The 72089-nt window shown below is 32.5% G+C and overlaps 2 protein-coding genes and 1 long non-coding RNA gene across 3 annotated transcripts; all 3 read left to right on the top strand.

Annotated features, from left to right (window-relative positions):
* The first annotated feature begins 22242 nt into the window (after positions 1-22242).
* On the top strand, positions 22243-23219 carry LOC133206367 (uncharacterized). Its single transcript, XM_061342318.1, has one exon. The coding sequence runs from the start codon at positions 22266-22268 to the stop codon at positions 23154-23156; it is 891 nt and encodes a 296-aa protein (XP_061198302.1). The 5' UTR covers positions 22243-22265; the 3' UTR covers positions 23157-23219.
* Positions 23220-38107: 14888 nt separating this feature from the next.
* Positions 38108-41800, top strand: LOC133205975 (uncharacterized). Its single transcript, XR_009723685.1, has 3 exons — positions 38108-38376; positions 39032-39128; positions 39232-41800. It is a non-coding gene; the product is annotated as an uncharacterized LOC133205975 (long non-coding RNA).
* Positions 41801-48461: 6661 nt separating this feature from the next.
* On the top strand, positions 48462-59254 carry LOC133171991 (uncharacterized). The gene is made up of 4 exons (XM_061306786.1): positions 48462-48466; positions 50502-50710; positions 57755-58261; positions 58374-59254. The coding sequence occupies exons 1-4, from the start codon at positions 48462-48464 to the stop codon at positions 58838-58840; spliced, it is 1188 nt and encodes a 395-aa protein (XP_061162770.1). The 3' UTR covers positions 58841-59254.
* The last annotated feature ends 12835 nt before the right edge of the window (positions 59255-72089 follow it).

The following is a 72089-nucleotide window of genomic DNA, read 5'->3' as shown; positions in this document are numbered from 1 at the left end:
GAACCAGATTACACTTGCCGGTAGGGGACTAGTATTGCTAATGCAATACTCTCGGAATGCTTGTTTTATTGCACACTTAACTTTGAAACCCGTATTAGTCACTGGTTACGTTCTAATATCTTGTCAGAAACTATATCCACTTTGAAACCCGGCCCGTATTACTATTTATTATTAATCGGTAGTCACTTGTTTAGTTGCACACTAATAATTCTCATCGACAATAATACCCCCCCCCCCCCTTTTGCTCTTTGAATCCGAATAACATTAATATTTATTATGACATCAAACCTGTAAACAAAGTAAATAATACGATATAGATATTCTTGATATAAATTTATTATAATATCTAAAAAGTTATAATATAAATTTGAGCATATTTTGCAGCCGAAAAACCCAATATTTTTTTTCTAATTTCGTTCTTATGTATATAACACTCTTTCTTGCATTGTAATATAATCAAATGTCCTCATCGGTTTGAATATATTCAACTATTTCTTGAAGGTCAAAACTTAGCAAAGGGGAGTAATTGAATCTTAAACCGTCTTTTGATTGGTTATTTTGGATCTTGAATCTCGAAACTCGAATTTCGAATCTCGTATTTCGAAACTCGAATCTCGAATAAGCCCTCTGGGCTTTCGTAACGTACCTAATTAATTTCAATGAAATATGCTATTTACATTCTCAAAAATTTTAATCAATTGTGATATGTAAGTAATTGACCAAACACTTCATTTAGTGTCGCGTCTTTTTATGTTTGAGACATGTTTGGATGTTAGGATGCGTTGTTTTTCAATGCATATATATTTGTATATGTTGCTGAAAATTGGCCACAACATGTCAGAAAAATCAACTGTTGTCTTTCCCACGGTATTAAGGACATCATATCACAAACGGCACAGGACATAATTTCGGATTGGCAGGACGTTTTAGCGGGAAAATGTGGACTTTTTTATAGCGTTATTTTAGTGGAATTCAACATAGGATGCGGACATTTTAGCGGAAAATTTAGTAAAATATATGTACATATATATTTCTCTTCCGTTAGTCAATCTCCTGATCAACAAGAGGCTATGGAGTAGGTTTTGAATGAGAATTGTCTGAGAAGAATTCTAGCTCGAATACGAGCTTTTCAGTTTTTCATGGGGCATCTATAAGAAACGAGATTCGTATGCATAAAAATTCTCAGAATTTTCTTAAGTATATTCTTATATTTCTTAAGCACACTCTTAGCTAAGTACATGTAAGATGCTTAAGTTCCATTGCATAAAACTGTTAAGCAACATGCTTTAGTTAGTAATTTTGAACTAAGCAGATCGCAATCTGCTTAAGTATATCGCTGCGATGTCAATAAAACAAGCATTCCGAGAGTATTGCATTAGCAATACTAGTCCCCTACCGGCAAGTGTAATCTGGTTCCCCTTTAAGAATTGAAAATGCCATAATCTGTCAAAAATCAATGAAGCGGGACGAAATGCAAACTTGATCTATAACTAATCAAGGTAAAGTCATATACCAAAAATCAGATCAATATATGAAAGCGTTTAGAAGAAAATTGCGGAAAACCCTTAAAAATTGAAAAGGCCGTAATTCCGTCAAAAATCAATGAAGTGGAACGAAATGCAAACTTGATTTGTAACTTATCAAGATACACTCACATACCGAAAATCAGCTCAATATCTGCAAGCGTTTAGGAAAAAAATGCGGAAAACCAAGTTGGACAGACTGACAGACAGACAGAGGGACAGATGGACAGACGGACAGACAGACAGACAGACAGACGGACGGACGGACAGACTCAGAGGAAACCTATAGTCCCCTCCGGTTTCACCGGTAGGGGACTAATAACTTCCGCTTTATGTATTACATAATGATAATGTAAAAATATAAGAATTATATATTGGTGATGGTGAAGAAAAAAAAATAATGAAAGTTTCATTCACATAACTTTAGGAATTTACCTTATTTAATATTATGATAACTCCCTACTCCAAAATATTTTTTGAAAGTCCAAAAAAATTTGAGGTGAAAAAAAAAAATAAATCTGCCTAAACGCGAAAACAATCTTAGATTACTATATTAATTTAATATTGATAAAAATCCTAAAGGCAGTTGCCTGCACCTTCCTGACCCTCTCCTAACTGCTGCATCAGTGGGTGACCGTCTAGGATACAATGAACAGCCCATAATTCGTTGGAGTTTAGCGGGAAACACTCACTCAGCAATTTACGTACTTTTTCTTAGCACTAACATTGCTGGGAAACATGGGGGGATAGCCTCCACTTATTTTTGCAAAGATAGACCTAATTTAAGTATTTAAAATTGAGGCTTAGTCCCCAAAAGTTTTAATTTACTTCCAACGACTATTGGAGATATTCCTGAACATAATTTATGATCCTGTTATTAGAAAATAACGTTTAAAAAATTGCCTAGGTACATGCATAAATACTTAAAGTTTTATTTCCTTGCAACTTTAAATAGGAACTCTATAAAAAAAAAGATAAATAGTTTATCTTCAGATTATTTTTCTTTTCAAAGGTTTAGACTATTTCATTTCATGTTTCTTATCCCATTAAAAACAAAAAAAAAATGTCCACATTACATTTTTCATGTTTTCCAAAGAAAAATATTTTTTAAAGGCAACATAATGTACGTGGTCAATCGTTTTCATATAACAACAATACCCTGTTAAAATTTGTTCTATTATTTAAATTTGGTATATTAAGAAAAGTATGTTAATATGGCTATCCTTGACAGTCGTACTCAGTTGAGAAAACATGTGAAATTAAAAATAATTATATGTATATACATACTCATAGAAAAACAAGATGTGTTTGTGAAACACTGATGCCCGTATCTCAACTTATAGCAAAGGTTAAACTTTCTCAAATGCAAATCAAATATGTTGGTACCCAAAGTAAGGTCTAGAGGAATAAACCTGTGAAATATGAAAGCCCTAGCAGCAACCATTGAATAGATATGGTAAAAGTTAACATTTTTTTCAAAAGTATGTCAAACATCAAGGTCAAGGTCAAATGGTCAAAATTAATGGTGCCCAAGGAAAGGCCTTCTCCTAAGAAATACACAGGTGAAATATGAAAGCTGAAGCACCAATCGTTCAAAATGTATGACCAAGGTTAAAGTTTTCCAAAAGTAGGTCAAAATCCAAGGTCAAGGTCAAAGTGTCAAAGCTGTTGGTATCCAAAGGAAGGTCTTTTCACAAGGATTACACATGTGAAATATGAAAGCCCTAGCACTAACCGTTCAAAAGTTATGGTCAAGGTTAATGTTTTCCGAAAGAAGGTCAAACTCCAAGGTCAAGGTCAAAGTTGTTGGTATCCAAAGAAAAGTGTTGTCACAAGGATTACACATGTAAAGTATGAAAGCCCTAGCACCATTTGTTCAAAGGTTATGGCCAAGGTTAAATTTTGGTAAAATTTTGCAAAACTAGGTCACACTCCAAGGTCAAGGTCAAAAGGTCAAATATGATGGTACTTAAAAAGGTCTTGTCACAAGGAATAAACATGTGAAATATGAAAACCATAGCTCCAACCATTCAAAAGTTATGGGCAAGGTTAAAGTTTTTGCGGACAAACATACAAACAGACAGACAGACAGACGGACGGACAAGGCAAAAACTATATACCCCCGAATCTTCGATCGGGGCATAAAAAATAATTCAAGTTAATTAAAAGCAAAAGTTTACAAACTTATTTCAAGACATTTCATGCTGACTTTATGATCCCATGCCGATCATTCCTTTAAAAGGAGTACTTTAATTTTATTATGCCCCCATATCGAAGATTCGGGGGTATATAGTTTTGTTATGCACACATCTTGTTTTTCTACTGTTTTCCTTTTCTAACCAATATACCCGTTTTTTAAAAGCTGTCACTTCTTTTTTGGTCTCTTCTGATTCTTTCAGAATAATGTCTTTCATCGAGGCAATTTCTTCTCGCAAATCATTGATATTACTATATGACCTACATGTAGAAGCTAAAAGTCCAAACACAGAGATCATAAACAATAAAGTAATTTTCATGACGTCTTGCGTTAGAATGAAGAGTTTCTTATCTGCTTGCACGGAACAGACTATATTTCCCTGTCGTTCAAAGAAGAATCAAGGTCAGTCTCGGCGCTTTATCTTTATCTTTATATGTTAATATAGCTTTTGACTGAAAATGAATTTTCAGTTTCCCTGCGTAATTTGACGGTTTATTTGAATTTGGTACCCTACAAATCAGTTTATTTCCAGAGCATATCAAGAGAGATTGATACCGAGATAACAAACAACAAAAAGCACCCAAGAGTGTACACAGAGTGCCCTCATGTTACAAAGCAAAATGTGAAATGTTAATAATACTCTCTATGGATAATAGTTCATGTGATACAATGCACTTCATGAAGTACGCTTTACTATGTAGCTTTCAGTAAACAAAGGGACTATGTACCTGTCATCATGGTCCTGCTGTTGTTCAGAGATTTCTTCCCCTCTTTATTCAGGTCTAGATCACTATTTTCTGAGGAAAGCATGAATTTACATGTTAAACAAGAGCACCGCAAAACGGAGCATCCCCTCGCAAAAGAGCATATTGATCCTGATATTAATTAATATCTGCTTAACCTTTGTAACTTTTGCTACGCACTCACTCACTCCCCCCTCACTATCTCACACACACACACACACACCCTCACACACACACACACACACACACACACACACGAGCATTACTACATCCTCTCCAACTTCGTTGCGAGGTAATTTTTTTTTTATCAAGGGAAAAAAGTTTTACTTTTTATAATTTCCTTGGAGAATACTTTTATAATTCTAAGTAAAATTAAACGTTGACACAAGGTTTTTCATACAGAGCATGTTGAATTTTGTCATTTTTGCCATGTCATGATTTGTGTTTACCGCTGCTACAGTTTGATTTATTAATCATTGTAAAATTTGAGCAGTGATCATAATTATGAATGATTTCTGAACAATAACTGAATGCAAGTGCCTTACTTTGCAGCTGCTATTGTTTAACTACAAATTTTGCCTTGTTGCAGTAAATAAAAACGTTAATGTTGATTTTCAAAAGTTTGTTATATCAGCCTTGCTGCAGTGAACAAAAACGTTGAATGTTGTGTTATGGACTTTCAAAACAGTGTCTTTTAACTTGATACCTTTAATGTTTATTTTGTACTTTAAAGTTTATTTTGTGCTATGATTATCGTTCTTTGTTACAATGCATAGATGTCGCTTTATTTTGATTTTAATCACGTGATTTTATTACATGTATATAAATCATGATTTGTGTTGTATTTGTCAGTCCGTTGGCTCGCTTGGTTCTGAATAAGAACCATAGATCCTTAATAAAGAAAAACAACTAGATGTTGAGAAATTCCTGAATAAGGCCAAACAAAAAAATATGTGTGGTTCCGGTTACACCTCCAAAAAAATTAGGGTAGGTATGTGGGGATTTTTTTTTTTTTTTTTTTTTTTTTTTTTTTTTTTTTTTTTTTTTTTTTTTTACAAAATGATTTTCTTTATTTTTCCAAATAATACCTATCACTGTTTTGCAAGTGGCATTTAGATGTGGCGTTATAATATACTAATCAACATTGGTAGGGGACACCTACATGCTAGTTTGCTTTGGATTTGACACTATTAAAAACTTGCTTGTTGAAATGATGTTTTGCAAGGAGGCCACCATTGCTGAAACTAAAACTAATACCGGAGCTCATGATGGAAATCTGGGAAAATTCTGGAATAAATATGAAAATTGCCGGAAAAAAGTTTAGGGTCGGGGGTATAAAATAGGGACGGTCGGGTAACCGGAACCACACATATTTTTTTATTTGGCCTAAGGCAAATATTCCTGAATAAGGAAGCGAAACAATTCTCAAACTGAATAAGGTTACAAATATATGCAGTGCTGACGCCATATTGTTTGTTGATGATAAACTTCCAATAAATTAGAGAAACATTACATCTTTTATTTCTAAGACTTAAAAGAGAGCAAAACGAATCCAGTAACAAATGTTTTCAAAATTAGGGTCTTCCGTCTGCAACGGAAGACCCCTCTATTATTCTATTGTTTCTTTTTCACTTTTATTAAGGTCTTCCGTCTTCAGCGGAAGACCTTCTTGTTATTCTTAGGTTTCTTTTTCACTTTTATTATTAAGGTCTTTCGTCTTCACGGAAGACCTTATAGTGATTCTACTGTTTCTTATTATTAAGGTCTTCCGTCTTCACGGAAGACCTTATAGTGATTCTACTGTTTCTTATTATTATTATTATTATTTTCCCCAAAATTTTGTGCAGGCGATTTCTCAAAAACTATTCAGTCGTTTTAAATGAAACTTTCAGGAATTATGTGTCGTCAAATGGACTTTGTTCATCAGAAGGAAAATTTGGAAAACTTGCTTCCAGTGCCAAGTTATTGACAGTTTTCTGATTTTAAAATGAAATTTTGTCTCCCCTTTCCTTAAAAAATGGTTTAAGATATGAATTGGAGACTTGTTAGAGATGATAGATTATGTCTTCTAGATGAGGGGAATCACCTTTTTGTGCGTCGTCAGTACTTCCGGTCGTTACCGGATGCGAATTTAAAAAAGTCGAATTTGTAAACTTTTTTGTTTTTCTACATTTTTCTTTTATTTTAATAAGGTTAATAGAGACTCTTCTGAAAATGCTAAATATATAATTTATTTTAGAATTGATCTATCCAAACTCTAGATATTCGCATTTCTAAATTTGAAGCGGGTCCAAAATGGCGGCTGTCTCCGTAAACTCCGATAAGTAGGTCAGAATTTACGGAGTCAGCCGAGCGTTTGTTTGAATGAAACTACCATAAGGATCAAAGAAATGTTAAGGAATTGTTGGATTGTCACATCACAATTACGTTGCAATTCTGTTTCGAACTAGAGTTTTAATCCGGGGTTTCCTCAAACGTCTACTATAATTGTTCTTGTCTGTATCTCAAAGTAGAAAAACGACATGACTACAAGTGGACATACGATAACTACAACCTTTTGTTTTACACCACGAAAAAACTGATCCTAAACCATGGTTATAATAGCTTTTCAAGAAACTTGCCTGACTAAAGCAATCAATATATAGTAATTATTACGTGGCCATTGTTTTTTTTCCCCATGCAGGCTTGTGTCATATTAAATGAACAGAAAAGACAAAAAAAAAAAAAAAAAGAAAACCATTTTTTAAAGATTGTTTAATGAAAATGATTTTAGTATTTTTTTTTCTAAAAGATGTTGTTATTGAACATAAATGGTATCAGATTCCTTGTTTTTGGGCGAAACATTCCAGTCTTTTCATGAATGTGTAACTAATCGGGATAGTCCACTTTGGGGGTAAACAGGAAAATAAAGCTTGTAGAAAATCTTACCTAAATCACTGCTTTAGTGTTACTTATCCATACGATATATAATAAGTACAATATGATAAAAATACTTTCTCAAGCTCGATATTCAGGTTATAAGAACATACATTTTGAAATTTCATTGAATCTATCACCATTTAATAGCAAATACATTCCAAAGGATATGCGCAATTATTTACCTGTGACGTTTCGCGCGAAATAATGTATCGTGATCAACCTTTCGTAGTAGACAAATGGTCTGATGCAGAAGTATATAGAAGTGCAGAAAAGGATCACATGGACATGCCTGTATATGGAATTACATGAAATAAAAAGTTGAACACATAAAGAATAAAAGAAAGTAAACTGTATCATGAGAGAATGGCTAAAGATATGAATATGAAATTTGCTGAGGTGATAGAGCATCAAATGTAGATATATTGATCGACCATTAATTTTCGTCATTCTTACTTCCGGTCGCAAACGGAAGTGAATTCAAAAATGTTAAATTTGCATTTTTTTTTTGTTTTTCAATATTTTTCTCTGGGATTTACAGTGTTAATAGAGAGTCTTCTAGGAGTTTTATGTATGTTTTCATCTTGTTGATTGAAAAAGTTTGCAGAGATTTTTATAAAATTCGCTTCCGGTCGAGTGATTACCTGTTCTCAAAATTAGAATTTGTTCTCACAATATTGCTCGGCAACGGTAAACGACTGAAGTCTAAAACTTTCAGGTCTGATAGTCAGTCATCAGTTTATTTGAATCGTGAGAAAATCTTGTATCGCCGTACTTCCGATCGTGACAGGAAGTGATCCAAAAAAGTGAATGGTTAATCGGAAAGCTTTCTTGGATTTTCACGCTGAATTTCTTTTATCACTTTTTCAGAGTGAATTTTTGTTTTTATTTTCAGAATCGGACGGAAGACCTCTCATTGCTCGCAATGAGTTTCTAGTTATTATTTTTTTTTTTCCCAAAATTTTGTGCAGGCGATTTCTCAAAAAGTATTCAGTGGTTTTAAATGAAACTTTCAAGAATTATGCGTCATCAAATGGACTTTGTTCATCAGAAGGAAAATTTGGAAAACTTGCTTCCAGTGCCAAGTTATTGACAGTTTTCTGATTTTAAAATGAAATTTTGTCCTCCCTTTTTTTCAAAAATGGCTTAAGATATGAACTGGAGACTTGTTAGAGATGATAGGCTATGTCTTCTAGATGAGGGGAATCACCTTTTTGTGCGTCGTCAGTACTTCCGGTCGTTACCGGATGCGAATTTAAAAAAGTCGAATTTGTAAACTTTTTTGTGTTTCTATATTTTTCTTTTATTTTAATAAGGTTAATAGAGGCTCTTCTGAAAATGCTTAATATATAATTTATTTTAGAATTGATCTATCCAAACTCTAGATATTCGCATTTCTAAATTTGAAGCGGGTCCAAAATGGCGGCTGTCTCCGTAAACTCCGATAAGTAGGTCGGAATTTACGGAGTCAGTCGAGCGTTTGTTTGAATGAAACTACCATAAGGATCAAAGAAATGTGAAGGAATTGATGGATTGTCACGTCACAATTATGTTGCAATTCTGTTTCGAACTAGAGTTTTAATCCGAGGTTTCCTCAAACGTCTATTATAACTGTTCCTGTCTGTATCTCAAAGTAGAAAAACGACATGACTACAAGTGGAAATACATACGATAACTACAACCTTTTGTTTTACACCACGGAAAAACTGATCCTAAACCATGGTTATAAGTAATAGCTTTTCAAGAAACTTGCCTGACTAAAGCAATCAATATATAGTAATTATTACGTGGCCATTGTTTTTTTCCCCATGCAGGCTTGTGTCGTATTAAATGAACAGAAAAGACAAAAATAAGAAAACCATTTTTTTTTAAGATTGTTTAATGAAGTTGACATAAATATTTTTTTTTTCTAAATGATGTTGTTATTGAACATAAATGGTATCAGATTCCTTGACCGTCGCAGGACGAGACATGTTTTTGGGCGAAACATTCCAGTCTTTTCATGAATGTGTAACTAATCGGGATAGTCCACTTTGGGGGTAAACAGGAAAATAAAACTTGTAGAAAATCTTACCTAAATCACTGCTTTAGTGTTACTTATCCATACGATATATTATAAGTACTATATGATAAATATACTTTCTAAAGCTCGATATTCAGGTTATAAGAACATGCATTTTGAAATTTCATTGAAGCTATCACCATTTAATAAAAAATACATTCCAAAGGAAATGCGCGAATATTTACCCGTGACGTTTCGCGCGAAATAATGTATCGTGACCATCCTTTCGTAGTAGACAAATGGTCTGATGCAGAAGTATATAGAAGTGCAGAAAAAGATTACATGGACATGCCTGTATATGGAATTACATGAAATAAAAAATGAATACATAAAAAATAAAAGAAAGTAAACAGTATCATGAGAGAATGGCTAAAGATATGAATATGAAACTTGCTGAGGTGATAGAGCATCAAATGTAGATATGGTGATCGACCATTATTTTTCGTCGTTCTTCCGGTCGCAAACGGAAGTGAATTCAAAAATGTTAAATTTGCAACTTTTTTTGTTTTTCAATATTTTTCTCTGGGATTTACAGGGTTAATAGAGAGACTTCTAAGAGTTCTATGTATGTTTTCATCTTTTTGATTGAAAAAGTTTGCAGAGATTTTTATAAAATTCACTTCCAGTCGAGTGTTTACCTGTCCTCAAAATTAGAATTTGTTCTCACAATATTGCCCGGCAACGGTAAACGACTGAAGTCTTAAACTTTCAGGTCTGATAGTCAGTCATCAGTTTATTTGAATCTTGAGAAAATCTTGTATTGCCGTTACTTCCGGTCGTGACAGGAAGTGATCCAAAAAAGTGAATGGTTAATGGTTAGTTTTGTTGGATTTTCATGTTGAATTTCATTTATCACTTTTTCAGAGTGAATTTTTGTTTTTATTTTCAGAATCGGACGGAAGACCTCTCATTGCTAGCAATGAGTTTCTAGTTATTATTGTTTTTTTCTTACCGATTTTGTGCAGGCGATTTCTCGAAAACGGCTCGATGGATTTCCGTGAAACTTTCAGGACTTATGTAACGTCACTTGAACCTTATGCGTTTTTTTCTGTTTTGATGACGTTACTTCCGGTCCGGAGATATTGCCGATTTAATGGTTTTCGAAGGGTCGGGTTGTCCGCAGATTTTCTCATATACGGCTTTAGTCAGAAACATGAAACTTTCAGGTATGGTAGACCTATCTCTGTAGATATGCGGAAGGCGTTTCATTTTCATCGGAAGTGCCCCGCGTCGGCGCTCGCTATGGCCCGAAAAAAGTCCTATCGGGAATTTTAAATTTTCTTACACTTTTTCTATAATATTTTTTTACCTGTAAATATTTTGTTAAAAGATATAGAACAAAAGTTACGATCTTTCAAAGGATACCAACAATAAGGGCCTGGCCCCTAACATGAGGGAGCTAGAGGGTCCAAAATTGTTTTCCTGATATCCCAAAAAGTATTGAGAATTTGTATAGCATCATAGAAGCAAAGTTGTTCAAAATGACAAGTAGCAGCTAAGGAGACCATTAAAAGTCGTCAAAATGACGTCACATCCGGTCACACCGAGAGTAATGGTAAATGGCTCATTTTTGCATGGCCTTAGAAGTCTCTCGATCTCAATCTCATCTCCTTGAAATTTAGACGGAAGACTTCTTTGTTGCTTTGCAACAAGCTCGTCTAGTTATTATTCTTTTTTTCTTTACAATTTCTGTGCAGAAGATTTCTCGGAGATGGCTAGATCGATTTACTTGAAAATTTCAGGGAAGATGTATCTTTACCTGAACCTTATACGTATTTCTCAATTTTTTGAAATTTACTTCCGGTCGGAAGTTATCTCCCTTTTATCAAGATTCAGAGGACCTCCTTGTCTGCGATGGAACTCGAAAACGGCTTAAGCTAGAGCGCTGAAATTTTCAGTGATGATAGAGGATATGTTGCCATTTTGCACCTGGGTTTAGATATTTTCCGGAAGTGCCTAGTATGGAAGCTCGGTAGGGGTCGAAATTTAGGACACGAATCGTGAGTGAATTTTCGAGAGATTTTGCATCATATCTTTTAAGGAGGAGAAGGACACATGGTTACATGATTCTGTTTAACTACGTCATAGTCTCCGTTTATGTAAGTGCAAAATGTGTAAAGCGTCAGTTCTTGTATAAATTTTTGACAATGTTTTAACTTTAATTACCATCTTATTTAAAAAAAAGTAAAAAGTTTCAACATTCTGGTAAACATTAACAAATTATGAAAAAGATTGATCCACTCCTCTGTTTCCAAAACTGCGCGTCCAGCAAGTCGGTGACGTCATACACGATCTGTTAGTACAGCAAGATCATACTCGGTGAACACAGGGGCGGTATTATTATGTAAAAACAGGTCATAATCGGTATATGATGAAATATTTCGAGAAACGAAGAACACAAAAATTATTTTTGCATGGCTGATGACGGAGATCTTATGTAGGTATATCTTATTTTGCTTATTTAGCTTACGTGTGACGTCACAGTTGGTTTTTCCCGTACTCGAGAAATGTAACATGACACGTTTTTTGTCATGCTTAAGTCCTCTTTAACGATGTCCTGTGAAATAATGAGGTCAGCTTCATCATTCGAAATTTTTACAGTTCATCAATAATTTGAAGGGTTTGCATTTCAACGTAAATAAAAAAATATTGAATGATAGAATTTTTTGTAAATTACATTTTTTTATGGTTTAAGTTGTCTTAAAAAGTGCGTAATTTTCCATATCCAGATGCAGTGTGATAGAAGAAACTTGCTTTTTCGAATTTTAAATCTATTTATACTCTGTATTATTTTAAAAGATACATGTCCACTTTGATATTTTTTTTATATATGCTTAAAAAATCCCATTATGGACAGAGTGATGAGTCCGGAAACATGGAAAATTAAAACTCCACTTAGATACTGTAGGGCATAGTATTTGTCAATCAATATCTCCAAAATAAGGTAAGAAACCTAATGATATAACTGCTTTATGATATGTGGGACATACTTAATAAGAAATATACAAAATATGAAAAAAATTGAATGACAAGTATTTTTTCAGCTCAAGGTCCTTCTCCTCCTTAAACTATAATTATTTTGTTAAAACATATTGAACAATATTTGTGCAGAATGACAAAATCTTTAATATGGTATCAAGAAAAAAGTGATGACTCATCATATTAGGGGCTGAGAGGGGCCAAAAGTATTAAATCAATAACTCTTTAACAATCAATATTTTGGTATACATTACTGAAGCAAAAATGTTCATCTTAACAATCTACAGCTATATATTATAATATTAATGTCATATGTTACATAATTAGGGGCCATAAGGGGCCAGAATGCAAAATCTTTGACGCTTTATATCTCAAAAATGGGAATAATTTTGATAAGCAATGCTGAACAAAAGATGTTCAGAATAATGTTTTGAACAATAGCCCCTAAATATTTCTTATGCAAATATCTCGGAAAAAAAAGGAATTTTTGATTAGTTGTTGAACAAAAATTGTTCAAAATCATGTCAGCTTTAAAGTAGTATGAAGAAATAGAGGCTGGCCCCTCAAAATAGGGGCTGAGAGGGGTCGAAATTCTTTAATAAATAACTCTTTAATGATCAATATTTTGTAATGCATTACTGAAGCAAAAATGTTTATCTCAACAATTTACAACTATATATTATGATATTTTTATCATATGTTACATAATTAGGGGCCATAAGGGGCCAGAATGCAAAATCTTTGACTCTTTATAACTCAAAAGTGGGAATTATTTTGATAAGCAATATTGAACAAAAGATGTTCAAAATAATGTTCTAAACAATATGCAATGTTTCATTTTTTGCTAAATTTCCCCATTAAGGAGTTGAAGGGCCGGCCCCTAAATACTTCTTTTGCAAATTTCTGGGAAACAAAAAGGAATTTCTGAATAGTTGTTGAACAAAAAGTATTCAAAATCATAAAAGCTTCAAAAAGGTATGAAGAAAAAGGGGCTGGTCCCTCAAGATAGGGGCCTATAGGGGCCAAAAGTCTTTAATTAATAACTCTTTAACGATCAATATTTTGTAATGCATCACTGAAGCAAAAATGTTTAACTCATCAATTTACAACTATATATTATGATATTTTTTTCACATGTTACATAATTAGGGGCCATAAGGGCCAGAAGACCAAATCTTTTGCACTCTATATCTCGAAAATGGGAATTATTTTGATAAGCAATATTGAATAAAAGATGTTCAAAATAATGTTCTGAACAATATGTAGCCTTCCGATTTTTGCTAAACTTCCCCATTAAGGAGTTGAAGAGCTGGCCCCTAAATATATCTTTTCCATATATCTCGGAAACGAAAATGAATTTCTGAATAGTTGTTGAACAAACTGTGTTCAAAATCATAAGAGCTTTAAAGTGGTATGAAGGAAAAGGGCTCCTCAAAATAGGGGCTGAGAGGGGCCGAAAGTCTTTAATCAATAACTCAATAATGATCAATATTTTGTAATATATTACTGAAGCGAAATAGTTCATCTTCACACTCTTTAACTACATAACATGGTGTTTACATCATATCTTATGCAATAAGGGGTCATTAGGGGTCAGATTGCATAATTTTTGGCGCAATAAATCTTGAAAAGGAAGAATATTTTGATAACCAATATTGAACAAAAGACGTTCAAAATAATATTCTTAATACTATGCAATCTTTCAATTTTTGCTAGACGTCCCCATTTAGGACTTAAAGGGCCTGTCCTTAAAATTTCTTTTGCATATATCTCGGAAACGAAAAAGAATTTCTGAATAGTTGTTGAACAAAACGTGTTCAAAATCATGAGAGCTTTAAGATGATGTCAAGAAAAAGGGGCTGACCACTCATATAAGGAGCCAAGACGGACCGAAAGTTTTTAATCTATAACTTTTTTATGATCAATATTTTGTTACACATTACTGAAGGAAAATTGTTTGTCTTAACAATTTATTTATATCACTATTTTTTAACGAAAATCTCAGTCAAATTCTTATCTCTTCTTATCGAAAATCAGACGGAAGACCCACTCGTTGCTCGCAACGAGATCGCATCTAGTTCTGTTACTGATTACAGACGGAAAACTCAATTCTTGACTAGTGTGTTTATTAAATTTTCTGTTTTTAGTTTAAACAATAGGACGTAAAATAAATTCGAAATAATCGGAACTGAGACAACCCGTAATTGGCGACTGCATTGTACGGCGGTAATTCAAGCTACATGTATGTAGCTAGATAGAGTGATTGGAGAAGTGATGTAAAGAAGTAGATGTTTACATGCTTAAAAAATACCGACAATAATCGTGGATACGTAAATAATTCGCGAGTTCACTGTACGTAGGTAATTCAAGCTACGTAGCTAAATAACAAAAGTTTCGAACCCGACTGCACACAACTCAGTTATAATTTACAATTGAAAAGGCAAATTACTGTATGTTATATTTTCTTATCTCCTCGTTCAATTTTATTGGAATATGTAAAGATCAGACAATAGATAAATAGATAAATATACATATATTTAAATCAAGGCAACATTCGATCCTGGTGCAAATTATGTCACTTCCATTTCGCACATGTGGTAAACTAACTCACCTACATGTACGAACACACACACACACATAGAGCGTTTACTATATCCCCTCCGCAACTCCGTTGCGAGGGGATAATAAGCTGTCTGTTTACTTTAATCTAATTTGGACTAACGGAGTTGACAGCGTTGCAATGCTTTATTGGTCAGCACATGTTTCAGTGCGTACACAGCGTACAAAGCAATTTTTATGCCCTGTTCACACGGAGAGTTTAACTCGCAGTAAATTAATGCGAAGTAAAATGATGCGAATTAAACTAATGCGAATTTTAAAAATTGCGTTCACACGACAGCTAATGCGAAGTAAATAATGCGAATTTTAATTCTATTTCTACAATAAGGCTATTCAGTGAGGCTATTATGACGTCATTTTACAAATCACGTCATATTGTGCAGAGCAGATCCATTTGACATAATGTCATAATATGTCTACACATTTTAGTGATTAACATAATTTTCCTTTGTTTTCCACTCAAAAAATAGCACAAGTACCTATATTTGACCATCGACATGTGGCCTGTGACTTAATTCTGCCCTTACGCATGCGTCAAAATTTAATTCGAATTAGCTTCGCTTAGCGTTCACACGGAGCTAATGCGAAGTAATTTAATGCGCAGTAAACTAATTCGAATTAAACTAATTCGCATTAAATTCTCCGTGTGAACGCGGATCAAATTTAATACGCAGTAACTTACGTTTAATTCGAATTAAACTCTCCGTGTGAACAGGGCATAACTGTCCCTGGGAACTCACTTTCTGTTCTTTTACAATATGATATTAGCATTGAAATATAACATTCCATGTTATGCTAATACATGTGTATTTATAAAATGAAGTTCATAAAGTCTTATTATATTCTCTTATTCAAAACCGAATTGTAATTGTTAAAGAGGGGTTTGTTCTGTTGTAATAAACATCTCTAACAAAAAACAACAACACTATTTTAAGCTATAGTTAACAATAGTAAAACATAGTTAACTAAAGTTAACTATAGAGATAACTTTGATACTATGAAAACTATAAAAGGGCTTTCAGAAATTATTGAGACAGTAACTTTAACTTAGTAAAAGAAAAAGAACAATTCTTGAAGATCCGCCGCCATTTTATCAAGAACAATTAAATAAACAAATGCGCAAAATGCCTCGTCAATATCATTTAATTATTAGATAAGACGCGTATAAGAATAAATTTGCATAATGTCTATTTACATGCCCTAAATATTGCAAAAAATGCATAGGTGAGCATGTGGCAGATAGGCCTTTCGTGTTAGTATTTCAATAATGAATAACATTTCAATAATAAATTCATTACTAGTTGGGAATGTTTTTCTGTTTTAAAAAAAAATCAGTTATGTTTGGAAGTTGATGAATCTGTTCACGTTATTGCAAAACAGCAAATAATACTTTTTAGTGGGTGCAATTTTGATTAAATTGAAAATTTTAGATGACAAAACTACATTTTTCGAGAAAAAAAATCAGAATATATAATTTAGGAGGGGGAGGGGGTCTTAACCCACAATTGACTACAACTGACTTCGCCCAAATACACATCCCAAATTCATTTGTTTTCCTTTCATATTTGCCCCAGCTACACCTCTTTGGAAAATTTCTATATGGCGATTTCTGCCCAAATTACAGCAGTGGTACTTGTTTTACCATGCTATAATTTGATTTGCACATGGTGTGTGTGCTACTTACATAATGAATTATTGACTATTTTGTGGTGTTACGTAGGAACTTGCATCATGTTTTAAATTGATTTAAATGGATTTATGTACCAGTAGAGTAAAGAAAGTTAATCTCTACCATCAGGTAATACATTAATTGGAATGAATGATAACCCAGCATGGAAGACTATATCTAATTACAGGTAAGTATCTAAAATAAAAGCGTTTCCTTAAACCAGATATATATCTTGTGTCATTACACATAAAATGGTCTATAGATCATGGCTCATGACTACCTGGAGGTCATTTCCACCTGCTGAAACTGGAAATTGTCAATTGAAATATCTCAAAAACATTTAAGCTCAATTCTTAACCAAAACTTAACCATATATATAATCTTGTTCTTTATGTCATGACACATGAAAAATAATACTGGTCAGACCCCTGGAGGTCACACACCTCCCAACTTATAATGGCCAAATATCTCAAAAACAATTAAAATTTTAATCCAAAACCAATTACAAAACAATATATACAATCTTGTTTGCACCTCTGTGTCATAATGCATTTGAATATAGGTCATGACCCTAGGAGGTCATCTCTTCCCTTAAACAGAAAATGGTCAAATACATAAAAAAACGATTGAAAGCAATAACTTTGGTACCTATTAAATCAAATCTGTAATGTTTTTTTTTTTGTCAAATTAGTCAAATTATTGACTTATTTAATGACAAATTTCACAGAAACAATTTCCCTGATTAATATAAATAACCTGACAGTGTACTTTTGCTTACTTAAATTCGGAAAATACATTTAAATACATGTAAAGTTTCCAAATGTTTTTAATTTCTATAATACCCTGGTACTTAAAATAATAAAACAAACATATTGTAACACACTTTAGAATTGCAGTTTACACATTAATGGACAGATCACTCTAACTGCAAAAAAGTACCATAGAGTTAGTTTCTAGAGGGATTTTAAAAACACGTATTCTTGTATTTTTGTCATCATTTGAAAACCTTGATTATAAAAATCATTGTCTGGTGTATATTTTTTCTTCCCTTGGCCATACCTGGCCCAAACCTCACCCATGGGTAGAAGGTGTGCAGGGACCTTGAACCAGTTTTACATGCAACGGTCGAGTTAAAATCCTTGTTTGGAGCATATCTCCTCTCCCTTGGCTCAGGTGGGTTCAACGTCATGAATAGGGTGTACTTGGGAAGAGGGTATGCAGTGACCTTGGATCGGTTTTCTACATGAAAGGACAAGGTCAGAAAATCTCTTTGCATAATCAAACCTTGTTCATTGTATGTTTTCTTTCCCCTTGGTCTTACCTGGCACAATCTTTACCCATAAAGTACCCATGGATTGAGGGTATTCAAGTACTTTGATCCAATTTTTTCAAGTAAAGGTGAAGGCGGAAAACCTCCTTGTGTAAAATCTTTGTCCAGAGCATATTTTCTCTCCTCTTGGCTCAATGCGCTCATACTTTATCCATAGAGTGTCCTTTCCTCCTGCAATGAACAAAGGGCTTTGGCTAATATCTTTTAAAGATAAGCTGTTTGTTTATAATATTTTTCGGTTGTATTTATCTTTTCATTTCATTTCCGATTGTTCTTAATTTGGGTAAGGTATTTGAACATCCATAATGATATTTCAGTTCCGTGGATTATGGGTTACTACAAAGATTATTTTCCTTTTATTACAAAAGAACGATAAATCTGTATTGGCCGTGTATTGATTTTGGATTGACCCCGTTTAATGCTACAATCTCCTCACGTGACAGTCGACAACCAATTACAAGCCAGAATTTCATGACAATGTCATCAGAGGTGGGGTAAAAAAAACATAGTGTCAAATCTGTATGTGGACTTCGTACTGATTTTATCTTTTTTTTCGTAGGGCACAGACATTTTGCTCTTCTAAACATTTCTTATCAGACTCAAGGATATGCGTCAATCCATGTGCAGGTTTTAACCTGAAAAGGACAGAGATATCAAATTCAAGTTTTGAATTTAACAGATGTGAAAAATTATGTATTTCCCTAGAAGAGTACGTAACTTCTACTGTTCGTATGATATCACCAATAAATTCCAATGATCGTTTTCTTTTCGGGCTTTTGTAAAAAGACAAAGATACGGATATTACATTTATGATTCGTTTACCTATTCTTCAGCAGAGGGAAAATAACGCAGATAAAAAATGAAGGTAAATCATTGTTCGTTTCCATATATGTCTAATTTCATTTGTATTTAACATTAAGATGTTCATCTATTGCATTCATTTATTCATGTCTTTTTCAGTTAAAATTATGTTGCATCTATTACGTATCAAGTGACCATTTTATTCAGCCATATTTGTAGAAAATAGCATGTTTAGAAATGTCCTTTCTCCGTCTTCGAAATTTCTACTTAAAGAATCCTTTTTAGGGGTTATATGTTAAGCGTACATGTGGGTTGAATACATGTAGGTGCCAGGTTAGGAAAATGTTTTATCTGATGGGCGCCAAATAAATATTTGCGGCCTCCATATATCATTTTCTGGGCAGATAGGTTTCTACCGCCGGTCATTGAAATATCTGGCGGCAGTCAGATAAAACTGGGGTTTATGATCCATATACGTGTGCTTGATTAATTGCTACACAGTTACATGTATGCTCTAGGTGTTATCTGTACCGTAAACAAAATACGTGTAATATAGACCTGAATTTATCATTTCATGTTGATGAAGAAAATGATTTTGAATTCTATGTCCAATATGCATGAAAAATTATTGACGTTTTCCTTTTTTAACTTCACAGAGCGGAATATTATTGTTGGTGGAGAAAATTGTAATGTTTTTGCTTTAGTGTATCCCTTTGTAATTAAATCTCAGAGTTTTGTGTCTTATGAACAAAGATTATATCTACACTTTATACAAAAATTTTCTTTTATAGCGAGCGCAGCGAGCGGCGCGAAGTGCCGCTCCCGAAGCGAGCTCAATACACCAGCGTGTAAGAAGAAAAGAGGAAATTCGGAATAATTACCGTCTTCCATGAAGACGGTATACAGAGTTGAAGTATTTTACAGTCTTCGGACTATGCACTTCCTCTCTTTTGTGATTGGTAGAAATTACATGATGTGAAAATTTCCAATTAATTCATTGGTTATAATGCTATTCAAGGCAAGGGAGATAATTTTCTGGTGATCTGATTTTTGTATGACTTAACAATTTTTCAAGATTTTCAATCTTAAAAAAAGATTGACAAAACGAACAGTTGAAAATGGCAATATTTTTATAGCAATAACTAAAAGGCGTTTCTATATTTTCATTGTAAACAGAAATGTTCTTTATCGCTTGTCAGCTTTTCAGCTTGTATTTTTCTTTTGCTTTGCACTTTTCTTTCTAATCCCTCGGCTTTCTCCGACCAGCAGCAGAGTTGGAGTTTATGGAGAAAGCCGAGCTTATGGTAGGGCTAATGTCAGTAAAACGTTGACGAAGAAATGATCAAGAATAATAAGGCCTGATAGGTGTGTGCCAATTTACTGTTTAAGGTTGTTGCTAAAGACGGCCAAGCTTTTTGAGAAAGCTCTACTTGTATCAGTACATTCGTCAAATTTTCTTGTGTAACATTTCCAGAATTTCTTCGCTACCAGGATTCCATGTGAAATTATTACAAAACATACAAAAGACCAAAGGTAATTTTTCCTTACCAAGAGATACGTTTACTTTTCTTTCTTTGCAGAGAGCTTAAAAGAAACAAAAAATAATTGCATCTACTCTAAAATATTGCACAAGACCTGTAGTCTCGTTCAACCAGACGCTCTAGACTGTGTCTTGTGCAGTGTGATGTTTGATTCATTGTATGTTGTTTTACGTCCCATTCGAGCATTTTACACTCATATAGAAACGTCACCATTTACCGGTGAAGGGCTTCAAATTTTGACCTTTAATCGGCACTCTTGGCCATTGAGCAATGAGGGATCTTTATCGTGCCAACGCCTGCGGTGACACGGAGCCTCAGTGTGATGTTTGAAGAGGCGGGTGAACGTAACAAGTGTAAGCTGTGTATAGGCAACTGCGCTCTCCCCAACGGTCACACCGTAAAGCATATTAATAAGATTATGTTACTCTTTGAAAATTTATGCTTTATCAGATTACCTTTCTCATCGTAAGAATCTTATTTGGCGGTGGCCAATTGTTTATGTGGCTGACGCCAGATATTAATTTGACCGGTGTCAGAAATTTACATGGCGACCGACAGGTAAGTTTCTGGCGGCTTATAAAGTGTTTGGAGATCAATAGCATTCAAAACACCATAACACGGTCAGGGGTCAAAAGGTTAAAGTATGCATTTTTTTGACGTCACAAACTTTAAACGCTGTTCAAGTGCAACGTCATAAGCTAAAATTAAAATTCATGATGGATAATAAAGGGATTTTGAAATATAAGTCAGATTTTCTGACAAGGCAAGTAGTTAAAAAAAATATAAAGATAAGCATTGAATCATTATTTTTTGAAATATATAGTCTCATAACTGCATTGGTGTGTGCAAACAAATTTTCATAGTTAGCGCGTTACTCAATTTGTTTGCACACACCGTTGCAGTTACATTATGAGACTACATGTTCACCTTTCAAAAAATGATGATTAAATGCTTAATTATCTAGCGGCCGCCAGATAAAAATTTTTCCTACCTTGCATCTACCAGTTTTCGTATGAACTAAACGTTTCAGTTGATGCGTTAATGGCACAGGGAGTAATTAAAGATAGGTCAAAGTCTCTTTTTTATGTCCAGTGATACAAATATGGGAAGTTTAATTTCATCCATCTGGGTCTCAAACTTACATGCATATTCCATAAAATTAATGTAAATCTTGTAATATATATATATAGAGAGAGAGAGAGAGAGAGAGATGTGTGTGTGTGTCTGTGTGTGTGTGTGTGTGTAGTGACAATTGAAAGAGGGGAGACAAGAGTTTGTAAGCAAACTAGTTGCAGAGCTGTTGCCCTCTTGTTGAGAAAATTCGAACAGACAAACTAGAGACAGAGTGGACGAAAATAATTAAAAAGTTAATTTTGATATCTTTCATATGATTTAATCATGGTCATGATATCAAAGGTTTCTGCTGTAAAGGAAGTTCTCAGATTGTGACAACATGTGGTTTGAATTGAAATTTTAAAAAATCCCAGTTCAGGCCATCTTTGAAAAATTGTTTGGTTGCCCTCCCCCAACCGAATGGCCAAAACTGGCCCGACTTAGAACTTTTTTAACCTCTAGGAAATGATTTTCTTTATACATTCCAGAAAATAAATTCTGAAAATTCAGCATTGATGTTAATTTTTTTTTTGAAAAACAATATCCCTCCACAACCTACCAAACCATTTTTTTCATCCTGAGTCGGGAGAGTGCAAAAACATTATTTTAAAGTTGGCCTCAAAGATCGATTTTACGTTTATCCATATTTCATGTACATTTATATTAATATTGGTTTTTCACTTATTTTTAGAAAATGAAGTTATCGCCACGAGTTCTCAAACTAACTCTAGCCTTTACTTTAGGCATGGTTACTATTGTCATTATTGGCAATATGTTCCGCTCAAGAAACACTGGAATTTTGTACAGCTCATTAACATACCAACAATCATGTGGCGAAACTGACGATGACTTTCAACTCTCTGGATTAGAGACCGTCAAAACTTTGATAGAAAAGGTGCCAACGAAATTTAGAAGCAAGGAATCGTCATGTTCACAAAAGAATTTTCCAAAACTAAACGATCGTTTGACTGTCGAAGAAATAGGACAAAAAACGGAATGCATAAGAAACTGGATTAAGGACCACAGGAAGGGAAACGATGCATTTTGGGCGGGGAATACTCAATATATTCGTCACTCACATCACACGTACTTAAATAAGGATAGCACAGTTTTTGATATCGGCGGAAATAAAGGCGAAGATGCAGAAGCTGTGATAAAAAGTTTTAATCCTGGAGCTTACATCATACTGGAGCCGATCAAAACTTTGTTCTCCAATCTGGTCACAATGTTTAAAAATAACGATAAAGTGACACTTTACAACTTTGGTCTGGCAAGAAAGAATGAAAAGTTCTACGTGAATGTTCTTGGTCATGGAGGAGATGCTACTTCCATTTTTACCGGAAATGATAATGGCGGAAGTTGTTTGCTACGTGTCGCAAACACAACTCAGTTTTTCGTGCAGGTGGGTATCCCTTGTTATGAAGTGGACTTGATAACCATAAATTGCGAAGGTTGTGAATTTGAGATAATGGAGGAACTTTTATCAAGTGGAATGATCGTTCAATTTAGACATATACAATTTGCTACGCATCCTACATTAAAACATCTAAAAAACCCTGCACAAAGATATTGTGAAATTCAGGAAAAATTAAAAAGGACTCATAAAGTTTCATATCAGTATAAATGGTGCTGGGAAAGTTGGACTCGGAAAGATATTGTTTAGGTGTATTCCATAAGCCAGACTTACAAAATTGGTATCTCGTAAATTTATAAGTGAAAATGACTTGAAAACTACTACATGTATTATATATATATATATATATATATATATATATATATATATATATATATATATATATATATATATATATATATATATATATATATATATATATATAAATTTTGCCAATAAACAATTAAAGCCATGACCAGAGTTACTACTTGCACATTTAATATTGCATCATATATGATGTCCGTAAATTATACATCTTGTAATTGAAATTTACGCGATAAGTAATGATCTTGAATTTGATAAAACATTCGATAAACTGCCCCACAAAAATGAGAGTAAAATGGTTGATACGTTGACGCTATTGGGACAAATAAATAGTTAATGTATTTATCGAAACTTTATTTGTTATTCATTTATCTAAATTATTCAAACCCTCTAGTACTTTCAACGAAATGGCGAAATTAACATGATAAACATGGATTTCATAAAGGTCCGGATCCGAATTATTTCATAGCAACTGCTTCTAAATTACATTGTAAAAGAGTAGAGGGGGTGTCTTCAATTATTTTTTCTGAGCATATTTTTATTCCCTTTTTGTGCCCCCCTCCCCTTTTTTAAATCGATGCTACGCGCCTGACATCTATTTTTTTCTACATCGTACCAAAAATTACGAAAGCCCAGAAGGTTCATTCGAGATTCGAGTTTCGAAATACGAGATTCGAAATTCGAGATTCAAGATCCAAACTAACCAATCAAAAGGCGGATGCAATATTTGATTTCTTCCCTTTATTAAGTTTTTACTCTCAGGATATCACTGAATATCTTTATAACAGATAGGTCATTTGCTTAAATAATAATGCAAGAAAAAATGTTATATGTATCAAAACAAAATAAAAATGAATTTTGGGTAACTTTTTGAAAAATATATATAAAATCTTATTTTCCTCATTAAACAAAATGATAGATACATATATAGATATAGGATCTCCCATGATTTGTATTTGGATATGATTTTTATCCAACGAGTTGTGTGTTTTTTATCCCCGAGCCTTGGCGAGGGGATAAAAACACACAACGAGTTGGATAAAAGTCATATCCAACTACAAATCATGGGAGATTCTTTTTATCCCATGTTTAATACTTTACAACGAATGTTTTACACTGTTTTATACAGGACTCCACTTCATTTTACTTCATCACTCTAACGCAAAAACCATTGTGACGTCACAACTGCACCTAACTGTGGAATATGAAAAAATTATCCAATGAGTCATATCCACGGGATAAAGGGGTAAACATGGGATAAAATATTATATGGTCTTATCGTTGAATTGGGAAATTAGTTAATAAGCACATTGATGAGGGATGAGGGAGAAAATTATTATTGATATGAAATACTGTGGATCGTCTTTACATTGCACAGTTAAGGATACATTTCATTACATTTAAGGGTGCATTTGTACAGTTAGACAGATCTACTATTTGATATGGAATAAAATGAATTCCAGTCTGTATTGTATATATAATTTTTGATTAATCCATGTATTCAAAGCCTTAGACCAAGATAAGTAATTGAAAACTTAATTTTTATATATTTCTCCTATTGGGAAACAGTGGTGTATATTCCTTTCTGTGTAGGCTAATGTGAAGTCACAGATTTCACCTAAAGCGTGTCATTGCCGAATTGCGGATAGGCAAGAAGGGAGTCGCCCCCTCTCAATAGGGGGGGGGGGGGGTCGGAGGACCACTTTCTGCGATCTTGGAGACATCTATCATTGTCATTATATATAATTATAAATCATTTAAACATATTTTTATGATACAGAAATTAAAATCTTTATGACCACTCTTAATAAAATTGAGAAATTTAAAATCCTTACACAGTGCTTGGAAACTTCTTTACTGAATAATCTAAATATAATTTTTAAAATGTTTTATGTTTGACTTCCAACTAACCCAAATATATTTCATAATTTCTATTCCCTGTCCTAATCGTAGACTCCTGTTTCTGTCATTTTTAATAGTCTGATATCGACTTCAATGTGACATTTCAATTTTAGATTTAACCAGCTATAAAAATCAAAAGTTTTGTATGCTGTAAAAATTGGACAGGCATAAAAGTGTGAATTGCTAAAAATACTTTTATTGCATTTGATGAAAAAATATGCTAGTGACTGGTAAATAAATAGGATTTATGATCATTTTCCCCCATTTTCAACCAAATACATGTATAAATAAATATTTTTTTTTTTTTACATCAAGAAAACGATGTGTAGGCTACAGCCTTTTTGCCTATATGGAATATACACCATTGGGAAAGTGAATGCGATTTTTTCTTTATCACTACTACGATGTCTTTCAAGATTTCTTGTGTACACTAAAAAGGCAAACATGAACTAAGTAATTTTAATACGTACTCCTTTAGGCTATACGAAATTTTCTAAGTCCTAAAGGTGTATAGAGGGTCCATTGTTTTGTTAAAATAATTAATTTTTTTATCATTATGATATACTTTTATATCTTTTTTTTCTCTATGGCCATTACGTCATGTATTGAAACTTGAGTATTGATCGGTTATGTATCTTGCGAGACCCGAGCGGTTTCCTTATAAATAATAATCGAATATATAATTATTTTGCCCATGCATCGCAAAATTGACACTGAATGTTGATAACCAAACATTTGTCTACCGTTGTAATAAAATAAACAACATAGCCATAGGACCCTGGGCACGTGTCCCACCCCCCCCCCCCACCCCCCAACATTCCCCTCATATTTTTTTACCGATATTACATACATGTACTATAGAAACCATAGCAACTTTATGCTGGTGTCCTTTCAAAAATAACGTCTAATAACCGTGATAACCCCCTGTTTTTTTTTTGGGGGGGGGGGTGCTTTACAGCGATTTTTTATTATTTCCTACGGGCCTGAACAAAGAGAAATCATTATCTTTATTAAGAATGTATATTTCAGCCATCCGTACTTAAGGGGCTGTCTCTTGGTTTCACAAACTTGGTCACTGGTTACTTTCTAATACCTTGTCACAAACTATATCCACTTTGAAACCCGTATTACTAATTATTATTAATCGCTAGTCACTTGCTTTATTGCACACTTAACTTTGAAACCCGTATTAGTCACTGATCACTTTCTAATACTTGTCACAAACTATATCCACTTTGAAACCCGTATTACTATTTATCATTAATCGCTAGTCACTTGTTTAATTGCACACTAATAATTCTCATCGACTACAATTCGTCCCCCCCCCCTCTTTTTGCTCTTTGAATCCGGTTATCAATATTTATTATTATGACATCAAACCTGCAAAGAAAGTAGATAATACGATATAGATATTCTTGATATAAATCTATTACAATATTTTAGAAATTATAATATAAATTTAAGCATTTTTGCAGACCAAAAACCCAATATTTTTTTCTAATTTCGTTCTAGCTGATATATATAACACTCTTTCTTGCATTGTAATATAATCAAACCTCTTCGGTTTGAATATATTCAATGATTTCTTGAAGGTCAAAACTTAGCAAAGGGGAGTAATTGAATCTTAAACCGCCTTTTGATTGGTTAGATTGGATCTTGAAACTCGAATTTTGAATCTCGAATCTCGTATATCGAAACTCGAATCTCGATTGAGTCTTCTGGGCTTTCGTAAAAAATAGATTAGGAAATTACAAATAAATACAACTGCTTATGTTTATTTTAACCTGGCTTCTCTCATTATAATTACCTTGTTTGTAAATATAGCTTATCATTGGATCGTTTCCTGACTGATGTATTTCATACCGATTGTTATGCCTTTATGTTTATTCTAAAGAACTATATTCAGTAGAAGCAGAATTTTGCCCCCATAAAAGCCAAATTTAGAGTCTCTAATATGTACAGAGTTGTATAATAATTTATTAAAAATCTGAATAAACAAAAACTATTATTTTCTACTAGATTATTCGCAATTTTTGTTTCTGTGATGTCACAATTTTTTTGGATTTTCAATATAGAGGACAATATGGACAAAATTCGTTCAATTTTAAGCATTGAAATTACTGAGCGCAAGCTTGCCCCCGGAAAAATATTCAATAATTTCACTGATATTATAATTCTACACATTATATCAAAAGATTGAGCCGGGGCAGATCTGCACTCAACGACTTTTAATCAAATATCGATCAAAACACTTTTCTCTCACAATCATTAAAACTCTGAAACAACGTCATCTTCTTGACGTTATATATAACGTATGGCATTATGGCTGATGAAAATCATTTCAAATGATTTCAATTCTGCAAATATCCAATGCTTTAGAACATAATTGTAGATTTCTCCATCACAATTTAATTGGGAACTCCTTCTAGACACTTCTGGAATTTCCAGAGGTCCATGTGCTAAGTCCTCTTTACAGTTTAATCGACCAATGTTCGTTCACCTTTAGCACATATCAATAAGGTAACTGTCATCTTTCAAAAAATTAAAAGTGATTTTTTTTATCATATTTTATCAGTTACTTCCTAGTTTGCTTCCCACAGTCCTGTAGCTAGTTTATTAATATAAATTTATTTGTAAACAATCAATGAAACAGTTTTGTCAAATCTGTGTGTGTGTGTGTGTGTGTGCTTTACATTGTCAACCTTAAACATGTCATTATGAAATGTACAAGGTATAAATAATTCGACAAAACAATTTAATGATAGAAAAGAATTTAAAAGGTACAAAATTATTAACCTATTCAATATGTTAGAATTACGGAAATAAAATAACTATTAATAAATTTAATATTAGGGTTAACCAATTTTATTTCCCAAATAAGATATGTCTGCGAATTCAACGTCATTATAAACAACTAAAAAAGATTTATAAGTTCAGCAAAACCAATATATATATATATATATATATATATATATATATATATATATATATATATATATATATATATATATATATATATATATATATATATATATATATATATATATATATATTAACCAGAATCAAAATAAAAAGAAGTGATAAAATATCATTTGCCAAATTTATTTACATAATACATGCTGATATTTAATTTTTTTACGTTCTATCTCACATCTTGTTTATCCAGATATAAACAGTCAAGTAATACAGGAAAACTCTACCTGTATTCCAATCTCCTTCTTAAGGTTTTCCGACTTCCTTCAGAAGACCTTATTGTTTTCCTTCTATTTTCTATCATTATTAAGTTCTTTCGTTTCAGTCAGATGACCTTATAGTGACCTTGTAGTGATTGTACTGTTTATTATTATTTTTTCCTTATTTTTTTCTTTTATTCAGCCTTTGACATTAAAACATTTCAGGGTAAAATCTCCTCAGACACCCCCTTATAATCCGCACCGGGTGTGCCTAGGGTTCTCTGGATTGGATAGCATAGATATACATTAATATCAATAGTCACACGAGTATCTTTTTTTAAAGGTGCTTAGACACAGATTTGAACTTAATATTTTCTCAAATTTTCTGTATAATATCACGACTTATATTTTGCTATAGCATTTCACACGAAAATATAATTAAAAACTTATTTCATCTGGAAATTATTGGAACTACGAATTCCGGGACGCGTTTGAATAACACATCTTTGCACTTACACAAATTTTAACTTTATCCTTAATATTTAAGAAAAGAAGCGATTTTGTTACGTATTAATGAAAAATATTACATCTATAATCCAGAAAATTCAGAGTAAAAATGTTCGAAAGCAAAACCAGCTCACCAGTATTGTCAGTCCGTGCTCTGTGATGTGTATAGAGTTTAACAAATTGAACTCTGTCGTGAAGCGTAAACTGTTTTTGTAAACAGGGCACGAGCTCTGTTATTGTTAATGTTTACGATTCACCGAGTGTGTTCAGTTGTTAAACTCTGCACACACCACTGAGCACGAACTGACAATACTGTGAGTGGGTTTTGTTTTCGAACATTTCTACTCTAAATTTTCTGGGATATAGTTTCAATATTTTTCATTAATACACAACAAAATAGCCACTTTTCTTAAGTATTAAGAATAAAATTAAAATATGTGAAAACGCAAGGATGTGTCAATCCAACGCGTCCAGAAATTCGAAGTTTTAATAACTTCGAGACGAAATAAGATTTGTATTATATTTTAGTATGAAATGCTATAGCAACATACAAGTCATGAAATTATACAGAAAATTTGAGAAAATATTAACTTCAAATCTGTGTCCAAGCACCTTTAAGAATATATATAGAACAATGAAAAAAAAATCATTTTTTTTTTCTTAACATATCGGTAAATTTCATTTTCTGGAATGAAAGAGAAACTCTAAACAAAATTGATCTAAAAGTATTCCGTATTTTTTCCTCCGTTTCACATTGAGTCAAAAATTGTACTGCACAAATGATATCTGGTTATAACCTTGAATATAGAAATTGATTTTTTTTAGGTCACCTGAGTCACTCAGGTGACCTATTGCTATCCGTCTTTGTCTGTCGTCGTCCGTCGGTTGTAAACTTTTGAACATTTTAAGCTTCTTCTCTGGAACCACTCAACCAATTTTGGCATATGGCATCTATGGGTGAAGGGAAACAAAGAAATGTGAAATTCATGGCCCCTGCCCCCAGCTGGGACCTGAGGGGCAGGGCTAAAACCAACAAAATTAATGCAATCTTCTTCTTTACTCATGAACATCAAGAAGTCAAACTATTGGCATGAATGTAATAAGCATTGAACTATTTACCACAATTGTGAAATTCATGGCCCCAGGGTCAGGGGTTCTGGTTCTTGGGTTGGGCTATATAGAATATATAGTGAAAGTGCATTATTTCTTTGAAACCTTCTTCTCTGCTCCTGGGCACATGTATTAGATAAACAAGCAAAGTACATAGTTATGTAGAACAAGACTGCCTCTTCCAAAATTGTAAATTTCATGGTCCCTGGTTCAGGGGTTCTGGTGTAAGGGCGGGGCTCTATAGATTATATAGTGAAAATGTATTAATTCGTTGAAAATCTTCTTCTCTGCTGCTGGGTGTTATTTAAACAAAGGAAGTGCATGGTTATGATAAGCAAGAATGCCTCTTCCAAAATTATAAAATTCATGACACCAGGGTCAGGGGTTCTGGTGAAAGGGTGGAGGGGGGCTCTATTGATTATATAATAAAAATGCATAATTACTTTCAAAATATTTTTTCTATTCCTGGTTATAATGCAAAGAAACAAAGGTATAGTTATGATGAGCAGGGGTGCTTTTAATTTTTTTTTTTTTAAAACTTGTGGTCCCAGGGGTTCTGCTGTTTCTCCGAGGGGGGGGGGGGGGCTCTATTGATAACGTAGTGAAAATATGTGAATTCTTTGAAAATCTTCAACTAATTGTATGGTTATGATGATGAGGGTACCTCTTCCAAATTTGTAAATTTCATGATCCTGTGTTATGCGTTCTGATGTTAGGGTAGGGCTGTGTAAAATCTGTAGTGAAAATGCATTATTTCTTTGAAAATCTTCTCTGCTCCTGGGCAAATTGGAGGCAGCCAGATTTAAAGTTTTAATAGGCAAGGGTATTTTTTTTACCAGAATTTTGAACATCTGGACCATTTAGTCAAATGTCCTGGTCCTGGCCAGGGCTCTATTAATTTTTATTCTAGTTAGCAAAGTTATTCCCCTTTACCATTCACCTTTGATGATTAATCACTGTAAATAATGTATTTGAAAGGTTAATAGAATAAGAGAATTATGTAAGAACATTTATTTTATTATACAAAAAGTACTTTCAAAGTTTTAATGATCAGGTAGACTTGGAATTAATTAATGAATAAAAATGAGACAAAAATAACTTATCTTTTTTTAAATGCTCTTCAAAGGCCAATATGAGAGGTGATAATATGGGGTTAAAAATAGATATTTTGTTAATAGTCTGCATGGAATGTGATAAATGGGGGACAGATAGATATTAGACCAATTATTTTGTTGATCCTATTTATACTTTTTTTTTGCTTTTGGGCAACAAAGCTTCATTTATCAGATTATGGATCCTCTAAATTGTTGAACTCAGGTGACCGTTAAGGCCCTTGAGCCTCTTGTTTTTTAAACAGCCAGTAAATACAAAAGAGGTAAAATAAAAATTTACAGTTGATGTGTATAAAATATATCATTTCTGCATATGAAAACCGTGTTAACATGGAGGTTCCATTTTACCTTCAAAAGTTCGTGTTCGACCCCCACTTCTTAACATGCTTCTTCGGTCAGGCTACCCAAGAAGCATGGGATTTCATGAGTAATTATATAATTAAAAATAAATAATTTACATGAAGAAAAATAAATACATTCTAAAAACAACAAAAAACAAATAGTATATTTTCCAGCCAATATCGAACTTTAATGATTCACTTACTATTTTCTATATATTTGAAGAATCGTTACACTTGTATAGAAGATGTTCTCTGTTTTCTATTTCTCTGCACTTGTCACAAAATCTGTGCACATCAGTATCCCATTTACTAATATTCAGATTATTATTCAGTAGTTTATGTAACAATTTATAATTAATATTAGCAATTTGTCTGTCAAACATTTAAATAATTTTTATATGAAAAATTTGTGCCCATAATGATCTAGGGATATCAGTCCAGTATTTCACAGTAACAGGTTTTTGAAATTCCTTTGCTCTCAATATGTTGTAGAAAAAGGAGGATTTCTGACTCTCAAAATTACAGTAAACATCTCCATAAAATAAAATAAATTAAATTGAGAATTTTTAATGTTGACACGCTGAGCTTTTCTACATTCAAAAAACCTAGAGTTCTTGTTAAACACAGATTTCACTATGAAATATTCACAGAATATATTTCTTTTATCTAATTTTTTTCCCCTAAAAAGTATTAAATATCTTGTAATCTTTCACTTATATCAAAAAGATCTTTTGTACATAACACACCTGATTTTATCCAGTTTGATAGAAATATTGGCTTGTTTTTATACATAAATAATATGTTTTTCCAAATACGTAATGACAGAAACTCATTCGTGGACATTTTTTCATATCTTTTTTGGTTTTTTGCATTTATTGAATGCACACAAAACCTCTTTGTAGAAACAAGGAAGCGAATGTAATTCTTGATAATCTTAAATATCTTGCAAATTTGTTTTGAGTAAATAGTCAAGAGTAATTTTTTTCTTTTCTAAGAATGCTTTGTTTACAAGATACTAAACCATTGCTGGATTTAAGATTTCTTGGAATCCAAATGGCTTTTGCAGAAAGGAACTTTGTTTCAACATCAAAGATATTAATACCACCCTCCTCCTCTTTTCCTATAAGAGAATTCCTTTTTATCCTATCTTTAGCATTCCATATAAAATTATAAATTATTCTGTTGATTTGTTTGAAATATTCCTTAGGAGTGTTTGGAAGAATACTTACTAAATACTGCAATTTTGATATGATGAGATTATTTACAATTTCTTTCTTACCAAAAATAGTCAGTTTTCTTTTCTTTTTACCCATGCTTTAAAGATATCAACAATTTTATTTATTTTTTCATTCCAATCCATTTTCCCAGTCCTAGAAGTATACATTCAGATTTATGTAAGTTAAGGTTTGGACCTGCGAAGATTGAGAAATTATGTATAATATCTATCATGTTTTACAGACACTAAGTCCTTTAGAGAGTTCGTTGAATCATTAGCATGTTGTAGCATCTTAATTTCACAGTGATCATTTGTTTGAAAGGCTTTTACCTGTTCTAATTTATTTACTCTAATTGACAGGATTTCAGTAGTTAGGATAGATAATTATGCAGAGATGAGACATCCTTGTCTGATACCTCTTATTTTTCTACAAATTTTTTAAATAAATCATTATTCTTCACTCTAAACGTAGGATTATTGTATAGAATTGAAATCCACTTTATAAAATTTGGACCAAAATTAAATCTTTCTAATGCTTGTATCATAAATTGCCATTCAACAGTATCAAAAGCTTTTTCAAAATCTAAAAATAATAGTTAGCCGTTCTCTCTATGATTTTCACAATAATCAAATACATGTACATGTACATCTTGAATTAGACAAGCATTTTTAACTATATATATATATATATATATATATATATATATATATATATATATATATATATATATATATATATATATATATATATATATATATATATATATCGACCTTTTATATATGCTTACTGGTTTTCATTCACTAATTTTGAATGAAATATGAAGATAACGAACAGAATTCAATCTCGAAAGTCCAATGAAACGATAAAAAGAGCCATAGCGCATTTGATAGGCATTTTCGCCTACTCTACTGGTGATTTCTTAAATTCATTGTTTATCCAAAATTTTGTCATACAATATTAGTTTATACATACGTAAAACCAAACCACACACTAATGATATTTCAATATTGATAGTTCCTTCATATGATGAATATAAAAATTATCCAGTTTGTATGGAGTGTTTAGTAAATATTGAGGTATCCACCTAAAGATGACAAACTGTTGCCAAAGACCACCCTTAACCAGAAAAACAACTTTTGAATAATTTTATTTTGATATGACTGCACTTCATTACATTTAGATAATTTTGGTTAAAGGTGGTCTTCATATTGAAAATGATGAAAATATATATTCAAATTTTCCTCTTATATAATCTTAAGATTTAGCAATCTGTCTTAAATTTATCCATTCGACATCATTGACTTCGTTGGCACAGTGGTATGACTGCTGGAATGTAAATATGGTGATTGCGAGTTCGAGCCCCACATTTTTCCATTTATGCTTTTTTAATTTTTTTTTTTCTTTGTGTATCTTTTCTACGTTTTTTTTTTTATTACGTTTTATAATATGCATAATTTCAGGAAGTTATAATATACACATTACACTTTGAAAGTATCTCGAGAAAAGACAGTCGTAAACTATTTTATTAAAGTCATATATGGCGTATTTAGCTAAAATTAAAAAGATCTTTCTATTTGTTTTATTACTTTATCTAAAGATAGGACTTTCCTGTAAATTACACAATTAAAATCAATCACGTTTCACAGGTATTAGAAATTTAATACAATATCCGATTTATTTAACGACTCCGCATTTAATTAACAGACACAGTTTAAAATCAATTTAACTATGGAAACATTCGGTTATTCAAGTTCAAAATCAGTGAAAATTTTTATTTGAACGTAAAAAACATATATCACGTTTATCTTCACTCAATCTCGGATTTTTATTTTATTTTATTTTTAGCTCAGATACGCCATATATAGCTTTAAAGTTTGTAAATTCATAGCTACTTGTTTTATTTTTATTGATTTTCTAAATCTTTTGTCTCAGAATTAGAGTATTGAACAAATTAAATAAATGTCATATGACATACTTGCAACTATGAAAATATAATACTCGTCCTCAAACCATATTACATAGTTTGATCTTGAATTGAAAAAGGTATATCTATAAATAGAAACAGGTGATTTCCTTTTAAATTCTTGAGTCGGCCGTGTTGTCGGAGAGGCAACTATGGCTCTTTGGAGCAGAGCAAACACGGACCTCAAAATTTAGAGGTTGGATCAGGTGTCATGGAGGAGTGAGCATCCCCTGCCGACCGGTCACACCCGCCGTGTGCTCCTTGTCATGATTGGAAAACAAAAATCGGAAAAATCCGTAGCACGGCCAGGAACACGTTAAGTTCCTTTACAGTACCGTTGTCAGAGACCTTTAAAGTTAAGCACTAAAACTGGTTTGTTGTCATGCCCACATAGGTGATGTCCGTCCGGTGTCAAAACTTCAGAGAACTAATAATTAGTTTAATTTCATTTTCCAAGTGAGTTAATTGATTACAATCTCTCAAACTGCAATGGGGAACAGAACTGACAATATATTTGTAGGTGCATTAATAACGTCATATATACATGTAAGAGGTTATATTACAGTAGTTTGCGTTGGCGATACACCACCTTGCTTAAAACATATTTTGATTTGTTTTAATTTTCTTTGAAATGAACAGATTTTTCTTTTATACAATAAACAATACCCAACACTAGGTACAAGTAATATTATAGAATATTCTTAGCCCCTGAAATAAAAATCAAAGCTAAGTAAAACTGAAATTTTTGCTGTAATTCAAATTATGTCATGACAAGTTACGAAAATTCAGTCCGTTGTCATTGGTCCGTTGTCAGAATTGTACTGTATAAAACATTGGTAAACTACTGTTTAATGGATTCTATTTATCAATAATACCATCAAAACAGAGGGAAAAGATGCTGGAAAGGAAAACCGGCCATATCATTCCGCCGAGCGAATAATTATGTAATTCGTCTGAACAAATTTCTAATTCATCCGAATGAATATATGCATGTAATTTGTCCTAACAAATATCTTATTCATCCGAACAAATAAATATTTTTTTTTATCTGACCCTCCAACGGCGCTGTAGGTTTCGAACAAGTGCTTTTTAAAGAAAATTTAAAAGCATGTTAACGATAACTTTGCACTGATTCTTCTAGATTTGTTTCTAAGAGAAAACCTAAATAATTTAGTTTGTTTAATTTAAATCAAATTCAAAGGACCAATCTCATTATAAAACAAAAATGATTGAAATATCAATGGGTGGACGATTTAACATACTGAATAGTATGCGTTTTATTTTACTATTGGTAAAAAGTAAAGATGATTTATTAGTTATAAAGTGAAATATTGTCAGCTACATGTATACACAATGCCAAAGTTTGTTGGTTGGCTGCTTGCTGCTTCATGTCCCTTGAACACTACTGACTGCCTATTGAGGGATGTTTTAGATCTGTACTCGGCACTTGTGGACATACAATGTAGAACAGAAAAAAGATTTATTTCGTACCAACAGCTGTCTTCTATGACACGGGACTTGTATCGGTCTCGACGTCTGCGTTGATATTTGAACCAGTGACGTAAGGATCAATTCTCTTGCTCCTCCACACTAGAGTGAAATGCTCTGACCACTGCATGTGCTTCGTGTTGCTAAGGTGTTCACCCTTTAAAGTCTAACTTTGAAGCTCGGAAAATCTTAAATTCCTGTGTCATTGCTATCATTATTTTTTGTTTTAAAAGGCTACTCCTCCTACAGTTTTAGTCTGATATAATAATAAATCTTGCCACAAAAGAGACTAAACCAAGGATCATTATTCTATTTATTGCTGTTGCAAAGTTTCAAGTCCAAGTGCTACTTTTTATCTTCCTTTATAAATACAACAAGTAGAGCTACAGTCTCGTCAGAGACTTCTGGTTTTTCTCATTATCTGAAAGTTCACTTCCCTTCGCGATTTTTGGACAAAGTCTGAAACTTTCAGGTATGATAGAGTGTGATTTGTAGATATGTGATTAAAACATTTCGTGTATCGTCGACGTCGGCACTTCCGGTCGTCACAGGAAGTTATTTAAAACGGGCAATTTTTTTTTTACTCTTTGCTTTTCATTATGATATTAATACTGAGGATAAATAGGGAATTTCATCAGAATGCTTAATATGTAATTTGTTTAAAAATTTATCAACCTGTACTCTAGATATTATTATTCGCTATTTTGAAGCGATGGTCTTTCATATCTTTCATGCTGGCGACCCGAACTCAATCTCCAGGGGCCTGTTTCATCAAAGGTCGTACGCCCTGTCGTAGAGCTACGCCGGCGTAAAGTCGGGACTAGCACAAATATCTGCTTTTCATTAAACAGCGTTATCTTTACACCGGACTTAAGTTAGGCCAAAATTAACTAATGACTGGTTTTGGACCTCCCTCACAGAAAAAAAAACTACTAGACTTTCCTCAACACAATATTGATATATAAAAACTAGTAAACTACCAAAGGTGGTCTTTCCTTCGATTTAGGTTTATGTATTACCGTACCCTTTGCAATTCGCCAAATAAAAAAAAACTTGTATGACATGTTTGTAGCTCTGGCATTTCTTTGCAATAATTAGACGACAGCTTTCTATCTGTTTCCACCTTTTATTATCGATCCTCCTTTTAAGCTATAAAAGTGCACCAAATGTTTTAACACTCATAGCCCAAGTTTATCATACACTTTTTTTTTTTAAAATAATATTTATTCTTCATGATCAGTAGATCATTTGCCCATTTAGCGCATGTTTCCTCTTAGGTATCTGTAAGAAAATAAAGCACCCGTCTGATAAAGAAAGTTTAAGATTCATATTTCCTTTATCAGAAATCTATAAACTGTGATAATGTTTTTTTTTAGTGTCTATACAATCTCACTGTAAATCTGGTATACAGCTATCAAGTTGCTCACAGAATCTAAATTCGTTGGTGCCCCCATAGATCTTAATCGATCAATAAAACGGCGATCTTGTAACACTCCTTTTTCCATTTCTAGAATTTTTAATCCAACTGAACACTGTACAACGTTAAATGTTTGTCTTTCCAGAAAACAAAAATATAACTTTCATATTGCTTCTTCAGCGATTGTTGTAATGAAGCGCAGCTTTTACACACACCCACATTTTCGTTATCTTGGAAGAGACCTTTTTTTAACAGTTTTGGGCTCAGTGTAGTGACCATGGATATTTTTAAAAATGAATTCCTTTGCAAAGATTATAGGAAAAAGCACGCAGTTTTGGTGATTGTGAGTTCTTAAAGGTGCATAGACACAGATTTGAAGTTTATATTTTCTCAAATTTTCTGTATAATATCACAACTTATATGTTGCTATAGCATTTCACACGAAAATAAAATTAAAAACTTATTTAAGGATGGATTCTTGTCAGCATTTTACGTCGACAATGGGTCTCCATAAATTATGCAAGTCGTAAAATGCAAAATTCATATTTAATTATACTGAAGGAAAAACTATTAGTTAATTTGTCAGTTTAAGTAATGTTGAATCTATTTCTTTTGAAATTAATAAATTTTTCGTAACATTTTCTTTGATTTGCGACAATCGCCATAATATTCGCAGTTCGGTAGCGAATGTCAACATGTCCAGATCATTTTCCGTAGAAAACCCCGAGAGGGTTGTTTTGTAAAATCTACAAACTGTGAACATTATCGAAGCATTGCAGAAGCCCAGGGACAGTTATGACAAATTAAATCATAGTTATTTATGCCCGGGAAATTCCGATCAGCCAAAAGGGAAGCTTGAACTTGAAGGTCACAAACATGTGCAAAATTGCAGATCCACGTTGCCTCGTCTGAAGTCATGTCCTGTGCAGTGAGCATGTAAGTTAGTTATATATGTCTGTAGAATTTTATAATTTTGAAATTGAATTCAATTACATGCTGGTTTGTATTGATTTATGGGAATTCGCACGGAAATTATAGTCCTGTTATCAATATTTCGTCTGCTTATTCCCGCGACTTGTCAACATTTGAAGAGGATATATTTCGTGTGTTCGTCAGGTTTATGAATAATAATTCACAAAAATAGCATTTTTTGTATATGATTACAACAAATTTTATATTTTTAACTAGCCTACTTTGTTCAAGACACAACAATCATCAAGTTATTAGAAAAGTAAGGTGTCCCGCTTGGGTACAAATCAAACAGAAAAATAACTTGATATTGTATGTGGAAATATCAATAATATTGAAACACACAATTGTCTAATAAATAGAGCAAAATGAAACATTATTGTTAAAAAACTATTTATATTATTGTTTTTTTTTTACTTTTCTGTACTTTTAGGATAAAAAATGTCTATTTATTTATATCCAATACATTATAAGACATTATGCATATGGTAGAATCTATCAAAATATCTTCATTCATTTAAATCAATAAATGAAATACAGATGAGATAAGTTGTTTAATCTTATAATCAATTTCCATTAATTTAAAAAAATAGTCTAAGGGATGTTCATGTTTAATTCTTAGGAGAAAATCAACCCTACTTTACCCTAGACTAGAAAAAAGACTTGAGGTCAGAATGCAGGATGATTGAGCAAGGAGTGCTGGCAGATGGACTATTGAGGTACATGTATAAGAAATATGGACACAACTTTATCTAACTATCATGTAATGCAGCATCTGTGTTGCTATGTAAAATATTTTACTTTTTTTTTTTCAAATTATAGGTCAACAAAAAATTTGGACTTTCATCAGGTGGACACATGTTCAGCAAGAAATTCTCACATCAAATGAATGATGGCTGTCTGTGGAAAAGAGATTTTCTCAGAATATATCACAGATCAGAAGCAGGAATTACATATTTATCTGATCAAAGAAATATTTTTGTAGAAATGTGGAAGTCAATGCATGTTATCATAGTTACTGCTGCTTGTTGCATGATTCCATTCTTGATTTTTTTCAGAAACTTTCAGTCAAAAATAGTTTTATTTATAATTATATAATGTTTAATTATTTGATTCCCAAGTACCCGATACAGTGCACACTTTGTAGAATGTGATTACTTTACAAAATCTTTGATTCAGATTTGAAATCTTACTCCCAGAGTGAATTTTTCAAGCATTATCTTTCATTAGATTACAATGTGAAGATTTACGTGTACTGGCATTACAACAACTTGTAAATGATATATACCTAGCTCTATGTATTCAGTTGCTTTACATTTTCAAATACAGTTAAAATCTTAAAATACAGTTCTGGAATACATAAAAATGTGCCTGCTTTAGATCATTTAGTTAAAGGGTGGTTTTAAGCAAGAGCATGTCGAACAAAATTGCTGGTAGTGGCCGGGTTAAAATTTAGATTTTTACAAATGAACTACATACATGTACTTGCAGTAGAAACCCTCAAGAGGTAATTTTTAATTCATTTCAATATAAGTTATTGACACTGATCAATAAATGTTTGTGCTACAAATTCTTAAAAAGAAATTTCATCCTTGAATAAGTATTTTGCATCTAAATGTGAAATTAAGTTTGATAGCTGCATGCATATTATTGTTACAAAGTTCAAGGATGTCATTTTCAGGCAAAGATGTCAAAGGGCATTTGATTGCCATAGATGGCTTTTTCGTTATCTTAAAACTCCAGCAAATTTTACGCAATATGTGATCACAATGAGGAGTTATATTTATTGGTGCTGAACAAACTATATACTTATAAATGTGTGTAGGTATTTATTGTCCCTCGCTTTCGCGAAAGAGAGGGGACATTAAATCTCATTCATCTGTCGGGCTGTCTGTCACAAAAACTTTAACCTTGGCCATAACTTTTGAGTGAGAAGAGATTGGGCTTTTGTATTTCACATGTACATTACCTGTAACAAGACCTTTCCAAATATACTGTGAATTTTGACCCCGTGGCCTTGGCCTTGAAGTTTGACCTACTTTTCAAAAAAATTAACATTACCTTAAATTGGTCATAACTTTTGAATGAGAAAAGATAGGACTTTCATATTATGCCTGTTTATTACCTGTGACAAGACCTTTCGAAATTATACTATGACTTTTGACCCCGTGACCTTGACCTTGAAGTTTGACCTACTTTTCAGAAAATTGACATTTCTTTAAATTGGTCATTAAATTTAAATGAGAAAAGATAGGGCTTTCATATTAAATATGAACATTACCTGTAAGAATACCTTTCCAAGTGTACTATGATTTTTGACCCCATGACTATTACCTTGAAGTTTGACCTACTTTTCAAAATTTTTATCTTTGCTTATAACTTTTGATTTAGAATAGTTAGGGCTTTCATATTTAATATGTGCATTAGTAGTGACAAAGTGTTTCCAAGCATGCTATAATTTTTGACCCCTTTACCTTGACCTTCATGTTTGACCTAAATTTCAAAAATTTTATATTTGGTGATTACTTTTGAATGACATATGATAGGGTGTTCATATTTGACAAGTGCATTACCTGTGTCAAAATGTTTCTGAATATGCTATGATATTTGACCCCGTGACCTTGACCTTCCAGTTTGACCTAATTTTCAAACATTTCATCAGTTTGCTAACTTTTGAAGGAGCAAAGATACGGCATTCATATTTGACAAGTGCATTACCTGTGACAAGCATTTCCAAATGTACTATGATTTTTAATCCCATGACCTTGACCTTGAAGTTTGACCTAATTTTTAAAAAGTTTATCATTGCGAATAACATTTGATTGAGAGAAGAGATGGTATTTACATTTGACATGTGCATTACCTGTTTCAAGACCTTTCTGATTGTATACTCTGGTTTCTGATATTTTTTTTTACATGTGCATCACTTGTGAGAAGATCTTTTGGATTTTATTATGATATTTGACCTCATGACCTTGATCTTGAAGTTTGATGTAGTTTTGAGAAGCTATAGTCTTTGCCATAACTGTTATTAATTCAATAATTTATGTTTTTTTGTATGATGCACTGATAAGACAGGACAAACAAATAAGACAGTTAAAATATGCCATAAATAATGGCATTGGCATCCCATCCACTAAGATATTGAAAGCGGGGGACCACAATTCTTTGAATTTGCTTGTTGTTTTCAAAACTCAGTTTACAAATGTAAAATATCCAATAATAACATAATACCAGGGACCTATATGTATATAACTACATATACATGTACATGTATAGGCATATATATTAGTCCCTCTGATATTCATATATTAAGCTTTGAATGGCATGTTCACTATACATGTATATTGATTTCATGTTTATGTCATAAATAATGTATTGAAATCTTTTCTAGTCTATGAACATTTTATGTATGATTTTTCTCATAACTTTTTGGAAGGTTTATTATTTATTTCTGGTTATATTAAAGGTTAAGTTGCTTTGAATTAGTCCTGTGCATGTGAAGAATGTATGTGATAATTTTTCTGAATTGCCACTAGAAAATTGATGTATTTTATAAAATTGTCAAACATAACATTCATAAGAATAAAATGACAGAGGAAATTCGAAATGAATATTTTGAATATCATTAGTGTAAAATACCATAAAAATAGAATGTATAACTGGGAGAAATGAATGTATTTATGTCACAATTACACCAAATTGATATGTTTTGGGGGATTAAAAATCTTTTTTATAGACATTTAAAACACTCTGTAAAATGAAGATTTCAGAAAGTATAGAGCAAATTCGGGCTAATTTTTTTCGATAATTTGCCTGATTACTATATCTTTTTTACATTGTAAATTAATCTTGAACCTTTGAATATTCATCAGACAAAAATCTAAATATTTGACATTATATGGTCAATTGTAAAAATTGAGATGAAATTTCATGTGAATTCATAAAAACTGAGAATTTTGAAAAAATATCGAGGAAATTCGGATTAAATATATTTATTGAATATAAAGGATTTCATGTTATCTTTTCACCAGCTCATTTCATATGAATTAATCATCAAAAATAAGTAACAACTTTAATTTTATTGTGAAAGATATTTTTTCAGTCAGCAAAATTTATTCATATGCATAAATTTCAAAATTTCTCTGTGTAAAAGTACTATTTTTAGGACTGACTTTCAAATGACCTTGACTGAAAATCAAGGCCGATGACACCAAAGTTTTTGGATGTTAAAAGAGTGTAAACAGTCTGAATATTGAGTATTCAGAAAATCAAGATTCTGCCATTATAAGAAATATGAGAAGAATCCATCCTTAATCTGGAAATTATTGAAACTACGAATTTCGGGAGGCGTTTAATTAACACATCCTTGCACTTTCACAATTTTTAACTTTATCCTTAATACTTAAGAAAAGTAGCAATTTTGTTGTGTATTAATGAATAATATTACATCTATAATCCAGAAAATTCAGAGTAAAAATGTGCGAAAGCAAAACCCAGTCACTTAAGTATTGTCAGCCCGTGCTCAGTGTTGTGTATTTGTGAACAGAGTTGAACAAATTGAATACACCCGTGAAACGTAAACCGTTTTTGTAAACAGGGCACGAGCTCTGTTGTTGTTAATGTTTACGTTTCACCGGGTGTGTTCAATTGTTAAACTCTGCACACACCACTGAGCACGGACTGACAATACTGGTGAGAGGATTTTGCTTTCTACATTTCTACTCTGAAATTTCTGCATTATAGTTTTAATATTTTTCATTAATAAAAAACAAAATTGCTAATTTTCTAAAGTTATAAGGATAAAGTTAAAATTTGTGAAAGTGCAAGGATGTGTCTATCAAACGCATCCAGAAATTTGAAGTTTCAATAACTTCCAGATAAAATAAGATTTTTATCAAATTTTCGTATGAAATGCTATAGCAACATATAAATCATGAAATTATACAGAAAATTTGAGTAAATATTAACTTCAAATCTGTGTCTAAGCACCTTTAAAGACGTACAACACACTGGGGGAGATAACTCTTGCGATTTCAATAAAACGTTTAACATAACGTTAAATTTGACCTTAATTACGAAGCGTCAAAATGACGAGCGATACGATCCCGATGTAATTAATGTAAAAAAAAAAATAGAATAGAGGTTTTTATTGTTGTTTCTTTAGGAATACCAAATCCTATCCTTGATCATTTGCGCAATTGCAATAAATCCGCCCCCCCCCCCTCCATAAAAAGGACAAGTTTCTTAAACTTCTTTAATTTAAATTTAGTTAATTAATTCTTTAATATTGTATTTATGATATACCTACACAAAGGCAATGTTTTTATCTAAAATGTTAATGCTACTCTACATTGCTTTTTCCCGTTACAATCGGCCGCATAACATTGAGAATAAAAAAATAACGGTATATCTAAATATTATCATAACTTTATCATTAAATAAACATTTTCTTGCTTTTCTTTTCTTTGAAAAAAAAAATTAAAAAAGAGTAACCGTTTTCAGAATGTCACTGATCAAAGAGAAACAACTCTAAAAATGTAGCGGTGTATGTCTTTCCTCCCCCTTAGCTGAGTTATTCCTATTGTTTTCTGAAGAATTATGGGCTTTTTCCCCTCACAAATACACAGATAAATTTACAGTGTGTTGCAAGGAACACAAGAACTGAAAGCCAAAGTTTATACAAATTAAAGTAAGTATCAACAGTGAAAAATTATTTACTGAAATTAATACAACGGTTGCACCCCACTGAGAAAATCTTTTACTGTAAACAGTTTCAGTTTGCATTTCCTCGAATAAAAACAAAACGATTGATACCAATGTAGATGATACCATTGTAGACGATTCAGGCACATGAATAATTTTAATATTGATAAATAATTTACAGTTTGGTATAATTGAAGTCAATATGGACGATTACATCATTTCCATTGATTGAAACAACAGAAGGATACAATATCCCAGGGGCTGGGTGGGTGGGGGGGGGTAGTGGGGGGCAACCCTCTCGTTTGAAAACAGAAATAATTTAAAACCTACATGTAGATATATTCCATTTTCATCACAAGAGAGTTGTACATACACCACTGTTGGTTCACTTAAAAAATAATATCCAATGCAAGTAGAAGTCATATAAAGGTTTGAAACTGCATCTGTGTGCATGAACTCCAAACCGGACACGTGGTAATAAAATCCTTAGAAACATAGTTTCACTAGATATAAATACAAAAAAAATATTTAGAATAACAAAAAATATTAGTAGTCAATATTTAATTTGTATACACGAATGAAGGACATTACTTTAGGAGTTCAATATGTGAAATATGTATATTATGCAGACGTAACCGATTTTTTTTTCAAGCTCTAATGTCCTGCACTGCAGAGAAGAATGGAGGGGGGAGGGGGTCTTAAAATTTCAGAAATTGCTTATTCATCTTCATTTAAATGCAGATGTAAAGTTTTATACTTGTGATAAATATAATGTACATTACATTTTTTAAGTAAAAGATATTTTCCAGCTAGGAATTTTTATTTGTATTTGTAGAATCAAAGCATTGCATTCGTCCCAAGTCTGAAAGACGCTGTGAGAAACGTAACTTACGGAGAGAGGGGAGGGGATATTTTCCGCTATAAATTCAAAACACGTCGTTTAAAAAATATTCAAAAAATTATCAAGAACATTTTGATCATCAGTTATAAGAATTAATTATTTTTTTCAAAATGAAACGACAGATTTTTTCATAAAAAATATTTCATTCGAAAATCAAGCATTTTTCAATTCAAAAATGAACCACAGTTTTTCAGTTTAAATTCTTCAAAATCGTTTTTCTCGAAGTGTGCCTCTACAAATTCACTTTGTTTGTGTGTTTAATAGTTAAACGAACGATTCAGCAAATTTTGACAGCTAGGCTAACCTTAAATATTTTAAAATAAGGGATTTTATAGTTAGTTGGTTGAAATTTTTTTGTACTCGTGATCAGCCAAAGGGGGGTAACTTTAGGAACTTCCTGTCCAAATTCGGCTCGAACGATTTTGACCAAAATGAATATACACATAGTAAACATTGTCATGTATAGGATATACAAAAACAGCGAAAATTAAACGACAGGAAATTTTTGGGGTAGGTGTGTTGTACATCCTGAAATAGTACTTTTCTACGAAAGCCTATTAGGATAAAATGGAAAGAAAAAAAATTATAAATTAAAAATTGAAATAACGCGGATAAAGGCGCTATTAGACCTTTTCAAAAGGCGATAATTACATTCAACATGTATTTTACTTATCAAGTGTGAGGAAAGCTACGGCATTCAAAATACCATAACACGGACAGGGGGTTAAAACGTTAAAGTATGCGTTTTATTTTGACGTCACAACAATGAACGCCGTGTAAGTGCAACGTCATAAGCGAAAATCAAAATTAACGCTCACATTGAACTGAAGCTGTTGCAACGGCTCTTCCATTAATTGTAACTTACCCTATGGATAATACAGGGATTTTGAAATATAAATCACCTTTGCAGTCAAGGCAAGGAGTTAAAAAATGTAAATATAAGCATTGAATCATTATTTTTTGAAAGATATAGTCTCATAACTGCAAAAGTGTGTGCAAACAAATTTTCATAACGCGCTAACGCGCTTTACTCAATTTGCATTTGTTTGCACACATCGTTGCAGTTATGAGACTATATATTTCAAAAAATAATGATTCGGTGCTAAAATATTTCGCCTTTCCAAAAGGCGTTATTACGCCTGTCCAAAAGGCGTTATTACGTCTGTCCAAAAGGCGTTAGTACACCTTTGTAAAAGGCATTATTACGCCTTTCCAAAAGGCGTTATTTTGCTTTTTTTAAAAGACGTTATAAAGCCTTTCCAAAAGGCGTTATTACTCCTTTTCAAAACGCGTTTTAACACCTTTTAAAAAGGCATTATTAAGCCTTTTCAAAAAGGTAATATAACGTTTTTTAAAAGACTTTATTACGCCTTTTGAAAATGCGTTATTATGCCTTTTGAATAGCTACTATTATGCCTTTGACAGGTTCGTGCTTTTAAAAGGGGGTGGGGGTAGCCTCCCAATGAATTGACAAGCAAACAAAAAACAAGAAACAACCACACCACCCCCCAAAAAAAAAAACCTTAAGTGCCTAAACTCCTGGGGGATCTTTTTCAAACTTTTCGGTAAATTTTTTTTAAATGCAATAATTTGCTGAAGTCTGCCCATACTGCAACAAAATGTTTAGGGACCAAGCAGCCAATAAATGAATTTTTATATTTAAACTATAGCAAGATTATTCTCCTAAAAAGTGGGGTGGGGAGGAGGCCTCGCACTCTTACTCGTACTACCGGCCTGTTTGAAAAGGTGGTATATATCCAAAAATGGAAAGGCGTTATTTCATGTTAATAAATATATGAAAGATTGAATCAAAGCCATCTTTATTTATGCAATCTTTAAAGATTTTTTTTATATTCCTGCACATCTCTCAGACAACTGTTTGCATGCGAATTAAGAGAAATCAAAGGATATGGATATGGGCAGATGCAATTGGGGCTTTGCTGTCCATATATTAAAAAAATCATGTCAAATTAAAATTAAAATATTTTTCTCTCCTCTAGGAAAAAAGCAGGCAAACTATTTGCATGGGTATAATGAGAATTTGTGAAATCCATGACCTTTGGTAGAGGTGTCTTGCATCAGAGAGAGACTAAGTTCGTTAAACATTGAAAATATATTACGCATTTAAAAATCGTTTTCCTGGAAATCTAATTACAATCTGTTAAAATTATACTTTGAGAAATTAGCCCTATTTTTGATTGTGAAATTCGTGTCCCAAGGGTAAGATTTAAGCTACCGGGGTGGGCTAAGTTAGTCATGTATTGAAAATAAAAGGCGTAATAACGCCTTTTGAAAAGGCATAATTATAAAAGGCATAATTACGCCTTTTTGAAAGGCGTAATAACGCCTTTTGCAAAGGCGTAATAATGCCTTTTGAAAAAGGTGTAATAACGTCTTTTCAAAAGGCGTAATAACACCTTTTGCAAAAGCGTAATAACGCCTTTTGCAAAGGAGTAAGTAAATTTTATTGCTTCTTTATTTATTATGATAAACCGTTCATTTCATTATTTTTTTGAATGACCCTCTTAAAAAGTGCTCCCCCGTACAGAATTCCCATATTTCACATTAATAGTAACGTCCTAATTTTTGTATTTTATTTTTCACGTATGCCTTAACTATCTATTACTTTTTTATTTGTCATCCTTATGTTCTTGTAAATTCTACACACTATTGTAAAATGGTGATGAGATTCAAATAAATGAATAAACTATCTATATTTTGCAGTTATCTATTAAAGTATTTCAGCAAACAAACATTGTCAATTATAGGCGATAATTCAGACTAAGTTATTTACAATGCAGAATGAACTTGCGTATCTCTTCTCGGCATTTTTAAATGTACCTGATACTTCAAGCATGCTTCATGGATTTTTTTTTCATATTAACACACACACACACACCCTCACACACACACACACACACACATATATATATATATATATATATAGTTCTGATCATGATCAAATATAAACATAATATTACTACATGTTACATCTTTATTGTCTTGTTTTTTTAAGTAGAGCTTACAATGTTGAAATATGTCGAGGATTGTTTTTTTTTTTCACGATTAAATGGCCTTCCGTAAAAAAAAAACAAGACCCTCATTTCTCCATAATATTTTAATTCTTTTTCATAATAGTTATTAGAAAAAAAACTTCGTGGAAAATTGATTTACAATACTTCAGGTGCTTACCTCTTTAAAGCACATATTATAGTTGAATGTCCGCTTTCATTTTTTTTAACAGGGCGCTTGCAAATATGTGTGGCTGATATTCTTTCATGTTACACATGAAGAGATTATTATATAGGTTACCAAAAATTATCAGAATTTCAAATAAAAAAAAGAATTTGAAGAATGGTTGGTACTAACTTAATCGATTACGTTGTTTTATTATAGGAACCCAAAATGCGTTAGGATTTTATCTTGCAGTTTTTGCAATTCAAAAATGCGGTAAGTGTTAACAAATATTTATTTCATTGAAATCAATGTCAATGGGTTTAATGTCCTTTTATCTAATAAACTATTTAAAAAATTGTATATTTTTCATAGCACAGGTGTTGTAAAGGAACTTTTCCCTAATAGTAGATTTTACCCCCGGAAAACTGGATTTAGGGGGGAAAGCTACTACATGTAAACAGTAGATCTTCCTTCAAAGCAGATTATTTCCCTTTCTGGTTTTTTGGTTTTTTTTTTGTTTTTTTTTTTTTTGTTTTTTTTTTCCAATATGAAAAGCCCAATCTGCCTTTAAATTGATGTTTTGTACATCAAACAACGTAAACTACATTTACATGTACTATATATTCTGTCATGAAAAATTGTTTGTATATAAATTAATGTATATATATGTATTAAATTTATTGTATTAATTCCTGGAATTATGTAAAAATTTAACTTAAGTAATGACATGATAAACAGATTTGAATTTTAAACTATCATAATAGAATTCAGATAAAATCTTTTACATGGTCAGTATGATAACAATGTTCATGCACATACACAAATGCACAAGCTATTTTGGTCTTTCCCATAACAAACAAATGGACTTAGCCATTATACTCCTATGGGAGAAGGGGGGGGGGGGTAATCATTTTGTGAGATTGTTTCTCAAAGTTCCTCTAGTTTTAGAATGAAATACTTTTCTTTATGAAAAAAATATGAAATCAGACATTCATTTACTTCTTTCTAAGCAATTCGATTTAATCTTTTTGATAATTTCTTAAGTGAAGTAAAATCACAAATTAGGTTTTTTTCAAACATAATAATATATACAATCATGTATTGTGGTGCCAACAGACTTTTATGATTTTATAAAAATGTTATATTTAAAATGTGATTGATTTGTTATGACATATTTTTAAATTACATTTATAAATCTCCTTAAATAGCATACATGTAATTGTAATTTATCTGTTTATGACGGTAATACATGCTTTTCCATGACAATTCATGAAGAAGACATTGCAATTAAAATGTAAGTCAACCATAAATATAAAAATGAGTGATATAAAATACACTTTAGTAAACTGGAGTAAAAAAATAAAAGAATATATTGCTTATATTGCAATTTCCGATGTATGCTAAAAAGGTTAGTAAGTGTGTTAGGACATGTACATGTAGCTCAGATACGTCCTAGGTATGTTTTCTCAATTATATTAAAGTATTGAAAAGGATAGTCCGCCACAAATGTAGCCGTAATGAGATGGTGAGGGATTTATACTATATAGGACTTATGGGTTCTCCATGGGGGAAATCAGGCTTTAAAAGGGGGAAATACCACTACATGTATATAGACAGCTCTCCTTGAAGGAAGATCTATACTATATAGCCAGATTTGAGGGGGTGGTGTGTGCTTTTAATTATAAGTCAGCTTTCCAGCTTGGCTTGGAGAAAGCTTGCTATACAACAATGGTATTAAAAGATTGCACATTTGGTTATCAATGATGCTCACTCCTCCATGGTACCTGATCCCACCTCTGATGTTTTTGATGTCTTTTATTTTCTCTGCTCCCGATATGTTTTCCTTAAATGGACTTTGAGCTTGAATACTGTTCGTTATCTCCATTTTTCATTCTACTCAAGGTCATGAGATGAAGATGAGTTTCTTTGCATACACATTTTCTCCTCTTATTCCACAAAATAATACTTAAAGTTACATCTCAGAAGTAATAGTCTTTGTCATGTAATTTATCGAAAATAAACACTAGTAGGTAATTTTACAAATTACTGTTGCTCTTGCACTCTAGATGTACATTGATTTTAGAATTAGAGCACTTAGATGAAATGTGAAAACATGTTTAAAGCTTCAAAGGTTTTTTTTTTTTTAATTAAGAATTTTTGGCATGAGCATGCATCATGTAAGAGACATACTTTGTCGAAATGAGCATCTGGTGCATCAAAATTTGCACCGTATATTATTTGCACCATTGTTCCTTTCCTTGATCTAGAAGTTATTAACATTTTTGTTTCAATCTTATTTGTTTTTTAGCATTCTTTCCCTGCTTCTTGGGTTTACTTGTGTTCTAATCTTTATGTGTATGAAAAAGGAGTTGAAAAAGGATACCATTCCAATAATTCCTACACGATTAGTAAAGAAGAAATCAGGGCATGTTCCATATGAAGAGGAATCCTGTGATATTGAAACTGAACAATATCATCTTCAACACAAAAAGAAAGATAATACAAATCTGTTTAAGAGTAAGTTTAAATGAATTTATAATTAAATCCACAAATGCTTTTAGAATATCAAAGAAACAGATTTTTAATGAATCTCTCTCTCTTTCTCTCTCTATCTCTCACACACACATACATACACCTGCAAAATTATTTTGTTAAAACATTCTGATTGTACAAACAAGTACTCTCAAGTTTAAAAGATGCTTGAGTTTCTAAATGACAAATCTATGTAGTTTTTGGAAATCAAGTCTTCCAACTAGTGATTCAGAGATAGTCGCCAGCGATCGAAAAGTCGTCGTTGAAAGGTTGGCGATGCCGACAATCGATAGCATAGCACCAAAATCGATAGTCGCTATATATATGCATATATAGCTACTTTAAACATAATGCTAAATCTTAATATATATTAACTTTTTAGGTAGTGTTTCCTTTCCTAGGCCTTTCTTTGTTCAAAGAAGTCACACTGATTATTTTTATGTATCTTCCATGTGCACACATATAATGAATTTACTGTCCGTTCGCCTGTACTAAACAATGCATGTATATACTGAGTCAGTGAATGATTCGCTTGTTTGTTTGTTTGTTTGTTATTGTTTAACGTCCCTCTCGAGAATTTTTCACTCATATGGGGACTCCACCACTTGCCGATGGATAGCTACAAATTTTGACCTATACTCGGCACTCAGGGCCATTGAGCAGTGAGGGATATTTTTCGTGCCAGCACCTACTACGACACGGGACCTCGGTTTATATGGTCTCATCCGAAGGACCGGTCTCCACGTCCCACAGTGGGATTCGAACCCGCGACGTAAGGATCAACTCCTTACGCCGCGACTCTAGAGCAGACGCTCTAACCACTGCGCCACGCGGGCGACTGAATGATTCGTAAAAATGCTTTGAAAATTATAATAATGACTAAATCTAAATAAAATTCCCTTTTATTAATGCAAGGCATAATTCTTTTATGCAACAAAGAAATTGACGACGAAATAAAGCTATTAAGAGCACCACTCTCAAAAACATGGTCTTTTAACCTGATTTTCCTCTGCTCTCACACTTGAAACTATATTTTCAACTTTCCACTCCTACTCTGTGTATTATTTTTTACAGTTTAAACAATTATAGGTAAGTTAGAGGTGAAACACAAAGCTAGTGTTTTTTGATTCTATAAAACGAATTCACAAGAAGTATTGGAATTTTTATTGTGCATGCCTATACATGCTCTGTATACAATTTAAATTATTTCTCTGAATAAACTGATGAATTCAAATATGAACATTTAGAAGGTAGATGATTTGTTGAACTTTTTTTATATATATAAACAGGAAAAAATTTAAAAAAAAAACAAAAAAAAAAAAACAAAACAAAAAAAAAAAACAAGAAAATTTAACATCTTTTGAAAAAAATCAAAATTTTTAAACAAATTTATCATCTTATCAGTAGTTTAATATAAACATGATTAATGTCATAACAAATGAAACACGTTATTTACTTAGTTAACAATTAAAAATTAATTATATACTATTAAAATTCCTTTTCATTGAACTGAAATTTATGCAAGTGTGATTCTTTCCTTTAATAAATATAGTAAAATAGCAGCAGATTCATTTAAACTGAAATACAGACCTACATGTGTACTTATCAGTTATATTTAGACACTAGTGCGTATAACTACAAACATGATACAGGGCTTTTAATTATGTAAATAAAAATAAAACTTAAGAAATCTGAAATGTCCGATTATTTTCGATTATGAATCGAAATGGTGTTTCCGATTCGATTCGATAATCAGTCGGAATATCAATGGGTACCAATTGCGCCCCCTTATTAGCAGACCTATTTTTGTATTAATATGAAGCAGAATTAATTCAAAAACTTCTACACGAGAAGAAGAAAACACTTGCTGTGGCCTTTAACTCGACATTTAGGTATATCGACGGCGTATTATCAATTAACAATAGTTACTTCCATTTTTATCTCCACTCGATATATCCCAGTGAGCTTGAAAAAAAGATATTTTAGAGTCTAACACATGTTTGGACAATTTTCTAGAAAAAGACATAAATGGTAACCCAACAACAAAGCTTTATGATAAACGTGATGACTTTAATTTTTCAATCGTAAACATCCATAATTACTTATGTAGCCATATACCCTTTTCACCTGCATATCGGATTATTGTCTCCCAGTTGATTCGAACGCAAGAGCATGCTCTACGTATGAACAATTTCTCAAACAAGACAAGCTATTTACAAACATGTTGATGAAACACGGATATCAACAATCTCGTTTGAAGTCATCATTTCGCAAGTTTTATGGTCGATACAATCACCTAGTCAGCAAAATACAATCTATCATTGAGTCAAATGCTGACTGACATTTTTCATACTTATTGTTAAGTCATTACAAACTGAAATGTCTACGGATTTTGCCGTTTTTCCCAATCATGACAAGGAGCACACCGCGGGTGTGACCGGTCAGCTGAGGATGCAAATTCCTCCATGGTACCTGATTCCACCTTTGATATTTTTGGAGTTTTGAAGGTGTTTGCTTTGCTCCCGATTTGTATCGTTTTACTTGTAATGGACTTGAATACTGTTCATTATCTCCATATTTCATCCAGAAGTTGTAGTTTGGAACCATATTTTACAAAGAAATTAGGCAGTAGAGAGAACATTTCTTTTGTCTGTTTCTTTTAAATACGAGGGTTGTTCGAAAAGTTCGTGGACAATGTCAATCCTCGTTATACTACTTTCAAGAAATTTATTGTAAGCACATTATCACATGTAAAAATATTTATTTTGTTGATGTGTGAAGTTTCATTCCATTCAAGTGAATAGAAATCAATTTACTTTATTTTAAAATCAACATGTTTGATAACCCCAGAGCAAACTAAACAACATTATAACGTAAAAATATAGCGTCATGAGGTTCACAAAATATTCTCCCTATACATTTCACACAGTCTGGTCCAATATCTGCTCATTTAAAACGTGTCTCTATCAATTGAAATTCATTTTATAAACAATTGTTCCAGTAGCATAATTTTGATTGTCAATGTTTTCCTTTTTTATCGCTTAACTATGCTTTCACAAGACCAGCAACCGTGAAATCCCTTCCCCTTTCCAAGACCTTACTAAATGAACGTTTTTGGGTTGATTCTTTAGAGATAATCCGTTTTCTCACAGATCGTCTTCGTCTGATACAGAGTTTCTATCATTCAAATACCGCCTGGGCCATTTACACACACATATGCATGACCCGTTTTTGAGATATTTCATGCTTTCTACAACATATTCATAATTTATTTTGACGTTTTCCAGAGTAAAACAGAAAATTGTATCGTAAACTGCTTCTCCGTGACGTTCGACGACGTCACCTTTTTTGTCTTTTTCAATGAGGACTACCTATCGTCAGATATTGATTTCTTTTCCATGAAGCAAACTATTAAGTCATAATTTTGAATATGAAAACGATGTAACAATTCTTAATTTGATCGTCTAGATTTATTTGGTTTTGAGCCATTTTACAGATGATATGACTACAGACTTTAATTAGCGTATTGTTTGTAAATTACTAAATTTTGACTTGCTCCGCGAACCAATTTTCGTACTTTTTAACTCCTAATAAATTTGAAATAAATCAAGATATTTAAAAAAAATTTCATACAAATAATTTGAATTTATTGTTAAAATATTTCTACCAAATTTGGGTATAATATGACGTTAAATAAAAAAAGATATGACAGAAGTCCACGAACTTTTCGAACAACCCTCGTACTTTGAGAAAATATGCATTATCTTCTTTGAAGGACGTTTGAACTATACATGCATGCTCAGAAAAGAAGTTTTATGCACTTAAAAATGTAATAAACGGAATGAAAATGATGACTACTGATTAAAGAAGTTTGATTAAATATTCTAGTGAGAGATTAGAGTACATTTACATGTAATCCACTGACTTCTATAGTAAGACGCGGGCCGGTAGTACTTAGTGATGGTGGGGTGGTGTTGGGGAGGGTGCAGTGAAAAAACGAATAATGACCCCAATAGGAAATGACCAGGGGTTATTTCGACGTCGAAAAATGACCACAAGCCGAAGAAAATATAATGTTGTGTAGAAAAAAACCTAATGGGAGTTAGTTTCTTAAATGTGCAACCTATAAGAAATGGACCCCGTTGAAAAATACCCACATCCAAATAGAGTAATACTAGTACAAAGTTTAAAAAAAGGTGATTAATGTCAGGGTTGGTTCTCAGCGTTTAATTCTCTTGCGTTTTTCTTTACGAATACTGGATAAACATGCAATTTACATGTAAAATAACAACATTACCTGTCATGTGTTTCTATTTATTAGACCTATTTTGTTCTCAGCACACGATAAAAATCGTACAGTTGTTAAATCACAGTGGCTATTGGTTAAAACTGTTACCTTTAGTTTCTTTTTCATCCGTTTCATATTTTTGATTGATTAATTGATTGTATGTGGTTTTACGTGCCATTTGGGAATGAATTTTTCACTTGTATAGAAATGCCATTGTATGGAGGTTAAAGACTTAAAATTTATCCCTATACTCGGCACCTGGGGCCATTGATCAATGAGGGTTCTTCAATTTGCCAAAGCCTAGCGTGACCTTGGAACTCGATTTTTAAACTCTGATCCGAAAGACTCTTAACTTTCACTTCTATTGCCGGGCGCTTGGCAAATAAACAGTGACTATCTATAGCTATGTTTTCGTCTTAGTTTTGACGCTGCGCGGCGAATGAGAAACGAACCCGGTCTTCCCGATCACGAAGTGAATAGATATTTAGATATTTTACTGATTATAGACGTTAATGATATGGCCACTAAAAACTAAATTATATGACGGAATGACGTACATGTATATATGTAGTAATATTCCACTATCGTTTGCATATGGTGTTGATGTTCCCAGGTTATTTGGTACACTAGAGCATGTTTTGATTACGATCAATTTTTAAACAGAGGCAGGACACTCAGGCAAATAAGTGATGGTACAAGTGTTCAACAGTCTCAATCAAAGTCAGCATTTCGAAAATTCCTGGGTTGTACATGTAATAATGACCTTGTTAGCAAATACATTTATTTATACTTTTCATTTTTCTATGTTTAATGTTAAAAATTTGTAATTTTAGAATATTGATAACTTTTACTAAACAAACAAACTATGAAGGTCATAACTTTAGTAAATACGGGATATAATGTAATAGTGCCGTTGAAGCCCAGAAAAAAATCTATAATTGTTCAAACAAATTAGATGTATGTTTTGAAAAATAAGATAATAGGTCTGAAGTCTGTTCTTCGTTCGGACGAACAAGATATCTGTGTGGACAAACAAGTTCCATCTTCGGATGAATTAAATAAAATTATACTCGTACGTTAGAAGAAAAAATATTAATTTTGTGGTCAGAATTGTTCGGACGCATTAGGTATTTGCTAAGCAAAATCTTAGAAAACTGCATCTGTTCGACAAGATTTGAAGTGTCTTCTTTGACAAGATTTATCATTTATTTGATAAAGGAGAACATCCAGAAAATCTAGGATGGTAAATGTTTATGTATAAAGCACATGGATCAAGTACTAATGCACGATGGGGTATTGCTAGTGGATATCTGATCAAGTTTTTTTTATTGACTACATTCTTTTGAGGTTTCTGGGGATTTGTGGAAGTTTTTTGGCAGTTTAGGTTAAAATTGCTTGTATTTCTACCTTTGTTTTTCAAAGACATGGAAAAGTAATTACTTAATTAATGCTTGTTTTTTAGGTTTTAATGAAAATGTACCCCAAATCCCGAAAACATCACGTTTTTCCTATCCTTCTTTAAGATACTTTAAAATTTGCTATATGTACGAAAATTGCACACATGTATAGGTAAACTGTTACAATGTAAAATAACTGACTTTAAAAAAACTTGCACTCAAACGCAACTTATTTAACCGGAAATAGACATTACAAAAAAAATTCTCTCTCCCTCTCTCTCTCTCTTTTAAAAATATATTTTGGGAGAAATCTTTTTAAACAGTGATACATTTTTCCAATCAATATGGAAGCGATTCCACAGACTGTAGATTGAAGTCGGTTAATAATGTCAATTTATAATCAAAGACAGATTATTTATTGGTAAGATTTAAAGAGACCAACATTTCATCGATGTATCCTCAATTTACCTCAGGAAAGCATTTTGGCCAATAATCCTCTTGGTTTATAATCTAAATATACATACCAGATAAAATCTGCAAAGGGTCAATTTTCCACGGGAGTCAATTTTCTTTACATAGAGTATGCAGATTATAACGGTCATGCCACTTTTTCTACCAGCAAGTCATTTTTAGACGTCAAAAAATGACTGTCGGTCATTATTCTACGGGGTCATTATTCGTCTTTACAACACCCTCCCTCTTCTGAGAATAGTTTTTTGTAGTTTGACTAGGTAAATTTATTTACCGGTTACATGTTCTACTATGACAATGTTATTTACATTTGGAAGCCCCCCCCCCCATTTTCTTGCTGTACTGTCGAACACAGATAAGTTCCTACATTAAAAAAATGTACCGAAAAGTTAGAAAAAGGTCTCCACCCAACCATCCCACGAAATAGGATTTTCGAGTTTGGGCAGGTGTTTTTCTAATTTACTTTTTTTTTTTAAAAGTTATTAATATTATAATTGTTTGGCTTGTCAAATTTTTAAGGCTTGCTCCCCCTTTCAAATACGTTGCTACGGGCCTGAAACGTAAAATTACTTTCTTTTTTCTCATGTCACCACGTGTCAGTCAAAACAGCACTAATTCCAAGTTACACTTCTGTGAATAGTTTACTTCAAATAATGACTGTATCGCATTAGTTTCAAAGTAGGAAGATTACTGAGAAATTCTCGAGTTTTATACATTCGTAAGGGTGGCTATTGTGGACTTTATAAATCGCGTAGTTCTCCCTTATTTCGGAAAAAAATCAAATCAAAAAAAAAAATCAAAGCAAGTAAAAAAACAACCAGAAAAGGTGATGCCCCAAAGTTATGTTCATGAAGGACATTTTTTATGTTTCAGATTTTTCACCTATTGGTGGGTCGGATTGGCGATTTCAAACCACTGTGCACTGCGTGGATTGGAATGAAACCTTTTTCACTAAATCTAATAAAGAAAGAAAACAGTTGATTCCTGGATGCTCCGAAGATCATGTTTATTTGGAATCAACCAACAATTCAGAATCTTCTCCCGTGTATAAATTTCCAGATGAATGCCTTAAAAGGGTCATTACTAAATTCTGCACACACGATCTCATTGTTCCAAATATCGTTCACTACATATGGTTAGGAAAGCGTGAATTTGAGTTCATTTATTTTGTGAGCTTCTATAGTACACATAAATACCAAAATCCATGTTTAATTTTTCTTTATTTTGATGTTTTACCCTTCGGGAAGTGGTGGAACTTACTTCTAAATATTGTTAGAAACATCGTTTATGTTAAAATAATACCACCAACCGAAATTTCAGGAAAGAAGATCAGTTGGGTGCAGCACAAGGCTGACATCATGAGACTGAGAATATTAAGAGGTCTTGGCTTGATTCATTCAAATTTACTTTATTCTCAAAAACATTCTAAATTCTTGTATAAATGTGTTAAAATTTGAATAAATATTTTCTACATTGATTATTTTTTTTTCAGAATACGGTGGCATATATATCGATACAGACCAATACGTCCTCAGATCACTTAATCAATTCAGAAATCATGATTGTACCATGGGAACGGCACATGATCAATCAATGGCTAGCGCATTGATATTTGCGGTGAAAAACGCTACATTTATTAACCTCTGGATTGATAGTTACAGAAACTACAATCCAAACATATGGGGAGGAAACTCTGTAACAATGGCAAGAAAACTCTCTCTTAGGTATCCACAGTATATCTGTGCCTTTGAACATCACTGCCTTTTTTTTCCACACGGGAATGTTTTGTATAACCAGAATTACAAATGGTCACACAGTTATGGGCTTCATCTGTATGGCAGAAGAGAACGGAGGGGGGAAGTTAGTAAATGGAATTTAGTTACAATAGGAAAATTAAACAATACAGTTGGTTCCGTTTTCAGATATATTCTGTTTGGAAGCAAAGAACTGTGCAAATAGTCCGGGGAAGCACACTGCAGTTTGATTTTTCTTAAACATAGGACGTGTGCTTCAGACATACTTTTATCTTCGTTTTCAGAAGTTCATAATAAACATCATTGAAAACTGAATACCGGTTCCTTCCGCTGTTGCAGAGAAAAGAATAAGCAGGTTTGAAGTGAGATTCACATCAAGAAATGGGGTAAAATATATGTTGTACAAATCTTACCCCCTGAAGATTTTATCATCCTCATAAAGGACAAACAGAATATGTATGAGAGGGAAGCCTTTTTTGTAGTTGAACAATGTTCAATTTCCCTTGATCACCAGACACTTTTCTGCGCAGTAACCCGTAATACTATGTATCGTAATCGGTGTTCAATGTAGGTATGTTTATTCTTCTGATTTTTCTTGATACATGTACATGTATAAACATCCGCCATACAATTTACCAAGTAAATTTTCTGAATTTAATTTTGATAAGTGAAATGTAAGTAAATGCATTAAGGTTTTTTTTTCTTTGATTTAAATTATTCAGTATTCTGTATGTTAGATTACTGCCATACAGAATTGATTGATTGTATGTTGTTTAACGTCCCATTTGAGAGTTTTTTCGCTCATATAGAGGCGTCACCGTATGCCAGTGAATGGCTTTAAATTAAATTTAGACCTATACTTGGCACTTAGGGTCTTTGAGCAGTGAGGGTTCTTTATCTTGCCAGCGCCAAACGTGACAGGGGACCTCGGTTTTTATGGTCTCATCCGAAAGATTCGTGACTTTCAGTTCTAGTACCGGGCGCTTGGCGAAGGAACAGTCACTACCTATTACGTCTTAGGTTTGACGCCGCGAACGAGAATCGAACCCGGGCCTCCCGATATACTAGTAATAGTATATACTAGTAAGTATGTACTAGCGAGCGCCCTACCACTAGGCTACTGTGACTGGTTTATACAAAATTGAAATTATAGTTGAAAATTGTCGTACCAAACCTCATTTGGTAGCAAAGGGAGACCTTAACACACTCGCTCTGTAGAATGAATGGATCAAGTTTCATATGTATGTTAAGCAATGATTAAGGAAGCTGTCAAGTTCGGTACAGAGTTAATAAGCAATTTAAAGCATAATCAGCAGAATATGTTTCATTTTAGAAAAAAACAGCAAACGTGAAAACATTTCAGAAGGCATTTGCCATTGTAAGTGTGTTACTCTATCTAAGATTAAATTTGAGCAGTCAAAATGCCACAGTAAAATATGAAGATAACGAACTGTATTCAAGCTCAAAGTCCATTTAGACAAAACAAATCGGGAGCAGAGCAAACATGGACCTCCAAAAACATCAGAGGTGGGATCAGGTAACAATGTTGACTTGAAAAATGCAGGATAACTTACTTCTGACATCATAGTATTATGCATCTCAATATGTATGTACTCAAAAATATGTACTTATCTAGTAATACATAAAATCATTGATAACGCTTGTTTATGGTTGAAATGTTTTATTCAATTGCTTCGGCTTGTTTCTTAGTGCAGATTTCTACGATGTGGCCATGATTCCTACAGAAATTCTGTGATATTCTGCCAAAATGTCACTCCTCTAACAGTTCTGGTTCGATTTTAATAAAATTGGTACACAAGTAAATGCATACAATACTTAGACACATATCTTTACCTCAATTTTTGATTTAACGAAGGATGTGATGGCTACTAAAATAAAAAAAAATCTGTGATTTTTTTGCAAAATGATTATTTTTCTAGAGGTTTGGTCCGATTTCAATAAGACTCGGTGCACACGTAGACTAGTATAATATAAAGATTCATAATTATATTTTGATACGGTCATGGTAGAAAAATACTTTTTGCACGATTTCACATTCGAATGTATGTAATTTTTCTGGGATGATACAATCTTTTTATCTCTCACATGATAATGCAATAAAGTAGAAAATTATTGCATGGAACGCCAAAGTTGTCTTTTGTGAATCAACGTTATTTCACGAAGTGGTTTCATCTTTACTTGATGTGGTTTCATCATAATATGCATTGATTTTATGCTGTTGTCTCATTATTTAATGCCGTGGTTTCTTCATTATATTCTAAGCATTCGTAATTATATCCTGTGCTTTTGTGGTAATATCATGTGGCTTCATAATTCTATGCAAGTTCGTAATTTTATATTCTGTGGATATCTAATCTGTATTGTGTCCTTTAGATCACCTGAGCTGAAAGCTCAATTCAACTTTTCTGATCACATTTTGTCCGGTGTCCCTCTATCCGTCTATCTATCTGTCTAGCTGAACGTCTGTTCCTTTCTTAACTTTTCACATTTTCAACATCTCCTCAAGAACTGTGAGATCAATTTCAACCAAACTTGCCACAAAGCATCCTTGGGTGCAGCTAGGGTATTTAAATTTGTTCAACGAAGGGCCGCACTTATTTTCAAGGAAAATACTGAAATGAAAAGTCAATGAATATTTAATCACAAATTAAAAGTCAATGAATATTTAATCAAATATTTCAAAAATCTTCCTTTGAAGATTCACTGAACCAGAAGAGCTGAAACTCATGTGAAAGCTATATTAAATAGTATACATTCAAGATTTTTTTCTTAAAAACCAGGACACTGGGAGTAGGTTGGGGCCACAAAAGACGATCAAAGCTTTACATAGACATATATAGAAAAAACTTTAAAAATCTATCTCAAGAACAACTTGGCCAGATCTAGAAGAGTCGAAAGCTTCATTACATAATGTATACTAAAGTTTGTTTTAATCATGACATCTCTCATTGAGCGGATGGAGCCAGAATGGACAATCAAAGTTTTCCATGATAGAAATACATGGGAAAAAACTTCTAAAGAATAAAGGTATGATTTTTAGTCATATAGATATGGAAGCATTCTCAGGAAATGTAGATTCAGGTTTGATCAAAACATAACCACCAGGGGTAGGGTGGGCCACAGTCGATGATCAAAGTTTTATGTAGAATTATATAGGGAAAACAGTATTCCAATAAAGAACAGCAGGGCTATAGTGACTAATGAGAGCTTTCTGACCGATGGTCCTCTTGTAAATTTATTTGCTGTGCATGGTTTTGTTATTACATGCATTTCAATATTTTACGCTTTGGTATCAAAATTAAATGTCGTACTTTCGTAATTCTCTTTATCTTGTTTCATGATTATACATGTGTGCTTTACTTTTAATATTTTATGCTGTTGATATTTAATTTTTCTATTATGCTGTTATTCTGTAATTATATGTAGTTCTTATATAAGATGCTATCTATATGATTTATTTTCATAATTGTATACTGTGCTTTTAATGTTATATTCAGTGGATATTTAATATTAATTTAGCATATATAGTTCGAACACAAGCTTTAAAATTACTTTAATTTATATATTTCATATTTATATTATTTCATGCCCTGTTCACAGTTTTGTTTTGTTTGAAGGTTTTTTTTTCAGATCGATCACTATTCGTTATGTTAACTTTTTCGTTAGAAGAGAAATAAGCTTACAGCAAACAATTCTTAGGGCGTAGATGGAGGAGATGTTTGAAAGGCTGATGATACAAAGGTCGTCTTGAGTCGTTTGTGAAACCCGTGGATGCTGGCAAAAGCCCCTTCTCTAATTAAAATTTATGGTTCCACCCTTGGAAATAAATTGGTTCATTATCCATCTTTCTTGATTTGCTTTATATATATATATATATATATATATATATATATATATATATATATATATATATATATATATATATATATATATATATATATATATATATATATATATACAGTACCAACCAGACCCAACCTGACACCTAAGCAGTCCCAGAAAGCAGTCCCCGGGACTGCTTTGGGACTGCTCTGGGACCGCTGTGGGACTGCTCTGGGACCGCTATGGGACTGCTCTGGGACTGCTGTGGGACTGCTCTAAAAAGCAGACCCAGCAGTCCCAGCAGTCCCCGGGACTGCTTTCTGGGACTGCTTTGTTCACTCATGCGTGAAAGAGGTTCTGAGTGACATGATAGCTCCGCCCCCTTGTGTATTCTGAATTTGCAGTCTCCCTGTTGTTGTTTTGTTTACTTTCAGCAGAGTGGTGTTGAAGATAAAAAATAAAAGAACAAGGATTTCTTACAAAATTTTAACAAGTAGAGATATATATATATACATGTAATTACTATATGTCTTCAGGGGCTCTAAATTTACACAATTGTAGTCTAGAATTAATTTTTTAAAAAATGAAAGTAATTAAAAAGGGAAGTCAGGAGATGATTTTTATCTCTTAAATTAAACTTTAATACAAGTGTTTGAAACAAAATTATCGAGGCCTATTTAATTAATTAATGCTATCAAATCATGTACTCAAAGTTTGCATTAGCACTACAATGTATTTAAAAAAAAACAAACATGTTATTACAGTAAGATATTCAGAGGGAAGTACTGTACTGGATTTTTTTTTAATTGAAAAAAGCTAAAACCATGCTCAAAAAAGCACATTCCCCATGCTATTTTTTACCGCCCTCAAATAAAACCTAATAATTTTTTATTTAATGACCACGAAATAAAATTATTCTACCATTCTCCCGTTATATAAACAATGTGAACAAGTATTTGGGGATTTATTTATGAGTTAGTTTTTAATTTATAAACAAGTAATTAAAAAGGTACATTTATTTAAAAATAAAACATTTGAAAATATCGGGAATTGTGTGTTGTCAACACTTGAGGTTTCAATCGCCTTTGGGCATGATTAGCAGAAAGTCAATGAGTGGTATCAGTGTTACACATCGCTGAACACGCTGGTCAACAATGACACTATTTTCAATCTATGAACTGCAAAACATCTTTGTTTCAATAAATGTGTATAGATTTATTTCGGGATTAATTAATTTAAAACATAATCTGAGGGTTCCATTCTCGTGATTTTCAGATGACTGTACACTCAAACGTTTATATAATAAAACACTTAAAACTGAGTGTTATAATTGTTTTCTGTTACATGTACATAGAGAATCTAACGATAATCAAATTGGCAAGTCAGTGAAAATAGTCATGACTGAAATATAATACTCGGCAAAATTTTACAAAGAATTTTTCAAAAGCCCCAGTACTTTCCAGTAAGAAAAAAGCATTCAGAGTATAGTATGGGAATCGGCCTTGCTCTATAATTGTAAAATCTATTTAAACTAATTCTGATAGAAAAAAAAAATAATTCAAGTTTAATTTTTAATAAAAATAAATAAATATGGAAACCAATATCAATCACAGAAAATAAAGAAATTGATTTATTTTGGTGAAAAATTAATATACCACATAACTTTGTTTAAATATTCATGTTATTAGTAGGAGTGAACACCTTCTTTGTTCAATATTTGTTATTTGTTTCTATATGCGTACTGTGATTTCTTAACAGTTCAGAAATGACTGTCACACAAAAATTGTAAATTTTTAATGTTACTGCTCAGAAAGAAATGCATCATCAATTTCCATTGTCTTTTATAGTTACATTGTTTATTGGTAATCTCATTTCTGAATAAGCTCCGCCCATTAAATTAATAAACCCCGCCCACTGGGACTGCTGGGACTGCTTTCTGGGACCGCTGGGACTGCTTTTTGGGACCGCTGGGACCACTGTGGGACTGCTCTGGGACTGCTTTAGCAGTCCCAGAAAGCAGTCCCCGGAACTGCTCTGGGACTGCTTTGTGTCAGGTTGGGTCTGGTTGGTACTGTAGTACTCGATTATCTTATTATTTATTTTACAAAATAATGACACAATTCATTATCTGCCAATATTTTAACAACGGTCAATTTCAGATCTAGGCTGAACTGAAAATTTACTTAAATGAATACATCGTTTAGATCAGCTAGCCTATTTAAAACAACTTGAGATACTAGATGTCCCATTGACGATATATTTTTAGAGAACAATTGTAACTCTCACAGATGAATTTAATTTAAGAATAAATAATCAGTGATCAATAGAATTTCTAGGAGCTTTTTGTCTTTTTCCACAGATTTTGTGGAATAGGTCTGCCTTGTACGACAGCAAACCCTATGGAAAATGTTGATGACATGTATCATTCCATGTACCATGTGGTATGATGTTATGTGGAAGTTAAAAAAAACACTGACATTCTGATATCATCCTGGCACTAAGTGGTGATGTGATAGAACAATGATTGGTTAAAAACCTGCACAGGATAAATCAACAAAAGTGTCATGTGCATGGATGAGTTTACTTGTGACTGGGTTTCATTGCAATAATACATGTATATGATATATGTTTGTAACTCCAATCTTTTCAACTATATATAGATTATGAATAACTTTTGTATATCGTAACTCATAGACAAACTGCACCAAATACATATAAGTGTTAAATAATTTAAATATGACTGTAATTAAAATCATTCTTATATATTTAAGAGTTTTCCACTTTTTTATTGATTCAAAGAGTGAAGTTGTTCAGCTTAAAGCACTGCTAACTGACATCATAATTATGCATGGTTTCAGTATTATCGTATAAACTTGTGAATGAGAAGTACTTCATTTTACAGTTTAACCAGTCAACTTTTTCTAGTGAGCATCTATTTGGCGAGCACTGCTCTAGATGTATGACATATTGTCTTTTTTAAAGAAATTATTTAAAATGCAGCAAATCACAACTGCAAAGTAAAAAATAATGATCTATTGAGCATCATATTCCATCTGACCAGCAGCGTTAAAATACAAAAAAATGTTTATATACAAGATTAACTCCCATTATAATTATACCGTTTGATCTTTAACCGACTGTCTAAATAGAATGAATTAATAGTTTTAGTAACTATACCTAAAAAAAAGCAGGCACCTATTTTTTTTCTTTTAATGAAAACTATACCCTCTATACCTAGTTATTGTAGGGAAAATATTTTTTATTTATTTAAAAATATGACCTCCAACGCCATTTTTCCTATAGCATGATACTATATTCTTTGACAGGCAAAAATAATAAATAAAAAATTATGAGAATTGACTAAATTTATACGAAATCCATCTATTTTAATAAGGGGGGTTAAAGTTTATTTATCATTTTTGCTTGTCAAAGAATATTCTTGTTAGTTATCAATTTCCCCCCTCCTTAATCGTGTTACTATTCCATGATAGAATGCCATGTGGTGATGTGCAGGGCCTGTTGCTGAAATTGAATAAGGATCATCGGCTTTCTTTAATCACTGCTATGAATCATAAGATCTTTGTGATTTAAAAGTTACACGCAATAAATATTTGTTTCTTAAATGTGAACTTTTTTTTCAACGAGATGCACCTTGAACCTAGCTGGCATATTAGAGCTGTTCTGTGATCATGTTGTACATTACTGTCGAGTTTATTATTTTACACATTACGAAACAATAAATACCTCAACACCTGCTCAAGGAACTCTTTAATGTATTAGTAAGAACTTTTGGTAAATTCGGCAATAGTTTAATTCATTCAAGGCTATAATATCTCGACAATGTAGATGTAAACAACGTCATGTTTTTTCTATACATCCCGGTGAGGGCGCTGCAATCGCAAGGAGATTGTACAAAGAAAATATAATTGTGACGTCATAAGTCGGCGATCCCTTTGCTTTAAGTCTATGATTTGTTTGATTAAACTTTCAGTTACAGAGAATTTATGTTCTGATTTTCTGTCTTACTGTGTCGCAAAATTTTTACTGTGTCGCACACATAAAATTTGAATCGTTACTCTGTCGGGGAAAATTTTACTGTCTCGGGGCCGACAAAGTAAAACAGCTCATGGAGAACCCTGACAGAGGTAAATTTGCATCCTAAATAACAAATAAAGATCGCTCGAAACCTTCTTGTTAATTATTCTCTTAAAGTTTTTTTTGGTAAAGTTCGCTTTTTATTTCTGGCGATGACGCAATCTGTGCGTATGTGGTAAGATTCGAGATCACGTGACATAAACATTCCCGTCTTTTGACAGCACTAGATAGGCCAAGAGTTTGTGAGGAGAGAATCTGATCAGAGACCCTTGGCTATCGAAGAGTAAATATGACTGAAAGAAATTTTCAATTAATAAGTATCATTATATGATTGAATAATTCTTGTCTCTCTGATTGGCTGAGATCCAACATTGTAGAAAAAATGCTAAGTTATTTTCACCTGCACGTGACCTTCCAGGTGAATATAAGGATTTCATTTTCTCCAGATTAGACTAAAATAGATTGGTAAATTCCAAATTTATACAAATAATTTTGGAAAGTTATTTCACTTACACCTGGCTTCAACTCATAACTTTAAGGTACACAGAACCTTGGGTGAGTCGTGGGGGTGTTGCAGGGGGGCCTGTCCCTCTCCCCACCTTTTTTGAGAATGTAATTTTTTTTATTTTAAGGCAAAAAAATGTTCAATGTAAGCCCCCCTCCCCCCGTTTATGGACCTTAACATCCCACCAAATAAAATTTTGATTTGGAAGAATCCTCCTTTTTTTTGGGGGGGGGGGGGGGGGGGAGGTGATCAGATTCTTTTCAGGTAAGTCAGGTAAGTTGTCGTTTCTTTTCCAAATTATGCCCAACCACCCCCTCTTTTTTAAACGCGCCTGACATTTTTCTACATTGGACCTAAAACAATTAAAATTCCAAATTTATACAGCTGGTTATGTTTATTTTAACTCCGCTTTTCTCATTGTGTTTGGCTAGTACTTCAGTAAATGTAAATAAGGAAGATGGCATGTATTGTTTAAAGCTATATATGGCAAATCTGAGCTAAAATATAATAATACGAAATTGAGTATTGATATACATTGTATATGATATATGTTATGTACCTTAAATTTTAAATCATAGATTTTGAAATTCAAGTTTATGTAGTTTAATTGACTTAAAACTTTTTAAAACAATTGTGTCTAATATTATTAAGATGCATGTACGCCACGCGATTGACTGATGGAAAATACAGCATTAAATCCATGATAGTAGAAGAGGTATAAATATACATGATATTGTTAATATAACAATTTTATCTTTAGTTTTCTCCATATCTACCTAACCTTATATCTTCCTCGCTTTTCTCTCTGAATGTTAAACTGCTTGTGTTCGCTGGTCTACTACTTCTACTTGATCGCCATTATTGTTCATTGTCTAAATATAATTAGACGATGAAATATTAAGGCGGAGTTATTCAAGTCTCTATTATTTTTTGTGGAGAAGGTAAATAAATCGGTTGTTTTAAACTTTTATATCTTTGAAACACAATTGATTTAAATTGTGTAGTTTACAGAAAAACCCTACATTTATATAAAGTAATGAAATAAACCTGTAGAAAGATTTTTTTTTTTTTAATTTCGATTATCTGAACTTAACAAAAATACACCATATATAGCTTTAATGAGTTAGTGTCATTTAATCATTGATTCATATTATAAATTTAAAGAATTATTGCTGTTTTTCGGTCAGCACGATGATTTAACCACCTCAGAAGTACAATATTCACCTGGACCTTCGAGCTTGGTGAATATTTTACTCCTCCTGTGTCTAAATCCTCGTATTGACCTCAAAACCAGCAATAATTGAATAATATACATGTAAGTTAAAAATGTACTTGTATAATAATTTGAACTCTAAAGGCCTGAATAAATCTGTGCAATAGTTGCATTTAACAATCTTAACAATAAATTAGTCATATATGAAAAATAATTATGACATAAGTAGTTTTAACTGATTCACCTTCATTATTTTTCCTAGTAATTTTTCCTGTGCTGGGGAATAGGCAAATGAAAATATTCCAAACATGTATTATCCGTCTCTTTGTTTTTCTTTTTACAAATGCCCGAAAGAAATTTACTGGAACTATAGTAAAGACAGCAGAAATAACGAACTTTCCTAGAGAATATAAATAATTTTTCACATCTGTTGAATTCTAAAATGAACTTGATATTCAGTCCGTCCTTTTCAGGTCGAAACCTGCACTTGGGTAGGCGCATATCTTGGTGTCCGTTAAGAAATATTTAAAAGGTCAAAATATCTGTACCGTAGGAGAAAAGGGTAAGATCAATACCACGTCCACAAACAGAACTCATATTTTAATTAATTACCAATCTACTGCAATGTTTTTGTTGAATCTACTATAGTCTAGAAATGTTATTGGTGTGCTTGTTGATTTTGTTGTTATTGTTATTTTTTGTTTGTTTGGTCTGAGGAAGGGACAGGGCGCCCCGAAAATTTGGACCCCCCCCCCCACACACACACACACAAACACAGAGCGAGCATCATGTCTTGTTTTCTTCCTAGAAATCCTTTTCAGATGTGCATTCTCCTCCATGTAACTTGAACACTGCTACACGCAATGTTTATATCTAGCTACACGCAATGTTTATATCTAGATAAGAGAGTCAAGACCAGTGTAGCAAAGATACTGAACGACCAAACAGGTTTTTTTTTAATATAAACGATGCCAATGTCAATTTTCAAGATAACACAATCTCGAGAGTCAGCGTAAACGAAAATTTCTTCTGTTGTAATGTCGACGTATCCTACCTCTCCTTGATGGTTGTGTCTAGGACTGTGTCAATGTATGGAATATTCAATACGTATCGATTTTCAGGAATGTATCGTATCGAAAAAATAACGTCCAATACGTATCGGACAGGCAGTTTTCCTTATAATTCTGTAAAAAGGTTGGGAATTTCAGTTACCAAAGATTATTTTTAACTGTTTTGAATTATAAATGAACAATAATGAAATAAACATTAAGGAAATAGCACATCTTAAATAACTATTACAAAATACATCTATTTTAGACAACTATATTTTAACATGTTATGTTAGACTCACCCAGTATTTATCAAATTTATGCATTAAATGTCATTTACAAGACATTTGTGAAAGACTTAATAAATAATCCAATATATCGCATATCGCTTTAAAAAATATCGTATCGTATCGAAATATTTTGCTCAATACACAGCCCTAATTGTGTCTATATATCACGAGCCTAGCGTAGTTATGAATATTTGTGAGGTATTGATAACGAGAAAAAGTATCTCGGTCAGCTCAAAGAACTACTAAAACAAACTTTATTATCATTTTTAATAGTTTAATCAACGTTTAAATTGTTGTTTTACATACACATAAGAAGCAATTCTTTATTTTATATCCAAGTTTTTTCCCGTACGAATATAACAATGTAAGGAATGACTGACATTTTCGCGCGGTTTCTAATCAAAACAAATCAAATCAAAACCATGCCGGCTGTCAGAAAGTTTAAGAACTACCAAGAAATAGAGGCATTTCTTGAAGATTTAGAAAAAAGAACAACAACAAGATTCATCACACAGAGAATCAGCAATAAACGACACTTTGAACTAGAAGGAGATGGTAAGGAGAAGTATTAACTGATTAACAACCTATACAATATAAAATTACATAACGATAGATCTGTGTGTGTAAGAGTAGTAACATTATATTTCGAAGTATGCTATTCTTTTCCAAAAACAGGTACCATTTAATTGAAAACAACAGGTGTAAACTAAATTATTTTGCCAAAATAAAACGAATGAGTGAGAATGCAGAAAATGATGGAAATATCACAAAGAGGTATGCATGACATGCATTGAAAAAATATATAATAGGTATGGCATGTCAAACGTTGCAATATTCGATCTTTTGCATTTGCATTGTATAATTTTCCCTTTGCATTGTATAATTTTTATTTGTATTGTATAATTTTCTATTTGTATTGTAAAATTTTTCATTTGTATTGTATAATTTTTATTTGTATTGTATAATTTTTATTTGTATTGTATAACTTTCCATTTGCATTGTATAATTTCTTATTTATATTGTAAAATTTCTTATTTGTATGCGATAATTTTCCATTTGCATTGTATAATTTCTTATTTATATTGTAAAATTTCTTATTTGTATGCGATAATTTTTCATTTGTATTGTATCCGCGGACTGTTTATTTGTTTCGTTACGAAGGATTTCATTGGTCAAGTTTCAGCCTGTATCGGGTTGAAGATGTTCCGGATGCTCAAAGCAAACTGGGCTCATATGTATTTGCTTGATTGATTGATTGATTATTGTTTAACGCCGAGTCGGCAATATTTCAGCCATATTTCGTGCATGTTAGACGGTCATTGGATTCTAAAAAGGGAGCGCTGGTAGATGGCAAATAAATAATCTGTCCTTAGGAATGCTGACTGAGAAAATAAATAAATTGACCTTGAGTGGTGGTAACTACCCCCATCCCCAAAAAACTGAGTTTTCGGGTTTGGGCGGATTTTCTTCTTTTTGTTTTTCTCCTTGTCTCTGGTCATATTGGAAATAAATATTCTCTCCTGCGAGAGAATGAAAATAAATAATCGGATTCGACCCCCCCCCCCCCCAGAATCAAATGGTCGTCCCTTAGCATGCACCGCAAATAGAGGAGCCGAGTTTGTGTTTGTAGAGAGTGCGCGATCGGAATTGTGGGAAGGGTACCAGACTAAGTTTGTGATGGGCACCTGAGACCTTTATACAGACTAAATTTTATGACCAATGACATCCTTCGTAACGAAATAAATAAACAATCCTCGGATACAATACAAATGAAAAATTATCGCATACAAATAAGAAATTATACAATACAAATAAGAAATTATACAATGCAAATGGAAAATATAGAATACAAATGAAAAATTATACAATACAAATGATTTTTTTACAACACAAATGGAAAATATAGAATACAAATAAACATTATACAATCCAAATGGAAAATTATAAAATCCAAATGGAAAATTATAGAATACAAATAAAAATTATACAATACAAATTGAAAATTATACAATACAAATGAAAAATTATACAATACAAATGAAAAATTATACAATACAAATAAAAATTATACAATACAAATGGAAAGTTATACAATACAAATGGAAAAGATCGAATATTGCAACGTTTGACATGCCATAAATAGGCTACCGATATAAAAAAAAAAAATCCGCAAAAAAACTTTTACACAGATATAAAACCAGTGTGCAAGGCTATTGACCTGGTCTTTTGAGAACTACAGGACAGGTAAGACACCAGTACCCTAGGCTATTGATACGGTCTACACTGAGTACTACATGACAGATAAGACACCAGTACCCTAGGCTATTGATACGGTCTACACTGAGTACTACATGACAGATAAGACACCAGTACCCTAGGCTATTGATACGGTCTACACTGAGTACTACATGACAGATAAGACACCAGTACCCTAGGCTATTGATACGGTCTACTGAGTA

The sequence above is a fragment of the Saccostrea echinata genome, unplaced genomic scaffold (assembly GCF_033153115.1).
Source record: "Saccostrea echinata isolate AGI-Se365-2 ecotype Australia unplaced genomic scaffold, CSIRO_AGI_Sech_v1 ptg000054l, whole genome shotgun sequence".
NCBI lineage: Eukaryota > Metazoa > Mollusca > Bivalvia > Ostreida > Ostreidae > Saccostrea > Saccostrea echinata.
This window is presented reverse-complemented; position numbering and strand designations above follow the sequence as displayed.

Excerpts from the sequence above, each read along its gene's own strand:
- LOC133206367 (XM_061342318.1), top strand. The coding sequence starts at position 22,266 with ATGTTCCGCTCAAGAAACACTGGAATTTTGTACAGCTCATTAACATAC.
- LOC133171991 (XM_061306786.1), top strand. Across the intron at positions 50,711-57,754 it reads TAATACAAATCTGTTTAAGA|ATTTTTCACCTATTGGTGGG; the intron begins GTAAGTTTAAAT and ends TTTATGTTTCAG. Across the intron at positions 58,262-58,373 it reads GAGACTGAGAATATTAAGAG|AATACGGTGGCATATATATC; the intron begins GTCTTGGCTTGA and ends TTTTTTTTTCAG.